At 43.5% G+C, this 69,875-nt stretch overlaps 7 protein-coding genes across 10 annotated transcripts in view; 3 read left to right on the top strand and 4 right to left on the bottom strand.

The window, feature by feature from the left end:
- Positions 1-1,464, bottom strand: part of clic5a (chloride intracellular channel 5a) — a 4,947-nt gene extending 3,483 nt beyond the window's left edge. The window contains exon 1 of one of the 2 annotated variants that reach the window (XM_029448368.1): positions 1,247-1,464. In XM_029448368.1, coding sequence (XP_029304228.1) covers positions 1,247-1,303 — 57 coding nt within the window. In that variant the 5' untranslated portion in view covers positions 1,304-1,464. The remainder of the gene's footprint in view (positions 1-1,246) is intronic. The other variant, XM_029448377.1, reaches the window with a different exon arrangement.
- A 2,947-nt stretch (positions 1,465-4,411) lies between these two features.
- enpp4 (ectonucleotide pyrophosphatase/phosphodiesterase 4) lies at positions 4,412-9,364 on the top strand. Its single transcript, XM_029452219.1, is given in 9 exon segments — positions 4,412-4,677; positions 5,832-6,069; positions 6,178-6,471; positions 6,656-6,760; positions 7,137-7,335; positions 7,439-7,612; positions 7,711-7,826; positions 7,828-7,981; positions 8,099-9,364. Coding segments are annotated over 8 exon segments (1,383 nt in total). The 5' UTR covers positions 4,412-4,677; position 5,832; the 3' UTR covers positions 8,203-9,364.
- Positions 9,365-13,527: 4,163 nt separating this feature from the next.
- Positions 13,528-21,761, bottom strand: xkr6a (XK, Kell blood group complex subunit-related family, member 6a). The gene is made up of 4 exons (XM_029452074.1): positions 20,657-21,761; positions 16,819-17,015; positions 15,737-16,154; positions 13,528-15,576 (listed from the first exon to the last, which is right to left on the bottom strand). The coding sequence occupies exons 1-4, from the start codon at positions 21,241-21,243 to the stop codon at positions 15,072-15,074; spliced, it is 1,707 nt and encodes a 568-aa protein (XP_029307934.1). The 5' UTR covers positions 21,244-21,761; the 3' UTR covers positions 13,528-15,071.
- Positions 21,762-25,591: 3,830 nt separating this feature from the next.
- gckr (glucokinase (hexokinase 4) regulator) lies at positions 25,592-31,972 on the top strand. Of its 3 annotated transcripts, none has more exons than XM_029450620.1 (19): positions 25,592-25,837; positions 27,257-27,406; positions 27,475-27,543; positions 27,615-27,683; positions 27,798-27,871; positions 28,266-28,332; positions 28,423-28,476; positions 28,580-28,674; positions 28,765-28,870; positions 28,950-29,068; positions 29,152-29,250; positions 29,560-29,657; positions 29,771-29,838; positions 30,407-30,503; positions 30,574-30,674; positions 30,789-30,866; positions 31,148-31,288; positions 31,454-31,588; positions 31,657-31,972. In XM_029450620.1, the coding sequence occupies exons 1-19, from the start codon at positions 25,787-25,789 to the stop codon at positions 31,768-31,770; spliced, it is 1,785 nt and encodes a 594-aa protein (XP_029306480.1). In that variant the 5' UTR covers positions 25,592-25,786; the 3' UTR covers positions 31,771-31,972. The 3 variants fall into 3 exon arrangements, with proteins under 3 accessions (XP_029306480.1, XP_029306481.1, XP_029306479.1); XM_029450621.1 differs by having other exon boundaries at positions 31,145-31,288; positions 31,457-31,588; XM_029450619.1 differs by having other exon boundaries at positions 31,145-31,288.
- A 3,411-nt stretch (positions 31,973-35,383) lies between these two features.
- rp1l1a (rp1 like 1a) lies at positions 35,384-47,086 on the bottom strand. Its single transcript, XM_029450736.1, is given in 8 exon segments — positions 35,384-35,971; positions 36,053-36,967; positions 37,075-40,224; positions 40,226-41,475; positions 41,605-41,848; positions 41,932-42,324; positions 42,501-42,753; positions 46,992-47,086. Coding segments are annotated over 7 exon segments (6,618 nt in total). The 5' UTR covers positions 42,714-42,753; positions 46,992-47,086; the 3' UTR covers positions 35,384-35,518.
- Positions 47,087-47,458: 372 nt separating this feature from the next.
- On the top strand, positions 47,459-50,346 carry c2h8orf74 (chromosome 2 C8orf74 homolog). Its single transcript, XM_029446856.1, has 5 exons — positions 47,459-48,015; positions 48,784-48,967; positions 49,441-49,665; positions 49,740-49,895; positions 49,984-50,346. Exons 1-4 carry the CDS (start codon positions 47,968-47,970, stop codon positions 49,754-49,756), a joined length of 474 nt encoding a protein of 157 aa, XP_029302716.1. The 5' UTR covers positions 47,459-47,967; the 3' UTR covers positions 49,757-49,895; positions 49,984-50,346.
- Positions 50,347-50,436: 90 nt separating this feature from the next.
- Positions 50,437-54,801, bottom strand: LOC115018011 (L-threonine 3-dehydrogenase, mitochondrial-like). Its single transcript, XM_029446807.1, has 10 exons — positions 54,682-54,801; positions 53,258-53,451; positions 53,083-53,125; positions 52,796-52,866; positions 52,540-52,689; positions 52,228-52,400; positions 52,022-52,112; positions 51,793-51,885; positions 51,487-51,663; positions 50,437-51,408 (listed from the first exon to the last, which is right to left on the bottom strand). Exons 2-10 carry the CDS (start codon positions 53,442-53,444, stop codon positions 51,269-51,271), a joined length of 1,125 nt encoding a protein of 374 aa, XP_029302667.1. The 5' UTR covers positions 53,445-53,451; positions 54,682-54,801; the 3' UTR covers positions 50,437-51,268.
- Positions 54,802-69,875: the final 15,074 nt, after the last annotated feature.

Here is a 69,875-nt window from a genome sequence, read left to right as displayed (position 1 = left end):
CGCTTCACTGCCTGTTTGGTTCCTACTGGACAATACTGTAGCAGTTATCAGCTATGGAAATCATCCTGTCAATCCAAAGGAACACTTTCACTGAACTTCAAACGTGTTTTGAGAAACTGACACTTAATTTCTGAGACAACGAGTCTTCTCTCATTTGGCAGAACATACATTCAGCCCAGTTACTAGAAATCCTGTACACTTTACATTAAGAGCCAACCACTGTGTGAACTTGTAATAAACACATTTGCACGACTGCTTTTTCATCATACGTGTTTATTAATTCACCTGTAAATCATAGATTTAATGTATTACTGTTTTTACTTACTCAAAAAGAATTCCTATTTTTCTACGAGCCGATGTTTCACTCCAATAAATAAAGAGTTGCAAACAAGAAGCATTTCTATCTTTCCGTGCAGCCGTTTCTGTCCATTCATTTCAGAACATCAGGAAAGTTAATTAGCAAATGAGTCAATGTCACATTACCGTTGTAGACATTTTAAATCGGTTGCACTTTAACTGCTCCACCATGCAATGATACTGTTTAGCATGCATTCTAAAAGAGTCAGCAAAAATGTGTCAAGACATGCAAATTAATGTATATTAAATAGTAAAATAGAGGCAAAAGCCAGATAGCTTAGCTTAGCATAAAGACAAAGCATGGGGCTCAACCTGCTCATTGTTTCATCATTGTGACCGTTTATTATAGTTATTTATCTTGTATTCTTGTATTTTGTGAAGCACTTTGTAACCTTGTTTAGATAGGTACTGTCCAAGTAAAGTTATTATATATAAATATATATATATATATATATATTATAAAACCTGTGTATAAATAATCCTTCACTTACATACCAACACATATTGTATCATACCTTCAAACTATTCAAAGCTGCAGCTCTCAATACTGAACTGAAAGGACTCCAGTAATAATTCATGGGGAGAGAGAGAAAGAGATTGTCTATGCACGTGGGTGTCAAGTTAACACATGGAAAATCAGCACACAACAACAACAACATGGCATGCACACGCTTGAAGGAGCCACCCCCAACACACACACACACACACACACACACTCTTTACAGATTCTATAGTGTGCAAATGCAGTTTACTTAAACTAAAACTACCTAAACTAAAATAAAAGCACCGTTCCAGGCAGAATGCAGAATTAAAAAGTAAAGTTTGTACAGAATTTAGAAGTGAGAAGAAAACAGATCCAGTGTCAACACCAAAACACAAAACTCCCCACCTTGACAAATAGCTCAATATCGGGGTCCTTGTCCTCCTCGGCTGCAGTATCCGTCATGGTCAAGAAAAACACGATTTGCTTGTGTGTTTTGTTTCCACAAATGTGTGTGTGTGTGTGTGTGTGTGTGTGTGTGTGTGTGTGTGTGTGTGTGTGTGTGTGTGAGAGAGCCGTGTCAGTTTACAGCAGATTCTACTCCAGGTCCATGCGGTGAAGTCCGCTTGGTCCCATGGCAGCACTGTCAGCTGAGGACGAGTGCCAGCGAGAATGTGTGTGTGTGTGTGTGTGTGTGTGTGTGTGTGTGTGTGTGTGAGAGGTTCAATATTTCCCCTGAGGCCTCAGCAAGGCGTGACAGTGTCGGGCAAAAATAGCCCCCTTGGGTGAGGTGGGGAGGGGTTGGGTGGGGGTGTCACTGAAAGACCAAGTGGGTGACTTTGAATCATAGCGAGTCATCGTCTCCTTCTCAGACTCATCAGCACCCAGGGGGGGCCATGCTGGGAGTTCTCCGCCTGCGTCTGAAGGGCTGTCAACTCTGGAACACGTTACTGACTGAAACTATTCCAGGTATAAATCCTTCACAATGGAGGTTACCTATTTTTAACAAATAAACTGTAAATTACAATGGTGTATTGTTTGATGTGTGTTTTATTTTATAATTATGAAAGCTGTACATTTGAAACATTGTATCACTCTCTTATAAATGGTTTAGGAGCCATAATTAATGATTTATTATGGGGAATAAATAACTTAGATATGCTTTTACATAAATAATAATGCATTGATAAGAATGACTTTTGGATCGCCTGGTTGTGGAAAAGATTGTTACAGCGTGTGTAAATGTTAATAAGTTGTTGGGTTTCAGTTTAAAGAAGGTTTGATTTGTCTTTATATTAAATAAGTAAGCTACTAAGTAATTAATGCTAGGCTCCAATGCTAACGCAATGCGAACACTTTAAGAAAGCATGTGAGTCAGTCAGCATTAAAATAGTTTGGAGGCTTTGTGCTGCCAACAGTCGACCTCAGTCCCTCTTACTGCGATGACCTCGGCTTATATTGATATCATTTATACGGTTTCAAGTTTACGATTTATGATTCGTTGTGTAATCCATTGAAACTGGACTTTAGTGTGGAATGTGCAGATTGTGTAATCAATTCAGTAAGTGTGTGTGTGTGTGTGTGTGTGTGTGTGTGTGTGTGTGTTTTTATGTGTGAAGGTACAATGTTCACTTTAGATAGATATGTAATAATGCACACACACACACACACACACACACGACAAGGCCATGCGACAGGAACCATCCCTTACTGTCCCAGCACATTCTTGTCAGTTCAACTTATATTTGGAACACACACACACTCACACACACACACACAATGACTAAACATGACAACCTATAATTAGAAGCGTGTGTGTGAGCAGCACAGGGAGTAGAAGGCCCAAACAATAGCACCACTCTCCAACTCTGGACATACCACGCACACACCCACACATATTTTAGGAGATACTCATTGACCTTGCACACTTGTTCATAAGCAACTGATATGAATGTGATTATGAGGTTTATGACATCGCTGAAACAAAGGTAGTTAGTTTGAGCATGCAAACTGCATGTCTGTCTGCGTGCGCACACACATTAAAGTGTCACAGAGATTAAACTGAACCTTAATTCGGATTCACCTAATGTCTTCCCTTACCTTAACATAAAGCTGGATTTTAGGTCTGTCCTTATCCGGCTCTGGCTTCTTCTCAGCTTCCTTCTCAGAGGCGGATGAAGATGATGAGGATGAGGATGATGAAGATGAGGATCTGCGTGAAGAGTTCCCCTTGTCTGCCTCTGCCTCTGGGGATCTCCTCTCCAAATTCAGCTCTATGATGCTCTCCTCCACTTCTATCTTCTCCTCTTCCTCTTCTTCCTCTTTCTCCTCCTCTTTCTCCTCCTCTTTCTCCTCTTCTTTCTCCTCTTCTTTCTCCTCTTCTTTCTCCTCCTCCCTCTTGCATTCCTCCGTCTTTCCTTCCTCTTCCTTTTCATCATGAGAAGAAGACGAGGAAGATGAGGAGGATGAGGAGGATGAGGAAGAGGAGGAACTGCCTCGCCTCTCCTCTGTAGGAGGGCGAGGTGGGGGGAGAGCAGGGGGAGCCGGTACTAGTCCTCTGGCCCCTTCAGTGTTTTCGTACTCTGCTCTCATTTCACCAGGGCTCTTCGTAGGGCGTCTCGTAGGTCAAGTCATATATACCTGATGATGTGTTCTCGTAGGTGACATTGGTGGTCTCGTACACGGGATCCATTATGGGTGAAGAGGTCAAACCGAGGTCCTCGTGAGATGGTGGAGCGTGTCAAGCTGTACAGCAGAGTGAGTGTGATGCCAACAGTACCTACCTTATCAAAAAGCATCTTAGGGACTTTGATCTGGGAAGGCAAAGCGGTGGTGATCCTTAAAGGAGAATACAACTTCAATAGACCTGTCATATATTCTATAGTTAGTGAGAGCTAGTAGCTTCAAAACGTTAATTATTTACTGGCTATGAGAACACTGTGTGTCTTTAAAGTACTATCTTCAACATTTTTTATCAAGATTATGCAACAACTGATTTACACTTAGTTTAATTTAGCATGCAGTGCACTTCAATGCTTTGCATAGACCTTAAACTTACTTTTGTTGCCTTTAAGATACACCACAAGGTAATACACATGTGAGCGGGGACAGCTCTAAAAACTTAGTTCAACACCCGCCATTTCAGTTTTATGGACAACAAAAGATTGATAATGTGTGTAAAATCAAACCCTAAAAAAGCAAATCAATAAGCACAGAGACTTATTGTTTTTAATACAATACAATGCTGCAATATAATGCTACGGGTGTGTATTGTGTATAGCTGGCTATACACTTTTATTGGGCTATTATAATTATAATTCAACTCTTATAACATTCAAAGATTTCAAAATGTCTGTGTGCATCAAACAACAAAATTACCAATACTTGTCCCGCCCCCCAAATCTGAACGCTGATTGGCTGCTTGAACTGCCAATTTAGTTAAGGCGCCCGTCAACGGTTACGTCAAGGTGGCCATAACAAGAGCAGAGGTACGCAGTTGCTACGTCAAAACAAAAGCATGTGTTTTTAAAACTCGTAATTTAAATCACTTGTATACCCCATGGATTTTTATTTCCCATAAATTCAAGTTAAGTTGATATTTATATAGAAAACAAATGACAAAAATGTCATTATTTTGTATTACAGTGTGTGGCGTTGCAAGGAAGGATTTATTTTGAAATGCGTTTCCGGATATTATTTAGCTAACAGTTAGCTCGACAACGTCTCAGCGTTTGTTTATTTTGAGGAAGTCAAGTGATGTTGCTCCGAAAAATAGACTGAAAAGAAAAGTTATTCAACGATATTGTCTGGAGGACAAGTGCATGTCAGCCCTGTAACAGGTAAGGCTATTAAACACAGTGCTAGCATTATGTGAATGGCTGTAACATTAACATGCTAACATATGCTATGCATAGACTGTAGCTATATATAGTCTATGATGCTATGTAGGCGGCTAGCCAGCTTCTATGCTAATAGTGAAAATAAAATAAAAATTAATGCTTATTACATTCACCCATTCTTCGTTTGACTTCTACATTGTCTTGAGTATTTATTAATATAATTATTAGTGTCATTTCTTCGATGTTTTTCGTCAAGAATGGGGACTTCCTGGTTGTGGTTTTTCATATCACTCATATCATTGGCTGCTGAAGAATGTTTTCCAGTTTTATTACCTTGAAGTAAGGTGCGTCTCGCCCTTATTATATTATATAAACATAATTTTATGTTTTTTAATTTATTTATATAATACAATTCTTAATTGGCACTTTAACTTGACTGGTCTCCCCTTCTTGAGCTGATTTGTGACAACCTAGAAATTAATATGACTTAATATGAATAAGTTTCTGTTTTTAATCCTCCTTGTTTTTTAGTCACAAAAATAAACAGTCAACCGAAACTCGCAAAACTGCAAACAACACTGTTGTAAGATTAGATCCCTTTACACACACTCCACCATGAGGATCCGCTATAACTAGTTCCTCCACTACCCACATGTTGCATGAGTTGATTCACTTTCGATTCCTGCACATGCTAACAATCATGAAATTAGCTCATAAATCTAAAGTAGTAGATTGTTTGTCTACTGGTGCAGCATGAAGTGATCACTATAAGTATAGTATTGTCTTTAAAGAGTTTCACGTTCTCTCTATGTGCTTCTGTGCGTGAGAATGATTATTGGCATCATGATTGTTCTCAGTTCCTTTTCCTTTTTTTTATTTGTAGCTTTCCCTTGAAAGCTTAAGTGTGAGCTATGAGCACCACAAGCTGAGTGCCATTTACTTCCATTATATTTTGAGAGAAAGCTCTCCAACACTCAGCCACTCACACCAAAACAATCTAGATTGATAACTACTGTTAAGAGGAAAAATATGTATTTTTGGTGTGAACTGTCCCTGTAAGACATCCCACTTTGTGTCGGAAGCCTTCAAACAATGGGTCTTGTTTAATCACAGCATGTCTACTCACATGGAATTGTTCTTTCACATTTGTTCAGGATGCTACTAAAAATACTGCTGGGCATCCTGTGTGGCGTCAGAGCCTCGGCCACAGAAAATAACACGGCTCAGCACGGTCCTCCGCCATTGCTGTTGGTGTCGTTCGACGGTTTCCGAGCGGATTACCTGCAGAGGTTCCCCATGCCAAACTTGAAGCTCCTGTACAGCCAGGGAGTCCTGGTGGAGCAGCTCACCAACGTCTTCATCACCAAGACATTCACCAACCACTACACCCTGGTAACGCTGCTGCTTGCTAAGTGACTTTAGGACGCCATCAGTGCCTGACCAATGAAATACAGGAATTAAAATAAAACTAATAGTATCGTTTTTGTTTTTCCTCTCCAGGTGACCGGGCTGTACGCTGAGTCCCACGGTATCCTGGCCAATAACATGTACGACCCTGTGACCCAAAAGCACTTCCACGTCAGTAACCACAGCGACCCGATGTGGTGGAGCGAGGCTCAGCCCCTCTGGCTCACGGCGTTGGACTCCGGCTACAAGACGGCGACCATGATGTGGCCCGGCTCCGACGTGACCATCGGCAATCGCACAGCTTCATACTTCGCTCCCTACGACTATCGTGTGACGTTCCAACAACGACTAGGGAACGTGACGAACTGGATTTTGGGAAACGATAAGGTAGAAAAGTTACTTTAAAGCTCACTGTTTGGTGTAATATATATATAACCTTGCTTTTCTTGTTTTTGCTCCATCGCTGTACTAACTTCTTGTTAATGATACATTAGTGCACAAGGTAATAACATTTGTGAAAGGCTTAGTAGCCATTGTCTGACATTCTGTACCATACACCCAATTCCACCAGGAGCCCGGAGTGAAGTTTGCAGCTCTCTACTGGGAAGAGCCGGACAGGACAGGTCACATATTCGGCCCTGACAACGTCACTGCCATGAGCAAAGCGCTGAAGGAGGTACAGTAAATTGATTATCCTTCAAATCTCAGAGAAGTTCACTTGATCCTGACACAAAAGCTTCCTGAAAAGCATGTGTTTCCATTAGTCTCTCATGCTTCTAATGTAGACGATGGGCACTTATCACATAAATAAAGCTGAGCTCATATCCACCCAGTTTGTTTGTCGATGTAGTTGTTGTCGTTTCTGTAACTGTTGGTCATAAAATGTTTTAGGTGTCCTGTCCCATAATTTTTAACAGATATCTGAGAGACGATCATGTTTTCTATGGCTGTGATATAGTGACCCAACGGCTCAGCAGGCTTGAGGGTTAATCTCTTCAGATTTGCTTGATGGAAACAGTTATTGATGGCCGTGTGTCTTTGTTTGCGATCAGGTTGATGACAACATCGGCCTGTTGATTTCGGAGCTGAAGCGGACCGGCCTCTGGGGTCACGTCAACATCCTGATAACCAGTGACCACGGCATGGCTCAGTGCTCGGCCGACCGCCTCATACAGCTGGACTCCTGCCTCCACCCCGACAACTACACACTGGTGGACCTCTCACCTGTCACATCCCTCATTCCAAAAAAAGGTAACCAAGTGCATGTCAGCTAACAATCTGCATCTCCTTTCTCTAGTGGTACTTTCACAGCATTGCTCGCACAAACGCTTATTTCTGTGCATGTGCTTTGCAGATCCAGAGGCCGTCTTCAAACTGCTGAATAACTGCAACGCTCACATGACTGCATATATGAAATCGTCCATCCCTGATAGGCTGCACTACCGGAACAATGACCGCATCCAGCCAATCATAGTGGTCGCCGACGAGGGCTGGACCATAGTGCAGCGAGGGGACAAGCTGCCAAGATGTATGTCTCTTAATTGTTCTCTCTATACTGTGATCGCCACACCCAGTCACCTGTAATCGCCTCCACCCACCAGCTCTCACTCGCTTTCCTTCCCGCAGTTGGCGATCACGGCTATGACAACTCCCTACCCAGCATGCACCCCTTCATGGCAGCGTCGGGGCCCAGCTTCCGCCAGGGTTATCGGATCAGCAGTTTAAAAAGCGTTGATATTTATCCCGCTCATGTGCCACCTGCTGTCGGTGCCCCCGCAGCCCAACAACGGCACCTTGAACCGGGCTCGCTGCCTGCTGGCTGCTGAGAGCTGCTGGGATGTCCCTCTGGTCATCGGCCTGGTGGTGGGCGTCCTACTGGTGCTCAGTACGATCACTGGTAAGTCTGAAATATTGTGTATTAACTCTCTGAGACTCCCATTAAGACGTTGTAGTGTTCACGTTTTCACATCCCCACAATCCTCGGGCGCTACTTACAGGACTTGTTTCTCCTCAGTTCTGTTCAGGTTTCTGAGCCTCCGCCGCCCGTCTGGCTCCCGGCCCTTCCAGAGGCTGCAGGTTGACGACGACGATGACGACGACGAACCCATGTTGGAGTAAACCACTCCGAGCAGGTCACCCGACCCAAACCTCTGTGACCTGATGGAGCTCCACAGGTACCTTTACATGTTGCACTTTACTCACTGAGGCTGCTGCCATAGCTCGCTCTCTGGCATGTGTGTGTTGTCCATGTGCCCGTACACACAGACCGTGTTTTAAAATAGTTTGGGCCTGCGGACACCTGCTGGTGTAGAAACAGCTGTAGGAAACGATCATTGACTCTCCTTAATGTTAGTGTTTTTTAAAATCCTGTTACGATAGACTTGATCATGTAACAGGAAGTGTTTTGTTTTGGAATGTAACTTGTTTTGGTGCGAGGATGGACAGTGAGATTAAGTAATTGTATTTTGGAAGTTGTAAACAAGAGACTTTTGTTTAAGAGTTTTTATTTATGTTTTTCTGAGGGAATTAGATTTACAGAAGACTTTATTTAATGAATGTATTATATATTTGTTTGTATTTGTAATGTTCCTTTTGGTCAGCAGAGGGAGCCAGTATCTCACTTAAGATGTAAATTGTATCTCATTGTTTGTTTATTACAAAACTGTCAGACTTTTTCAGGAAAGTATTTAGTGTTCTTTTTTATAGAAACAACCTGTTTTTAAGATTTACATCTACTGTTTGGCCTATAATATTTCAGAAAATTGTGAAATATGTCCATCCCACTCTAAGTTGTCTTAAAACGTCTTGTTTTGTAAGTCCAAAACCAAAATATATTAAGTTTAATTTCCATATTTGACACTGAAAACAGCTGTTTCTGACATTTTTGCATGAAAAATGACATATGACTTATGAATGACTAACGAATCGATAATTAAAATAATTTTTCTGTTGATGAACTCATCGATTATTGGACTTATAGTTGCAGTTCTATTATCTAGTGATATGTATAAAGTGTTCATGCATCTATTCATGTGTGTGCATGTAAGTATGCTGCAACAAGTGGAACAGGAATAATTAAAACATATTTTTGTGTGTTTGCGATATTTAAATGCTTCATGTAAGCTGCATCTTTGCACTCTGTTCGTGTTTGATGCATAAAGTTACTGTTTTTAGTTAAGAAGTGTAATAAATGGCACTATGCAAATCTTGCCCGGCCTGTAGAAAGATTCCTGTGGCTTAATGAGATTTTCAAAATAAAAGAAGTTGATTGAAATCCTGACTTTTTGTTTTTGATTCATTTGCAAGAAACTCTCACGTCAAGTGTTTGTGAATGGAAAGGAAAAGCGACACACATTTGGAAAAATTAATTTATATTCCTTTATATATATTTTTTTTCTCCATTGCAGTCACAACATTACAATGTAATAAAATGGTAAATATATAAAATCAAACTCAATACTGACGCATAAACATTTCTGTATCGTGTTCAAAACCAAATTAACTGTACATTTATATCTGTTATACATCATTTAAAATCTGTCATAATTTCTATGTAGTCTGTATTATTGTAAATCTTTGTCTCTTCACAGATAAATAGACTTTATTTTCAGGAGGTATTGTAACAAAAATAACACATTTCCTAACGCTGGCCATGTAGAGCCATTGAAAAATATTCATTCAACTTTTCCCCAGAATGCTTTTAACACTATATCGTAGACACAGAAAACACACACGAGATGCACAATGTGTCGTCTTGTTTCTCTCACGTTGCTTTTGTGGTACGGGTCAGAAACATTCGGTGTGAGTTTGGGAATCCCCCCCCCCCCCCCCCCCCCCCCCAGCGAAGACCAGAAGATTCCTGAACGGTGTTTTTATGAGCTGACGCAGGAGCGGTTTGAACACGGGCGATGACAATCATTTCTATGGTGAAGACGGGAGATGTTCGCCAGACACACCCTGAACGACTGGTTCTGTTCCTCCTTCCTGAAGTTTGAAAGGGTAAGTTCTGAGATATTAAATCTTTGAGACTTCTCCCTCCATGGGAATCTATTTTCATCCGTGTGTTCTTTGAGTATTACGGAAAATGCATTCATTTGCCGAGAGTTAGATGAGAAGATTGGAAGACGGTTAGCTTAGCTTAGCACAATGAATGGAAGTAGGGGGAAACTGCTAGCTTTGCTCTGTCCAACTATATAAACTGACAGAGCCAAGCTAGCAGTTTCCCCCTACTTCCAGTCATTGTGCTAAGCTAAGCTAACTGACTGAAATATTCTTCTTATCTCACATTCATTTTTAATATGAAGTGGGTTAAAATAGACGTTTTTGCATTAAATAAATAAAATAATTTCTTCACTAATCCTTGCTTTTGGTTCATCTGTTCGTCCTAATGTCCTCTTTTCCAGAGAAACAGAACCAAAGGTGTGTGGCTGTCTGGCAAATCACCTCCCAAAACTTCATCCTGCCTACAGATCTAATATCAGTGTGCTTATACTCGAGACAACACAATGGCACAGACTCCTACGAAAACACAGTTTCCAGTCAAGCCGTATTTTTCTTCTCTCGTCTTACATTCTGGATATTTATAAAGAACATTTACTATCGGTACATTTGAAAGAGCCATCTAACCAACTCATCGAACATAGATCCAACTGAGGAGGATTACCATATAAAGGTATTTACAATCAAAATGCCAACCACGAGAAAATAAAAGATACTTTTGCACATCGAAAATTTCTAGAGCTACTTATTTTTATTTTTTTTTCCAAGCTGAAGAACACAGTAGAAAAGCATGACCCCGACAAAATAAAAGCTCATGATCTTATAGATACATCCACGTTAAGGTTTAGTTTGACCCTGCCCTGTGCTTATAGTATCCACACCTGAGTCAAACCACTGAAATCCCCCTGACTCGTTTTCTGTGATTGTGAGTATTTGTGCCAAAACAACCGAATCTCTTCGGTTCTAAAAAAGAAAGGATTTCAACTGTTCAGGTAGAAACTGCTCTGAGATCAGAGACACTTCTACTGAACCATGTTGAGTCATGATCATTTCACAGCTCTGGACCAAGCAAGTAAAACTTTGGCAAAAAGAAATAAAAGCATTACTGACGCATACGGCACACACACACACACACACACACACACAGACACAGACATACACACACACACACACACAGACACACACACACACACACACACACAGCCTAACCACAGGCCTCATATGCTTTGCAGACCCTGATAGTGGAACATTTACGTGTTTATCCAAAGAATAATAAAATAACTTTCTGGTTTTACTTTTTACAATCGGATGCACATTCCTCTGTCGGGAGGTTGCATCCATCCTGGTTATCCCCTCACGGTACATACATTACACTGCCCCCCCCCCCCCCCCCCCCCTCAACAGACAAACTTGAATGTGAATTAAGTCCATAGAAATGATATGCAAGGTTATCAAATGATCGTAAACAAATGTTTCACATCAACACTTTCTTCCCTAAACGTTACAGGACAACAGTGATGTGGTGTTTTTTGAAAAGGTTATCCGAGCCCAGAACCTTTCTGTCTGTAACCTTGCATAGCTGTGGATGTGTAGCCGTACAATAACACTGACTGGATTGTTCCTACAGAGCGGGCCTGGCTAAGGCTCGGGGGTTTTGAGTTAAGGAAGAAAAAGTTTCATTTGTAGCGTGCAGGCTCGACTGTAGCGTGCGGATCCAGGATGTATTTGACCAAATAAAACAAAATGGCGACAGTAAGTAGGTAAGATACCTGCAGTTTGACTATGAGGCTACAGCTGAGTCTGAATGCCACACATGAATACTCGAGTACAGAGAAGGAACTGTAGTTTTTGGTTGTGTCAGACCTGATTTGTGTTAAACCTGATCTCTGATCGGCTGGAGCTCTGGGTGCAAAGGGGCCATGGTTTGGGTCAAAAGGTCAGTGCTAGGGAGAAGCTAGTGGGACAGCTGCTCAACATAAATCTCCCTTTAACAGTCCCAGAAGCACATACGAAGCTGTGACTCAAGTCTCTGCCCACAAATCTAAAACATTCATGCAAGAAAGTCAGGAAATGTCTGATTCTATTCACTAAATGTCACTTTTTTTTTTGCGCGCTAACACCGTAACACACCAAACCCTTAATATACAGAGTGTACCAACATTTAGCACCACCCTCCTAAACCTCATCTTAAACCATGACTCGTATATATCTTTAAAAAAAAACACTTGTTTTAAGCGGATAAGGCTTTGTTGCTTTTATGTGTCGCTGTCAGAGGAGGTGTTGCTGCTCTTCTGTCCACTGATTGAATTACACAATCAATCTGAATGTGAAAGACTCTAAACATATTTGGCTAAATTCTTCATACCACTGTAACCACGACGATACAAAAACCATCCAGCTTTACTCAATAGCACCATATGAATATTGTTCCCAAATTATAAAGGGGTGAGGGATTATTGGACATTAGTGGAGTGTGTTGAAGCGGTGAGGTAGGGACACATCCCTTGTTACTACTTTTCACTGTGTGTACTGAGCACAACTCCCTGCTATAGAGGAAAACCCTGCATGTGTGTGTGTGTGTGTGTTGTGAGCGTGTACTAAGCACATCTCCTTGCGGTGGAGACTTGCATAGCTTCTGCAGGACAGGAAGAGCAGTTGTCCGTTTGGCAGAGCCTTGGCCGACAACTGAAGGCATTACTCAAGTTGCACCATAGAATTCAAAGGGACAATCTGCCCTTATTGCACCATAAGTACGTGTGTTTTATATTTGCACCATATGAAGTGGGATTAGCAGCCAATTGACTCTGTAGCTTGAGTGTGTTGCACCATATGATCACCGATGCTGCTAATGTTGCGCGATCGCACCACGGAAAAGTAATGTAAGGGATACGTCAACATTTGTCGTCTCCTTTTTCACATTTTGGCTGAAACAAATGATTATTTTATTAATTATTTAGTCTATAACAGTGGTTCTAAGGGTTAACATAACAGGACTGTTTACAGGTCTACTGATAATGTGCCTCTTGTGACGTCACTTGAGTCTGTCGGGGCTGAAGACTCTCGTTTTGAGGCAATTAGCTTCTACTCGCATAACACACTCAAATCTCCTGCCAAACTGTTGGTAGTCTCGTTGCATTGTGGGTAATGTAGGCACCGGGTTTTGATAAGGAAGAAGAATACTTGGAATATATCTCTGACTCTGCTGCATCGACTTTAATCTTTTTATTTATACTATCCAGTGTGAGTCAATGCTAAATCTGTGGAGGAATGTTTGATTTGATTACTGACTCATTTTATTATGTTCATTTCATTTAATCGTTGTCAGTAAGTACTAAGTTTTTATTTCAGCACTCATCTTAATTCTTCTCCACTTTGACTCACCTGGATAAGAAAACTAAAATGTTGTCGTACCCCTTTTTAACACTTCTTTACGCGCTCTCAGATATCTTCTCTTCCGCCTGCTTCACCCTCTTGGACAGCAGCTATAATAAGAAGCATGTGTGTGTTCATCTTTTGTAAGCGCACCATCTGAACTCTCTGGGTTTCGCCGCTGACATTAAGACTGGAGAGAAGTTGTGCCGTGTGAGATAAAAACCCCTGTCACCACCTTCCACTCTACTCGCCGCCACGTGGTGTTAGCGTACAAACAGACGAGCCGATGACTGATATCTCGGCTCATTTGTTGTCGCCTGCCAATGTAACAGCTTGGATTACAGGGATAAACAAACCAAATACTAACTAATGAGCCGTGCATCACAGCTCAGCCGTGGGTGGCTTTGGAGGTGTAGATCTTGGACTTGTTACAGGAGGAGGCAAGTCATTGAAAGATGTGATGACTAAAGCCCCAAACTGTTTTATATCAGCTTCACTGGCTGTTCGCGCGGGACAAACCCGATTAAGACAACACACGCGGAAAAATATAGACATCAAAAAGAATTAGTCTTGCTCTGGATTGTGATTGGAAAGAGATTTGCACTTTGACTAGCGTACATGTAGCATTACAATCATCCATCTGTCCTCAATAGATCTTTAGCTCTAGCTCCGTGCTAACACTTTAGGGTGTTGAGTGCCTCTTGGCAATTAGCATATGGCCTGTAGATTTGTATGTTTAACACTGTATATCAGGTAATATCTCTATTATCGAAGCCAATGTACTTTCCTGTTGAGGCAGGAGACTAATTATAACACTAATTCTTCCAATACACCGTCATTACAAAGTGCACGCTTCAGTGTTATCATTCTTAAAGGAATAGTTTGACATTTGGGGAAGTACGACTATTCGACTCCCTGCTCCCTAACCCTAATGAGTTTCCCAAAGTGTCAAACTATTCTTTAGTTTAGTTTAGATGCCGATACCCTCTCTGTCTCCATCTTTCCCATCATGCTCTCCCTGGTAACCTTGTCAACCAGCCCCACAAACCGATGTGTCCAACTGCTTTGTCCCCAGACGACAGCAACATACAAAACATCGCTTCTGCACATATAAAATATATACACTACCTTTTGACTAGACGAACAACATGTGCACAAAGTCCTTTATTAAAAGTGACGTTTGTTCTTTCTTTGACTCTTTTTATTCTACTGAAACCCGCGAAAGTGTGAGCGACGCAACGTGAACGGCATGCGGTGGTCAAAGACTCCAGTGCGCTCATCTTTTACATTTTTTCATCACAGCGGAGAGCGAGCGCGTCGTTTGAAATCAATGAGAACAGATGAACAGTGATCAGAGGACTTGGAAATAGAGACGGAGAGAGAGGTTTGATGAAGCAGCTTGTTGAGTCATGGCCATGGGACTCGCAGGTTGCCCGCAAGGAATGTGTTTGTGTGTGTGTGTGTGTGAGTGTGTGTGTGTGAGTGTGTGTGTGTGTGTGCATAAAAGTGTGCTTTTGTGTCAGTGTGCTTACATCAAGTGTGACGTTGTGCGAGTGAGAATGTGTCTCTAAATCTGAACATACACGTCTTTTTATGTTTGTGTGTTGGCGAGTGTGTCAGAGTGAGGACTCGTACTGCAACAGTTCATACAGCAGAGGTCCGTCACGGTAGCGGATGCCCACAGCGGCCGGCGTTATGTACTGCAGGATGTTTATAGTCCTCCGCAGGCGCCTGTCTACGTAGTGGGCGTCCCATGCTGGGTAACGCTTCCTGGGCATGTCGATCTTTATAAGCGGGCCTTCGGGCTTGGAGGTGATGGGCGCCGACCTCACCTGGAAGACGGGAAGACACGACTCGGCCACCTCCTCGTCCGTCTGTGACTTGCTCATGTGGGCCGGGGTGGGCGGGGCGGTGGGCGGGGCTGACGGGGGCAGGGGGAGCCCCCAGAGCAGCTGGGCGCAGCAGGAAGAGGCGGGGCTTGGCTGGAGGTGGGCGGTGGCCGGGTGCAGGAAGCCGTAGTACAGCAGCATGACCAGGACGCCGCCGGCGAAGGTCAGGTAGACACCGCACAGCGCCGGGACGGCGTAGGAGTCGGTCAACACTGGGTCCCTGTAGGCGTACCTGCAGGATTGTGTCGACACGGGGTGCGAGGGGAATTATTTTCTTCCCTCGACTCTTCGTTTGAATTCTTTTTAGCTGCTTTGCTTTGCACGGGGTGGATAAACTTTAAGGTTATTCAGTGATGGATTTATGTTTTGTAAATGCAGATGTAGTTACTCACCACAGCCCAGTGAGGATGGTGTTCTCGGCCAACACCACGATGTAGTACGTCACCATTCTGTACCGAGTCCGGCCCTCCTTCACGTTAAACCAGCAGAAGATGTAGACGATGCCGACCACCATGTTGAAGAGCACCTCCTCCCACTTGGACATACAGAAGTCGGTGCCTCCGTGCACCACCCAGAAGGCCATTGCGCACCAGTGGACCACCACAAAGATGCCGAAGTAGATGTGGAAGAGGGAGGCGAAGAGGGCAAGCGAGAGCACGCGGGACGAGATGGTGAAGAGGCGCCAGAAGAGGTGCAGCAGCGCGCCGCGGTAGCTCATGCTGCGCTGGTCGTCACGAGAATCTCGCAGGAGTTTGTGGTAGGAGGCCAGAACCCAGGCGAGAGACAGGAGGGAGCCCAGGGAGGAGATGCCTACAGAGAGTGTCAGAGGTACAGAAGGCGAAAAGAAGAACAGCGGAGGAGGATGTGGATGTTTAATCAATCAGAGCAAAATAGAATCAAGATTCGTACGTTATGACAGGGTGAGTCAATGAGGGTGTTTCGTGTGAGCACACCCTTAAATAGGAAGCAGTGTGTGACACGACATTTGGTAATGATGTAGTATGACTCATAAGTATGATGCACACAGCTGCTGTGTGCATCCACCCCCTGTACTAGTCACATATTTGCATTAAAGTAGAAAGTGTCCCTAAACTCCAGAGTGATGGGGCTGAATAACACCAGTGGGTGTCCGCCGGTGTTACATTTCCTGGATGAGTAAGGACGAGGAGGACGGTGGAGTTTGGCTAGCACATCCACCAGACACCTGCGATTGTACTTTCCTTCTAGGACTACTAGAACAAAGAACACTGTGTGCACCATCTGCAGCCACAAATTACCAAGCATGATGTGTGCAAATTGCTAATTACTGTTTGTGCAGCTGTTGATTTGTATGCGCTTTGTAGGCGACACAAAAACCTGGTGTTATGTTTGTAAAGGTGGCAGGTAGTGTTCATGTATATGTGGTTTCCTTTGCTTTTTCAGACGCCCGGTGCAGTGAAGCCGGCCCGTCCAGCGTAACGTGTGCTCCACCTACACTGCAGCGTCTCGGCTCGGTTCTCCTGGATCATGATGCAGAGCTGCAGGACCAGCTGCGGCGCAGACTCCAGGAAAGTCTCCAGCAGCCGCAGCATGTTGACGTCTGCGTACTCGAACATCATGGCCCAGTACCAGCGCCGCTGGTGCTCCTTCTGCCGCCGCGACATGATGCCCAGGTACAGCGTCCTGATGTACCTGCAGGGGGTCACAGGAAAGATTTTTATTCTGTTGCGTGTAACCTTTGTTGTAAGAAGTTTACTGATACTACTACTAGCCCTAGGGATGCAACTAACAATTGTTTTCATTATCAATTATACTGTCGATTCACTTCAATATGATATATATATATATATATGCATTAAAAATTACTTTTTAAATGTATCTTTTCAGTCATTTTCTCAAACAAAAAAGCCAATAATGATCTTCTCTTCATCATGTATGATAGCACCTACTGAACTTGTACTATAAATATTTCCAGGTTTCTTTATGTTGAGCCGTGACAACATTCTGATACACACATACTGAGATGCTTTCTAGATGTTGCAGACTACAGCACATGTGGGTGGGATGTAGCCAGTGATTTAAAGGATCATGCCTGAGGGCACTTGGAGTGTGTGCGTGACTGTGTGTGTGGATGCACGTTCGTGTACATGTATGTAATGAAAGCCTCCTGCCTCCCTGTGAGTGCACTACTACTATACTACGTGCAGGAAGTTGTCGCGTGTGCACCTACATTATGCACCACTCTGCATGTACGTGCCATCAGGTTTGAAACATACAAGCTTAATTCACAAAACATAAATAATGCACCGTCCATAGGAGGATGCCTTCATGTGCACCACTCCTATCTTAGACAGACTTAGTCTTGCTTCATGTAACGCACAGTGAGGACAGAGTTTCTGCTAGACACGGGCGCCGATTAAACTTGTGACCATTATTAAAACATACAATCTTAAATAAGGTAATCATCAATCATAAACTCCCCCTGCATAAATAAAGGATAAATAATAAAACGTATAGCAACGTGTTCTACGATAAAATCCTATATCGTCCCATCCCGAGTTTGGGCAGAGCCCTCGGACCTAATCTTCTCTCGCTGCTACAGTTCAGTCGTTGCCTATCTGCTCACACTGGACTCTCATGGCCACATTCACCTTGCTGTCCTGATAGCAAGGTCAAATGTAGGACCAGGGTTACTGAAATCCAGTAGCTCAGTGGGTCTGAGACCTGGAGATTTGTCCTGTCAGAGGAAAAACCCTGCCGACGATCTGTGACGGGGGAAAGACTCTAACTGGCCGAGCAGAGCAGCCGTCCACCCTTCTACCAAAGGATGAGTGGCAGGCTAGCATCAGGTTGTCTTTCTACTTTCTATTGAGCACATTTGCAACTCAAAATGTGGGGGCGGCTGCTAGAAAGGCTCACATCAGGTCTGGCTTAGTGCGGAGGCCGGGCATGAGCAGGCACGTAGGCTACCAATCACAGGGGCGCTCCTGACTTATTAACAATCTCGTGGCACAGTGAGAGGAAAACTCTCCATCCTTCACATACATGGCACGTGACAGTCCACTAAGGGTGGTCTGATGCCAGAACAGAGTTTACTGGTTGTGGTCATATCATATCACCCCCCTCTTAGTCCACGTATTGGTTGTTTTGGTGTTTGTAGACCAAGACTTCTTCTTCTATGCTTTCGTCATGCTGAACGACTTGTTTACGAGCCCATCTCTGGTAAACACGAGATTTAAAGTGGAGCTTTAGCATGTCTTTATTGTTTTTTGTTGGTTAACACATGACTGAGCTTGCTTAGCTGTGCCGTATGTTATTTAATTATTATTATTATTATCATATTCTTCATGTTAATGCTTGTAAACAAATCATTTAAAGCCAAATTAATGGATTATGTAGCTTTAAAATGAGACACAAACACCAAAATGATGTTTGTCCTTGACTCAAGAACAATGAAGGATGAATAACCAGCATCATCTTTTTTCTCCTGTTAAATCTGTAAACAGGAAGTCCTTGTATTTACGCTCCGGTTAAGGATTGAGGTTTTACCGTGCAGCGTGGCAGGCGACCCTGACAGACACTTAATGTCTTAACATAGAGGGATGTGGTTTCATACCATATGTACCGAATACAGTGGATCTTCCACTCTCTCTCCTCTCAATCTCATCCCTTTTCCCCTCCCCCCATTTACCCATTGTGTATGTGCAACCTCCTCCTCCATCCCCACCCCTCCTCCTCTCGACAGCCTCTCCATCTCTTAAAGATCTGTCTCAATCAGGCGGTACCATTTCCTCCGCTACAAACATCCCCACTCCCTCCCCTTCTTCTTCTTCTTCCTCCTTCTCCTGCCCCTCTGCTTCCTCCAGGTGGGAGAGTCCATTCTCCGGGCTGAGGGGGTAATTACTGGGTGGGGTGCACGGAGGTAGAGGAAGGGTGTGTGTGTCCGTGTGTGTGTGAGGGCGGATTTTAACCCTACAACCGCAGAGAGACCGAAGTAAGAGGAGCAGAGTAGCACAGCAAGATGTAAACACACACACACACTAACATCACTCTACTCTCCCTGCTGCCCGCCCAGAGGCAAGTGGACACCATTAAGGAGTCTTCTTGGAGAGAGAGGGGTGGGGAGGGGGAGTGAACACTGTTCTTGCAGAGAGGGCTATAGGGCTGCAACTAACGATTCTTTTCATTGTCGATTATTTTATCAATTAGTTTGTTTGTCTATAAAATGTCAGAAAATTGTGAAAAATGTCGATCGTGTTTCCCAAAACCCAAGATGACGTCTTCAAATGTCTTGTTTTACGTGAAATAAGAAGCAAGGAGAGTAAATAACCGACAGTTGCAATATAAATATGTGTGTGTGCGTGTGTGTGTGTGTGTGTGTGTGTGTGTGTGTGTGTGTGTGTGTGTGTGTGTGTGTGTGTGTGTGTGTGTGTATCAGAGCAAAATGGTCCATGTGTGTTTTTTTATTTTCTCCTGGCAGTGCTTTTAGTACTACAATTAGCACCTACTTGTGTGTGTGTGTGTGTGTGTGTGTGTGTGTGTGTGTGTGTGTGTGTGTGTGTGTGTGTGTGATGTGTTGCCAGAAGCGCAGATGCTTTTCCTCTTTGTACTCTCCATGCATGCTGACACTCATGGGAAGGGCCGTGACACCGCTTTTCCACAGGTCACACAAAAGCACATGCACATACACATTCACACATACTAAAATGTGCACACACACACACACACACACACACACACACACACACACACACACACACACACACACACACACACACACACAACCCTGATTTCCCTGTTCTTCAACTAAAGTGAAGGACCCTGACTGAGACACTGTCCATGGTGCTGAATGCATTCAGTACCATGGACAGTGTCTCAGTCAGACCCTAACAACACGCTGTGGATGTGACTTATTATCTTTAGTTTTAATATGTAAAGGCTTACTGTAGTAACACTATACAGTACAGAGTGTCAGTGACTTTCACTTTTCATAAGGTGACCCAAAAAAGAAAAGAAACACTCTGGGAAAGTGGGATCACTTCCTTCCTGACTGTCTCTCTTAATATATGTCTGTAATTCCCAGATAGTATCAGAAGTGATGGGGAAGTCACATGGTTCCTCTTGTTCTTCCTCTCCTGCCTGTCAGTGTGAAGCATGCGTCGCTTTCTTCTAGCTACATAGAGGAGACAAGCCACTCTACCCATTAGCAACATTGTGTGTGTGTGCGTGTGTGTGTGTGTGTGTGTGTGTGAGAGAGAGAGAGAGAGAGAGAGTGTATATGGAGATAAAGGGGGTGAGTGCGGTGACAGGTTAGGATCAGGTGTGTGTTGTACCTCCACACTTGTCCCAGCTGGAGGATGTGTATGGTTGCCTGCCACAGCCAGATGGTGGCCAGCTGCAGGCGATCCTTTCCGGGATAAAGGCACCCCAGAGCCACCGCGCCCCGCTTGGTCAGCCCCTCCACCTCCCCGAGCCCCCCGCCGGTGTAGTCCTGCACGAACCAGCGGAAACTCAGTATCTGCACCAGCACAGACGGCACCAGCACGAAGAAGAGAGTGAGGCCGAACCAGAGGTAGTCCTGCCTCTGGTAGTAGTCCATTGCGAGGCACAGGTCCGTGCCAACGTCCCAGAAGAAGACGAGGAGGGCAAGGATGATCCAGAGGCAGTCCAGCCACAGCTGCTCCCGGGGCGGGCAGTGAGTCTCCCTAATGCCGACCCCTCCGGGAGTCTGGCCCCCGCCGAGCAGAGAGCCGAGGCATGCTGAGCGGCAGCCCCAGTAGCAAGCGGAGGAGCGGCAGCACATACAGATGTGTATCGCTGCAGCGTCGAGCGGCTCCTCGGCTTCAACATCGTACAGCTGGGCGAAGCCGCCGCCGCTGCACCCGATCCCGGCTTTGCCGCCGTCCGACTGCGCGGCCATGTTCCCCTTCCCGCTCCTGCCCTCCTGTGAAATGCACGACAACCGCACCGTGGTGCTTTCTCGCGGGGCGCGGATACCACGTCACTTCCCAGATACCTGCTGTCCCCTTCCCTCTCGCGCCGTGGCGACTGCTGTGTCTCTTTCCCGCTCGGCGCGCGAGGAGCCATCAGAGCCAGCGGCCGCGCGACGGCGTCTCCACTTCTTCCTCGTGCAGTCGAGACACCGCCACCGGGCCAGAGGAATCCGTTCCCGTTCTAGTCCAGCAGCCCTGCATCATCCCGTCCTGCGCACGCGGTCATCTAGGGCGACGGGAGGCTATGACGTAATGCATCTCCCGCTGTTCTTAAGACGCGTGAGTGAGTGTGTGTGTGTGTGGGCACGCACCGGACACCAGACTCAAATCACGGCTCGTGCTTCCTGTTCAGTCAACCAGAGTACCCCCGACTCCTGCCTCTCATCCCGCCCGCACTCAAGCTGCAGGTACCGGGTATCCGCAGCAGCCTATCCGCTCCGCTCCTTTCCGCAGCTCCACTCCTCTGCAGCTCCAGAGTCCCCACTCTTTCACTTTCTCTCTCACACTCCGCCCTCTACCGGATAACAACCTAAACTCCCCAAACCACATCTGCACAGGGGCGTGCGCACGTGCACGCGCACCACAATATAAGGGTCTTGCAATACGGTGTACGGGGTGATAGTTTTCCAATGAAATAATCTAGTTTCCTCCGTCTACAAGAGGAAGGAGGAATGAGATTTCCACCGTGTGACATTCAGCTCTCCATCAATCATCATCCTTTCCTTAATCCATATCCTAACTCAATATTCCCCCCCACACATCGCTCTCTCTGCACCCCTTTCCTTCTCCCTCACACTCTCCATATCTCCATCATTCCCTCCAGTGGGCTGACTGCCATGTGGCTCTGCCAGCTTAATCAGCTGTAACATATGTGTGTGTGTGATCCCTGCTAGGCAAGCAGGGAGATAGAGAGGCGAGGATTTAGTAATGTGAGAAACTAGGGTGGACACTGTGTGTGTGTGTGTGTGTGTGTGTGTGTGTGTGTGTGTGTGTGTGTGTGTGTGTGTGTGAGTGAGAGGAGAGGGGAGGAAGTGAGGGTGCTGGAAAGCTGAGAGGCCGCGGATAGAGAAGAGGGATGGATTTAGGAATTAGAGGAAGGATGAAAGGAGTGTGTGAGAAAGACAGAAAAGAGGATTCACTCTCCAAAGGATGAAAAGATTGACAGGAAGAATGCAAGAAAGAGGATGACTGAAAGATTTAGGGAAGGAAAGGCCATGACGGAGACAAAAAAGACACATTTGAGGGATGGAGCCTCACAAACGAAATGATGAGATGATTTTCTGTGGGAGTCAGGGGAGGAAAGGGATGAAATGAAGGAAAATATATGGATTTAGGAGTTTTAAGGAGAACGGGGGACTAAGTACGTTTTATTTTAAAATGATGGTCAGAAGGAGGAAACATTAAGGAAAGGATTCAAGCGTCAGAAGAGGCATGGATGGAAATATACAGAGATATTCTGTGCACTTCTTCACTTCGGATTCCTGATAAAAAATAATCAGAAATGTCATTAAATTAAAGTGGAATGCACAGGCTACTTCACAACACACACACGCACACACACACACACACACATGCCTAATTTATTTTCTCGAACCGCACACAGAAATATGCAATCATGCACTGCATATCTTCATCGCACACGCACTTGCTCCTCGCTCTCAGAAGCACGTTTCTGTGCAAGCACTTGCACTTTTTTCTCTCTCTCTGTCCACTGGAGATTAGCCTCTCTGTTGTCATGACGACCGTGTCTGTGCGGCTGAAGGGCAGGGAGAGCAAGTTGTTTTATATATGCGTGTGTGTGTGACAGTGTGTGTATGTGTGTGTGTATGTGTGTGTGTGTGTGTGTGTGTGAGACAATGAGTGACATCCACACTGGAGTCATTCAGCTACAGCTTTGAGTGTGGGCTTTCTTTCACCCTGGCACTTTGACTTAAGGCTAATTGCACCAAATATTTAAATAATGAAGAAAAATATGATTGAGCACCTGCAGAGGCATGTGACAGCAGCACACTGGGGAGATGTGTCATGCTATTTCAGCTTTTTAATCCTTTATGTCAAAGTGGCACATTTAACACATTAACAATATTAAAATCCAAACAAATTAGAGATATTCTTCTGATTTATGACAGTAAATATGCCACAAAAAGCTCTTGCAGAACAGTACTGGAAGGAAAACCTATAAATGATATAAACACACACTAAAAACAAAACGTTTTCGTGAATCATAGGTTCCAGCTGCAGGCTGCACTGTACCATATTCATCCTAATGAATGAGCACGAAACACCTGCTGTACGTAAACCTCAAGAGATCGTAGAAAGGATCTTGTTATATATTATTGCCATATGTTTAAAATGCACATCGAGTTCCAGGCTCTTCCAACAATGCAACATAGCCACGGCTGCGACGACAAAGCGAGATAAGAACAACACAAATATGCAGAAATGTGCAGCTTTGTGGAAAAAGTCCTGAGTTTCAGTTTTTTAACAAACCCAGAATCAATCGGAGACAAATTGGGGAAATGTTGGGGAAATACAACCAACACACACACGCTTAACTGGAGCTTTATTTCTTTATTTGGCTCTGAATAGAGATCCCTCAGTTGAAGATAATGTGAGCACAGTAGGGAGGACTTCCACCCTCTAAATAGAGTCTGACAGTCGTGGAAAAGGCATTCAGAGGAAGTCGTAATCCCACTATGTAAAAAAAATGTTCTGATTAAACCGCACACCACACTGTGTTTGACATGATGGTGGGACTACTTATCTTTATCATCAGCTTATTGGTTCATGAAGAAGAGATACACAAATGTAGATCTTTAATAACAGGGCAATGAAATACATTGTTGTGCTATCACAGAATCATTATAGAGGCATGTCACGTCATTCCATCATCTTTTAATTCAGCTTACAGCAGCAGCTTTATACTTTTTTAACTGGAAATGTATGTGTTGCCATTTAAATGCTTTAGCAGTGTAAGAAATCTACTTCCAGGCTGTTATTTGAGTTTGAAAGCAGAAGGTCTTTGTGGGGTTTGGAGTTAATCAGTCAAGAAGTGCCAGTCAATGTATCCACAGTTGGTTTTTGCAGAATATTCCTGCATTAATTAAACATGTTCTGTTCCAGGGTTTAATGGATGATTATGAGAAGAACCACTTAAAGTGACTTTTTGCTCCTTTGGGAAGGAGCTCCTGCGGCTTGTTCTAAATCCAAGGCCCTTCCATGGTTTGGTGCCAAGGTCAATGTGCAGTGCAGCGCTGCAGCAGGCTTGACTGAGTCGAGACACGAGGAACACAAGAGTCCACTCAGGTCAAGTAGAATTTATTGTCTCTGAAGAGCTCCCAACACAGTATGTGTTTCAAAGGCACCTGAACACAGTGACTGAGGAGTGTGTGTTATATAAGGTCCTACACGCACTGATATCGGCTGTTCGTTACCTTTTTAAAAACTATTCCATTATAACATTTCTGTGTTGCTGCAGCCAACAGGCGCTTCATCCTGCTTTGATTTATCACACGGCTCTCTGGAGTTAGTCTGACTCAGAGGTTAACACCAAACTGTACCTCAGATGTCTGATATCATTAATAACCAGTGTGAGCCAGAAGCCGACACATGCATCCCTCTACAGAGAGTCGCAGGCCTTCACAGCGGACTGCACATGACATTTAGATGAGAACATGTACAAATCTAAAACTAAAAAGTAAGAAAACAAGTATAGCTAGTAGAAATATGAAGCAAACCCTCAATAAACAACATAATAATGTATTTCATGTCCGAATAAAGAGTAGGAAGAATACTTTCCCCCTCAGCGTTGACCATCCATCAGGTGTGAGGTGATATATAAAGTGAGGAGAAATAATATTGGTCTTTTGTTGTTGTTGATGGAACGTGCAAAATGTCCTCGCCACTGTGACACTGAGAGCAATTACCCAGCAGTTAAGACAGACTGTAGTGGGAGTTCTGGAGGAGCGAGCCACACTGCAGCAAACACTTTGACTCTGAAGGCGGTGGAACGTATTAGACTCCACAATCTGCTGCGGTGTAAATATTTTCACACTGCTGAGAATCAGTTGGATCTTTCGAGCTCTGCGGGGAAGAAAAGCATGTTTGAGAACTTCACTGTTGGACGTTTTTTTTTTTTAACTGAATACATTTTTGCATGCTGAGCTTTTAGTTTGATCTCCGTGTTGCAACTCTGTTTGAGTGACTGCAGTTTATTCCTCTCTTGTTTCCCATTAAGAACGACTCCTGATATTTATCCACAGATAGTCTGGGCATTTGTGTTGGTGTGCCACGGAGAAATCCATACTTCCTTTCACTCCTCAGTCTCAAAGGTCCTTAAGTGAACTTTGTCACTACAGATAGAGCCGAGCACTTTGTGGTTTTCATTTTAAATCCCTGTGACTGACGAGAAGGAAGCGAGGGAGACGTTTCTTGTGACAAACTGTTTTTGGCAGGACAGACTCATGCACGATGGCCCAGTCTGAGTGGACTTGCAGTCTCTCCAGTGTACATGAATGGGAGGTAAGTTAAAGAATAGTTTGACATGTTGGGTGCATACACATATTCACTTTCAAGATTGATACAACAGCAGGAACGTGAATAAATGTGACGACATAAAAGTAAAACTATTCCTTATATTAAGCTGTTTTATGGTGATCGCATGCTAGTCATTTAATTTACATTTTATAGGCTAATCCTCATGGATTGATTACTGAACAGGCCAACGTTTCATCTACCTCTATGGCCTTCACCTACTACATGCCACTCAAAGAGACTAAAGAGAAATAAAAAGAGACTCAAAATGACTACAAAGACTCAAAATGACTACAAAAAGACTCAAAATGACCACAAAGAGACACAAAATGACCACAAAAAGACACAAAATGACCACAAAGAAACTCAAAATGACCACAAAGAGACTCAAAATGACCACAAAGAGACTCAAAATGACCACAAAGAGACTCAAAATGACCACAAAGAGACACAAAATGACCACAAAGAGACTCAAAATGACTACAAAGAGACACAAAATGACCACAAAGAGACACAAAATGACCACAGAGACACAAAATGACCACAAAGAGACTCAAAATCACCACAAAGAGACACAAAATGACCACAAAGAGACTCAAAATGACCACAAAGAGACACAAAATGACCAAAATGACCACAAGAGACACAAAATGAACACAAACAGACACAAAATGACCACAAAGAGACTCAAAATGACCACAAAGAGACACAAAATGACCACAAAGAGACACAAAATGACTACAAAGAGACACAAAATGACCACAAACAGACACAAAATGACTACAAAGAGACACAAAATGACCACAAAGAGACACAAAATGACCACAAAATGACCACAAAAAGACACAAAATGACCACAAAGAGACTCAAAATGACTACAAAGAGACACAAAATGACCACAAAGAGACACAAAATGACCACAAACAGACACAAAATGACCACAAAGAGACACAAAATGACCACAAAGAGACACAAAATGACCACAAAGAGACACAAAATGAACACAAACAGACACAAAATGACCACAAAGAGACTCAAAATGACCACAAAGAGACACAAAATGACCACAAAGAGACACAAAATGACCACAAAGAGACACAAAATGACTACAAAGAGACACAAAATGACCACAAACAGACACAAAATGACTACAAAGAGACTCAAAATGACCACAAAGAGACACAAAATGACCACAAACAGAACCAAAATGACCACAAAGAGACACAAAAAAACAACAGAAACAGTCCAAATACAAAGTCTGTCTTGCTCCTCTGTAGAAGAGGGTGCGGGGCCTTCTGCATGTCTGTTGCCGGGGGGGGGGGGCCCATAGTCTCATTATCCTTGGCTGGTAGCACACAGTGTCTGACAGCAGCATAAACATTGAATTATTCTTATTAAATGTGTCAGTCCCCAGATTATGAGCCGTCACTTCCTGTTTCGGAGAAGTCCAACCCGCTGACGCGCGACATCGACCGGGCTTCAGCCAGTCGTATCGTGAGGATGCTGCAGGCCTGCGACGCCCAGATGTTTCAGGAAGAATCAGGAGCCACCTACCAGGTATCTGATGAACACTTTAATCTGAAAGAATTCTTCAAAGGAAATGATTATTCCCATGTCCTTTCTAGAGGCTTCTGAGTGAACAAGTGGTGGCAACGTTGATGGAGGTCGCTCAGAAGGTGGAGATCATTCTCAAGGTACCGTCTCTCCGTCGGTCTGTGATTCTGTCGGTCGGTCGGGTTGTTAAACTCTCCCGTTTCTTTAACAGGATCCTCGGGACAGCCTCGTCGTGCTCAGCGGCTGTGGCACTTCTGGTCGACTGGCTTTCCTCATCACGGTAAAAATTGATCCCACGAAGACTAAGGAAGCAAACGATGAGTGTGTGTCAGGAATAATAGAAAGCAGTATCAGGTCAGCCAGGTCAACAGTTTGTTTTTGTGTGTGTTGTTAGTCAGCTTTCAACAGAGCGCTGCAGGAGCTGAGCCAGAGGTCACTTTATTCCTACATCATTGCAGGGGGAGACCGGTATGTTCCACTTTTGTCAACTGCAGCCTGTTTTTAAATGGCACACGGGGAATGTTTGTAAGAATAAGTAGCTTAAGCTAATACTAATACATTGCACTGTATTGTACCACATGTTGACTACATTAAGTCTTAATCTATTGGCACAGAAAGCAATATTTGGTCATTTCTGCCTGTTTTAACTTTAATTAATCATGTTTTAAGTGGGTACTAAGGCAGTGCATGTATTACAGTTTAAATGTATTTAATTAATTAAAATTTATTACATTTTAAGAGCCGCAGATATACCTTTTTGTAATATTCGGGCACATCAATAAAACATTTAGTAGTTATTTTAATAGAACATTATTTTTCTTTGCACTTTGTCCTGCTTTAAATCAAATCTTATTCTCCTCAGAGCTCTGCTTTCCTCCCAAGAGGCTCCTGAGGACGATCCAAAGCTGGGCATGCTCAGTCTGAAGAAGGTCAGGGACATGGTGGAGAGAGTGTGTGTGTGTGTGTGTGTGTTTTTATAGCAAAACATTCATTTGACTTCCGTTTTCGCCGTCCTGCAGGTCTGCGAGGGAAAGAAGCGTGTCTTGTTTATCGGTATTTCCTGTGGATTATCTGTAAGTCGCTTCTTGATCTGAGTTCATTTATAAATCAGAATATTGCAAACTTGCAGAGAACTTTAAGCTAATTTGTGTTAATTGGATTTCTTGCTGCGTAAAGGCTCCGTTTGTGGCGGGTCAGCTGGAGCTCTGCCTGCAGCACCCGGAGGTTTACACTCCTGTACTGGTTGGCTTCAACCCTCCACATCAGGCCAGGTGTGTGAGTGTGTGTACTTCACTCTAATTCCATTCATACTATGTCATTAAAGGTTGGTATATTAAAGTTTTTGTTTAACAACGTGTTAGGAATGAGCCCATTCCAGGCTGCACGTTCACGTTTCGCAGCGTGGTGCAGAGGATGCAGGAGCTCGCCAAAAGTCACAAGGCCTTCCTCATCAACCCAGCAGTCGGGGTGAGAACCAGGGTGATACCAGTAATATTGTGTGAATAATCCAGCTCTATTCGTTGACCCTGCGTGTGAATGTGTTCAGCCGGAGGCCGTCAGCGGCTCTTCCAGGATGAAAGGAGGCAGCGCCACGAAGATCCTCCTGGAGGTTGTCCTGTCTGCTGCTCATGCTGCCGCCTTCACAAACACACCTGTCACTTACAAGTAAGCAGGGAGAGAAACACAGTTTGCAGTTACATACATGAATGAATGATTAGCAGAAACATCTAAAGTGTTCTCTCCAACAGGGGCATCCTGCAGCACATGAGAGCGTACGAGAAGACTCTGGATATCACGTACGCTCAGAAAGAGGGGATAAGTGCTCTGTTGGAGGCAGCTGGACAGAGGTGGAACATCCTGTTTTACACCTTTCACTGTCACCTTGAATTTGATTTAACAAGGCAAACAGACTGTTTCTGATTCAGAGCAGCGTCCTGGCTCTTTAGTTGCCGGCTTTTCATCAAACATTTCACAAAAACATTGCAATAAAAATGACTAAAACCAGTGAATATGGTGGAAATGCGTCTGAATCTCCCCGTGGAACCGACAATAATGACGTCTTTCATGGTGGCAATATGAGCCTTGTTAAACAGACAGAATGTGTAAGATGATACAGATGCAAAAACTATTTGGATCTCTACTCCTACGTGTTTCAGTTTGCAGCGGGGGAGGCGTGTGTGTTACCTGGGCTGGGGCTCCCTCGCCACGCTGGGCCTCATCGACGCCAGCGAGTGTATCCCCACGTTTGGAGCAGGTGAGACGAGTGTGAGGCACTCTCTAACACCCAAAACAACACCGCTTCATCTTAAATAAACACTTTGTGTGTGTGTGTGTGTGTGTGTGTGTGTGTGTGTGTGTGTGAGAGAGACTACGAAGATGTTCGGGGCTTCATCAGCGGAGGATACAGAGCGCTGAACAACAATGAGGGTCCACTGGTATGTGAAGGAAACACAATGAACTAACATTATTGCAAACTAAGAATCTGACACTATTGCATCATCTTCGACGACATCATATACGTAGAGCTGTCAGCAACTAGCACACACTTCTGTTCCAGCTTGTCTATTTGGTTTTAAACAACTAAAAAAAGAAATATCCTTACAAGGCCTTACAAAGTATTATGTCTAAAATCCAATTAAATGAAATCCAGCTCTTATTTTGCAGCGTGTGAGGACACATCTGTCTCTGCAGGGTCCGACTTGTAGATTAACCCGGAGCAGGATTAGTATGAAATACTGTACCTACTTTATGAAACCCAGTAGGACTTGAATCTGCACTTTATTATACTGCTGGGTGGCCTTCATGCAGTCAAGGCTACCACTTGAAAGCTCTATTTATATCCACTTTGTAGAGAAAACAACATTTAGAGTATATAATGTTGTGACAACACTCGAATCCCTTGTGCATGTGCACACTATTTGAATTCAAAGATAACGTTTGCAGTTTTAACTGAGGAATGAACAGCTGCTGTTGTTCTACTGTGTTGTGCTTTCTTTCCTCGAGGGTCCTGACTTTTGCATAGCCCATGAGGATTTTCTGCATCTAGTTCTGCCCTCTCTCGATGACCGGGACGTCGTTCTCCTTCTCTACACGCAGTCCGGTGAGACGAGAGCGTTTTTTATTATTGAGTTTGGATTGTCTTGTCTTCTTGACGTCTTCTCTTTCCACAGATGATGTCAGTGACGTGGAGAAAATGGCCCTCAGAGTGAGAGAAAAGACGTCCAACCTGCACGCTGTTTGTCATCGGGTTGAGGGAGACACTGCAGCTGATGTACGACAAGTGTCTGTCTGTGTGTGTGTGTGTGTGTGTGTGTGTGTGTGTGTGTGTGTGTGTGTGTGTGTGTGTGTGTGTGTGTCTAATAAAGTCTGCATTGTTTCTTTGCAGGATGACATCAATAAGCTGTGTTCATCCTCACTAAAAATCAATTGGCCGCCGCCTGCTTCAGGGAGCTTACTTCACATGGTACACACACATGGACACACATTGATTCAGCGACTCATTGGAGCATAAATAAATAACATTTACTCTCGTCTTCTTCGCCTCCCTTCCTCCTTCAACAGAGCATTCTTCAGAGCTGTAACACTAATTCAGTCTTTATTGATTCCCAGCTTTTCTTTCCCCGTGTTGAATATGTCTTATTTTTAGATGACAGGTTATTTTTTCCATTATGTTTGCATTGTTTCCTTTCAGTCTTGCTTATGTAAAGACAGAAAAGAAAATCAATGCCGCCTCTCCCTCAGCAGTGGGAGCTGTCCACCAAGCTGCTGCTGAACTCGCTGAGCACCGGAGCTCACGTCTTAAAGGGGAAGATTTACCAGAACCACATGATGGACGTGCAGGTCACCAACAGCAAACTGTACTGCAGAGCCACACGCTTACTCCAGGTAATGACACAATAATGGTTTTAACCCCATCTAGTACACTGCGCACACACACACACACACACACACACACACACTACGGAGACCCAGAAACCAGCCAGTCCTATGTTTGTGTTAATGTGACTTTATATTGTAAAGACTGATCTGGTCTCCTTCTTCTTCGTCCAGAAGCTGTCTGGTTGTCCTGAGATCCAATGTGAAGAAGCTCTCCTGAAGGCCGTCTACCGCGTGGACGAGCTGACCGTGGACATCACGTCCTCGGACATCATCACACACACACACACTGCCAGAAACAGGACCAAGGTGAGGAGGCAGCAGGGTGCTTACAGTTATTATTATTATATTTATATTATATTATCATCTCTGTGTAGGTGGTGCCTCTTGCTTTGGTCTGCTTGCTGACTGGTTGCTCACTGATGGAGGCGGAGACTCATTTGCAGCAGCAGCCAATCGTACGGGAGGCTGTGGAGGCGTGCCTGGCATAATTGAGAGGTCATAGGTTCTATTATATTTAGTGTTATTATAACAAGCGCATCATTTATTGGTCCTGGCTTTTTATTATGAGCTCATTTTGTCTTATGACTAAGAGGCAGAGTCGACAGCCTCAACACAAGAATAATAACCTGTCAATTTGTACTGAAATAAGTTGTTTCAAATATGAAGGAAGATGTTAAAACATCAGGAACATGCAGGAATAAAAATGTAATTTTATGCAATTGTTCAGTGATTGGCAAGAATAAAACTCTGTATTATATAATAGTTAAATAAAAGTGTTGCATATTGATTTATGTTAAGTCTATATTTGATACTGGGGTGATGATTTGTTGTTGTTTTGCCTTGTTTGCCAGATGATAATGTAGAAATGAAGCAGAGAGATGAATGATATGCAACAAAGGTCTCAAAGCCAGAATCGAACCCGGGGCGTTGCAGGTATATTGCACTGTCACCACTCCCACGGCGCTCCCTGCGTTGATCTTTCATTGCCATGTTCACCCTGTGTGCTGTAACAGTTTTCTGCAGCTACAGGCTCTACCATATCGGTCAATGTGATGTAAGCCAACCTCAATCCCTCTGTGGCTCAACACACACACACACACACACACACACACACACACACAGGTACAGGATTAGCGTGACGTGTGTATCTTGAGAGCAGCTTTAGAAACCTTTGGAGCGGAGCCAAATGCAGACGGGAAGAGCACAGAGCAAAGGTAAAGTGTGAATTAAACCCGGATCAGAAAGCAGAAGCAAATCGTTAAGTATATTATACAAGTATAAATACTTAGAGTGGATTCACCTTTTTACAAACTGTCCCTTTAACATGTGCTCCAATTAAGAAAAACAACAAATCCCCTTCATTGCATTTAATTTATTTATATCAACATTATTACATTCATATATTTGTTTGCTCTAGGTACATGATGTTCAGGTGATGTCACAGACTGATGGACAGCCATACAGACCAATAGCAGCATAGGCCACACACACACACACGCACACACGCACACACACACACACACACACCCACCTTCTTGGTACCACAAACAGGAGGTCTAACGTAGAGTTTTAAAAATGATACTTTCCAGCGTTTTAAAGAGCAGCTTTGATCCATTCGGGCCTCCTTATCGGGCTCTGACGGAGAGAGAGGATGTCAGCCACTTCACATAACCATGGATACAGTAAGGCATCAGTAACACGCTTCACGCTGTCGCTCGTTATGCAAACCCCACCTGAATCTACAGCATGTAACTCACACCTAAGAAGAGCTTCTTATATTCAAGCAGCAGAGAAAGGTTTACATCAACCCTGAAATTCAGACGTTTGCCTTCCGATGTGCTCAGTGTGCTCCAGGAGCTTCTGTGTGTTCAGTAAATGATCACAGTATTTGGACTACATTAATATAATGAGGTTCAGTTGCTGAAGTTTAAGAGAAAACACATGTCAAAAATCAATAAAAGCTACTAAAATACAGTTTCAGATTTGGATTAAAATATTCTTTCTGTCGATTTCAGTGGAAAGTAAAAAGTCTCCAGGCTTTGTGCTGCGCTACGTCCTGTGGCTTTCGCTTCATAGTTAGCACACAGACATGAGAGGGGTATAGATTCTCGCTCTCGGCAAGAAAGTAAATATTTCTCAAAATGTCCAAATGTCAGATTACATCACAGGGTTTAAGATTTAAACTGAGGGCTTCTTCACAGATGACAGATTGTGAGCAGGGAGTTAAGTGGAGCTCGGAGATGACCTTCCAAACCCCTGTGAATAGAGAAATGGACAAAGAATGGAACTGATACCCCACTGAAACTAACGTCTAACGAGGTACTTGTTATATTATTGGCTATATGATTCGATAAATCATTAAACCTGCGGTCCACTGAACACAAATACACCCATAGGAGCTTTTTAGTTTCAAAAATATACCTTCTTCATACACATACAATACAGAATATAGACATATCCCTTACAATTAACTTAAAAAATATACAAATATAATTAAATAGGAAAAGGTGGCGGTTTTGTAATTCTACACCGGATCTGGAGAGATAAAGTGCTTCAAGTGTTTTGAGTTTTTTTGTTTTTGGTTGTAGTTTTTGAGCCTCCATTACTCCACCGCTGTGATAGAGCAGGGGTTTATGGGAGATGGTGAGCATGAGTTAAAAGTTATCCAGATCGACGTCACACTCTTTGTGTTTGCGGCATTTGACCCTACCGGGCGAGCGGCTCCTCCTCTGGCCCGTACCGCCACCGGCAGCCATTTTGGGCACTTCTATGGAGATCACAGGGATATGGGGGGAATCTGTGACGACGTCCTCCAAAGAGCCGGGCTGGGACTCCACAGAGCTCTTGGTGAACTGATGGAGGAGAGCACCATCCTTCCTTTTCTTCACCTCCTTTTCCTCAGGCTTGAACTCTTCGACAGCATCTCCTCCGTCCTCTTTCTCCTCCTCGTGTCCTGCCCCTCCGCCTACCTCTTGTCCCGATTCGTCCGCGCTGGTGTCGCTTGGACGCTTCACATCCATGTCTGAGTCTTCGCCGTCCGCCTCCTCTCCCTCGGTCACAGCCACCCGCTGGCACTGAGGGTCAAACGAGATAACAGTAAATTATCTGTGAGCAGTTGTAATTAAAGAGTCAGTAATTACAGCTACATGTTACTTGCAAAGTGAAAGTAATTGTTAAAATGATCAGTGAGACTACAGGAAAGAAGTGAGTGCAACGTTTTCACAGCAGTTTGCAGACAATAACGGTCAGTGGACGCCCCCCCCCCCGTGTTGCAAACACAACAGATTTGTTCAGCCTGTCTAATTGGATAGTGAGATTATCTTTTCCCACAGGCTTAGAATTAGTGGTGAGGCCGCAGTAGGTCAGATTCCTCTTTAAGGTGCAGCACACTTTATGTTCAGGCGCTCGGTGGTGCTTTAAAAAGATGTGCTAAAAAGCTTCTTATGCAGGACCTTATGTGATCCAACAGACTTCTTCAAAAACTTAGACGAACAAAGAATTGTTGTTGCACCTCTTTAAAAATGTAAAAGAAGGTAAATATCATAAAATTAATCAATTAAATGTGTACCTTTCTAGATACCGTTTAGTAAAAGTGTATATATTTCGGGGTTGGACAGTTTTTAAATTGAAATAAATCCCTTTTTTGGTCCTACCTGTGACGAGGCTCTCTCCTCCTCTGAAGCCTCCGCCCCCTGCTCTCCACTCTCTTCTTCATGTGAATCCCCCTCTCCGTCATCTTCCTCCTCTGCAGAGGCGCTGACGTTTCCCTCCTCTTCATTTTTTGCAGCATTGTCCTGCTCCGTTTCTCCAGAAGCTTCTTCTTCTCTGCTTTCCCTACCTGTCGTTTCTTCTTCTTCCTTAAATTCAGACACCTCCTCATCCTCGCCACTTTCAGTGCTCTCACCTGCTGTTGCCTCTTTTACCGTCTCCTTGTCACTCTCCTCCTTTTCCTCGCTTCCTGTCTCTCCCTCATTGCTCCCTGACTCCTCTTCCTCCTCTGCGTTCTCCCCCTCTTCCTCCTCTCCTGTCTCACCCTCACCTGTGTCGTCGTTGGTTTCCTCAGCATCTTCTCCTTCTGCTGTTTCTTCCTCTCCCTCTTCTGCTTTGTCGCTCTCTTCCTCATTCCCAGCACACTGGCATTGGCATTCTGCCTCCTCCTCTTCCTCTCCATTTTCTGACGTCTCCCCAGCTTCCTCACCACCTGTCTCTCCCTCTTCCTGCTCTTCATCACCTGCACTACTTTCCTCCTTTTGAGTTTCTTCCCTGCTCCTTTTCTCCCACCTCATCTTCTTCCTCAACTTCCTCTGGGATAGTCTCCTCTAAAACGATGTTAGCTACGATGTCCTCCTGAGTTTCATCCTCCTCCTCCTCTTCCTCCTGCACTACCTCTAAACTCCTCCCCTCGTCTGCTGCGACCTCGCTGTCACCTTCCTCCTCCGCAGTTTGTGGCACAACTGCACACAAAGGCAACGGGCTCTTCTTCAGCTGCAGTATCTTAAGGAGGTCGAACTCCATGATCACCGGCGCTTCAGTTCCCAGGTTCTCCTTGAGAGGCCGCTCGGCCATTTTCTTGCGGACACACGCATCACAGGGGCAGTACTCTTCCTCGCTTCGCTGGTCGCTGAACTCCCCCAACTCTCCATCGCTCTGGGACTCTGGGTCAGTTTTTACTGACTGGATCTTCATGACCTGAAAAATACATCAAACATTATCTTTCCTGCTTTTATAACAGCAGTATCTTGCACGATGTAAAGGGTTTAGTTGAATTACCTTCAATATTCGACGCCTCCTCTCCGTCATGGTGGACTCCCTGGAGAGGTTTCCTCTTTGTGGTGGCCGGGGCGACCTCTCCCCTCTGCCGGCACGGCTTTGAATCTTCTTCACCTCGCGCTGGATGCTACCCTGGATCCGTCGGCTGACCTCGTCCCTCAGCTCGCCGATCATGGTGTCCAGGATGAGGCTGTCGTCCAGGTCCCAACGGACTTTGAACTCCGCCATGGCGGTAATGTAGTGGTTCATGAACTGTTTCTCCACCTTCTTCAGCAGGTGCAGCACCCACACTGGATCAGGGTCTTGGGATAGTCTTTTTGACAAGGGTGCTCGCACGACAGTCGGGGGCGTGCCTGAGCTGGAGTCCTCCAGCGTGTCACGTTCATTATCGGTGGGAGACTTGGAGCTGTCGTTGGCAGAGCTCTTGTCCGTCGACGAAGGATTCTCAGACGTTTTTGGGCTGTCCAGACACGGAGGGACTGTAATATGTTCTTCACTCTGCACCGGCTCCTCTGCTACGCCTGTCTCCTCTGGTGCTGCCTCTGCATTTCCTTCCTCTTTTACAACCTTCTCCGCTCCCTCCTCCTCATGTAGAGCGGTCTCTTTTGTTTTATTTTGCTTCGTTTCATCTTCTCCTTGATTGACGTTCTCCTTCCCTGATCCACCAGAGCCACTGCTCATACCCAGCCCGGACGAGGACCTTGGTGGAGTCACCTGCTCTTTACCAACGTCCTTGGCCTGCTCAGTGAGCCAGAGGGACTGAAGGATGACCATGATGTCCTCGTACCGCCGGTTTGCGTCCTTCTGTTGGTCATGACCCGGGCTCACTGCAGGTTCGATGAGCTGGAGCTGGGCCAAACAGTCCAGGAGCCCCCTGGCGGATGTGCTCAGTCTACGACCATAAACTGGAGACACCTACAGAGAATACAGATTACATGTATAAATTAAACCCACATTCATTCATACAATCATTTACATTCCCTCGTAAAACGATCATGTAGACAAAAAAACCTTTGTCTTACCTCAGGCAGGCTCTGACATCGACCCAGAGAGGAGCTCAGGAGAACTTTCATCACTGCAGCTGAAGAGTTCAAGCTCCGGGGCAGAGTGTCGCCGCTCAACACTCGAGAAGAAGCCTCCACTGCATCACCCGGAGCTGGATCTGCACTCTCTGCTGCTTCCTCCTCTTTCTCCTCGGCCTCAACTTTCTCCTCCTCATCTCCTCCTTTCTCTTCTTCAGGACTCTCCTCGTCTTCTCCAGTTTTCTTTTCCACCACCTCGTCCTGCTCCCCCTCTTCGTCATTCGGCTCAATGAGGAGCATGCTGTTAGGCATGCTTCGCAGCCAGTCGCTGACGACCTCGTTGGGGGAAGCGTTGGGCAGACAGGCAGGAGACATCTCAAGACACCTTTCGCTGGCTTTGCTCTCCTTCGTGTGTCGGCTGTGTGGACGTGCAGCAGCCATAGTTTCCTTCAGCAGGTCTGCAGCGGACAGAGAGTGAGACAGAGTGCTCTTACTATGCGTCTCCACTATGCTGCATGGCTTGGAGCTGTGAGAAAGACAGGGGCTCGGGGCTTTCACGTTTGTCTTTTGAGAATTGGACGATTTGACGCTGCCACTGGATTTGGCCTTGTGAGCTTTGACTGAACCGTCTCCTCTGCTCTCCTTTGAGGCTTTTACTTTTGACCCAGAGAGAGCAGAAACTGCAGACTCAGGCCTGAGGCAAAAGGCGCTCTTGGAGTGGACACTCGCCTCCTTGTTGTCTGCGATACCCTCTTCCCCTTTCGCCTTACTAGCTGGTCTACTCGTGGCCTGATTTTCAGTGTCATTATCTCCTGAATCTCTGGCTTTTTTAGCTCTGGCAGGGGATATGCTCCGAACTTTAGCACTCGCTGATGACATCGCAGATGATGTCCTGTTGTCGGAGGCGTCCATTTCAAGGTCATTTACTGCTCCCTTCACTGCTTCTTTGACTCCACAGTTACAAGAAGACTTGTGAGACCTGCTGCTGCTTTTAGCCGATAATGCACTGGCTCCTCTCTCTGTTGTCTGCTCTCCACCTTCTTCATCTTTAACCTCACTCCCTCCTGGTGTATTAATAGTAGGGATATCCACTGCAAGGCGATGGTGAGGGCATTTACGGGTGGACTTTTGAGACACAATGGACCCTGTTCCCTGGGGAGTTGCCGTCTTCTCTCTGCCCTTTTTCTCTGTGTTTATTACAAAAGAAACACTGGACTTGTCGCTGTCTGAGTCAGCTGCTTCTTGGTCTTCTGGCAGCCCAAGAGAGACTGACCCGAATGAGTTTCGACTCAGGGTTTGCTCGGTGCCTCCTGATTCTCTCCTCTGCCTTTTGGTAGACGAGATGCTGGCAGCCCGCTCAGAAGCCTCCTCGCTTTTCATCTCCTCATCCTCTTCATTTTTCTCCTCCTCCTGTTCTTTCTTTGCTTTTTCAAGTGCTGAAGCATCTCCACAGCCACATTTGGATTTGCCTGATTTCGCGGATTTTGTGGAGTGAACTGACAAGGCACTGGGCCCTCTTGTCTCTCCAACACCGAGGCCAGGCAACACATGGGGACTTCTGGGGGATGCAGCTTTGCGTGAGTGGGTCCGTGGTGAGAGCATTTGGCCTTGAGATTTACTTCTTGGCACGTCTTTTTCCACAACATTTTCATCCGCTGGTTCTATCACTGCTGTTCTGTTATGATTGGACTTAGTCGAAACGTTAGATGTTCCTGATTTCGCAGAGGCAGCGCTCGGTGCTCTCTCTGTTGTGTCATTTCCTTCCTCATCAAGACCTTCAGGGGTTTTAATGGTGACAACATTTGGACTTGGTGACACAGGTTTGAGATTCTTGCTAGGTTTGTTAGAAGTACGGGACCTCGCTGAAGATTTGGACTTCACTGACATGGAACTAGCCACTCGCTCTTGATTTTCATTTTGCTCCTCTTTCCCATTTGTCTCAATAGGTATATCAGCTTCATTTGGATTTAGAGATGCTGCGGCTCGGTTCGATTTCTGAGACTTGGAGGACTTTGCAGAGGTGTGTGATTCCCTCGACATGGCGCTGGAGGTTCTGTCTGCCATGGCTGGAGAAGCCGATTTAGCAGATATTACACTTTCAGGCCTCTGCTGATCATCTTTTACATTCTCTTTTTCTTTTTCCTCGGAGCTTGGAGATTCCACTCTTTCTTTGCCATTAGCCTTGCACGACTTTGAAGACTTAACAGACACGTTAGATTTGACTGACACTTGACTTGCTGCCCTTTCTTCTTCATCTTCTCCAGTTCCTGACCTCGGAGAAAGTGACCTTTCCGGAGCTTTGCTGGATTTACGGGATTTATTGGACTTGTCAGAAAGATTGGATTTAGCTGACATTGCACTTGCTGCTCTCTCTTCTGCCTCAATTCCTTCTTCCTCTCCGGTTGCTTCGGGTTCAGCGTCCTTAGCACCTGCAGATACTGGTCTTGCGCAGTGACTGCAAGTGGACCTGTGAGATGTGCCGGACTTTGCTGACACATTTGATTTAGCAGACAGGACACTATCAGGTCGTTGTGCCTTGCTAGACTTAACAGAAAGGACACTAGGAGTTCTTTTGTTTGTGTCCTCCTCCTCCTCCACCGCTGTGTCAGTTCTCATCTTGACTGAAGCACTGGTTTTAGCCGAAGCACCAGATTTGTCTGACAAGGAGCTCCGTGCTCTGGTGTTCTCTTCCTTAGCGGTGCAGTTGGAGTTGTGAGACTTGGCCGACATGTTGGACTGAGCCGACATGGCACTGGGGCTTCTCTCCTTCTCTTTTCCTGCTGCAACACAAGTGCTGCCATTACAGCCAGACTTGTGCGACCTATAGGACCTGTGGCTTGTGGCTGAGGTGGTCCTTTCTTCCTCTTTCCCTGCAGCCTTATGATTGGACGTGGCACTAGATTCCCTGCCGTCCCGGATGTTTGATATTGCAGAGTAGCGGCTGTTGTTGGTGAGGTTGGTCCTGTTGGATTTTGTGGACCCAGCTGAACCTTCTGAGCCGTCACCATCACTGCCAGTATTAGTGTTTTCTCGGCTGGAGGGAGGCGTGGGAGAGGCTCGGTGCGAGTGATGGGACCTCTTTGACGCTCTACTATAAGAATCGGAGTTGACCCCGGGTTTGCAGCCTCCACAATTAGAACATACACTGGATTGCCTTTGACTGCAGAGAAATTCCAGACAAGCTACTAGAAATCCTCTCGTCATTCTCATCATCTGCAGCCATCTCTTCCTCTGAGTTTGGGATCTTGGCTTTGCGAGACCCACTGCTCATTTTTGACATGGAGCTGGGAGCTCGATCTTCTGCTTCAGCTGTTGCTGCTCCACAGTGACAGGAGGAGGCTGCAGAAGCTGCTCTGCTCCCTCTCTCTTCCCTGTCCTCCTTGTGCTCTGTAGAGTGGACGGACCCGGCCGAGATGACAAACCTCGCTGGCTTGTCATCCAGAGTCTGGGAGGTCGAAGTTGGAGATGGTTCGATGCTATTACAGCATTGTGAGACGCTGGGTGGCAGGTCATCATCCTGGTCCTCCTTTAGGGATTGAAGGACATGTGAGGAGCTGCTGATTGCAGACAGCGGACGCTCTTCCTCCATCAAAACCTCCTCCACTGACTTCCTGCTAAGTGGTTGCACATTGGTATCAATGGCAACTACCTCACTGTGGCTGCAGCCTCGGCTCACCCTGCACACCTCGACGTGGGTATCTCCATCTTGCTCCACCTCCACTCTGCGCTCAACCTGCTCCGTCACAAACATCTCCTCCTGGAGCATTTGCCCCGTCTCTGAACATCCTCCGACTTGTGCTCGACAGCGCACCACCCTCCTGGAATTACACGACGAGGAAGAGCTGGAAGAGTGTGTATGTCTCGTTATAGTGTGGGTGTGGCTGGATGTATGCGGGGGAGGGACAGGGGGATGTTTGTGGCAGTGTGCTGGGTTTTCCCACAAGTCGTACTGCTGTTCCTGTCTCTGGTAGCAGCAGGGGCACTGGTTCCCCTCCATACGAGGTTGGCTTGAATAATTGGCACCCTCTCGCTCATAGGATGTGGAGTCAGGGTCAGAGCAGCTCTCTGATTGGCCCTGCTGCAGGTAATGGGGCTGGGCCTGGTTCAGGGGGCAACATTCATTGGTCAGAGATGGGGACTTTTTCATTTGCGTGGACCACTGGAGGGTCTCGTCATTGTGTAGACGAAAGCGCACCCTCATCTCCACTGAGAGGCTGCCATCTTTATTAACCAGGACGCGCTTTTCAATGTCGTCGTTCATAATAGCCGATCGGCCCTGGGAGTAGGCGCCGACACCATTGCCGTATGACTTCTCTGAAGACAAGGAGAAACGGTTGGAGCGGTTTGAAGAATCTGAACGAGGATGGATGATGCTTTTTTTGGTTTCCAGACCAAAGTTAACTGAATGGAGAGAAAGAAAAGGGAATGTTAATGCAGCTCAGTATTCCATGTTCTCTCACTTTATTAGCTACTTTAAATCTGTTGTTGAAATTGAGGTTTGTGTTTCTTGTATTTCCCCAAACCACTCACCATTTTTCTTGCTTTCATGCACTTCACTGTACTCGCTGGATCTGGACTGAGCTCCATGAGGCGGGGATCTTGCTCCTTGAGTAGCAGGAGATCGGGCCCCGTTTCCAGGAGTCCTGCTGCCCAGACCAGGAAATTTTTCTTCTGAGCTCTTCCGGATAAAGTTTACCAGCATTGGGCTGAAGGCTTCCCGGCCGACACACACCAACACACCAGGACAAGTCATGAGGCTTTGCACGCTGTCAATCTGGAAACAAGCACAGACAGTGTCATGGATACAAAACACGCTCTAAAATCATGACTATGCATAAAAAGAAAGCCACTTCTTACTCTGCGTCCCTCAGCGGTGTAGAGCTTGCGGACATGAAACTGCATCACCTCGGACACATCATCAAGAAAGGCCCCGAGGCTCCTGGTGGACCTCCTGCTCAGCACCACGGTCCTCCTCATCCCCGGCTCGCTGTTCTTCAACAGCAGGATCCGTCGCTGCCTGTAAGAGAAATGGCCGGGCGGTGTTGCGGACGAGGATTCGGGCCGCTGGGGCCTCCGGCTGTGATGGTACCAGACGCTCGGGCGTTTGCCGGCCAGCTCCATGTTGACTGGCTTAGCCTGGCGTCGGTCAGAGCAGAGGTAGCAGCCGCCGTCCTGGAGCTGCTCCAGGTGTTTGATGGCGTGGATGCCGCGGGGAGTGGTCACAGTCCGCACGCCAAATGGCAGGGGCACCTGTATGTGGAAACGCGTATCTGTTTATTGCCGCTGTGTCTCTAGATCAAATTTCCTTCAGCAGGTGAACATTTACAGAAGTAAAGCTAATACTGTTGACAAGTACAAAAGTGCATCTACACAGTGAGCTTCGAAATAAATCTCTGCATCACAACGCTGATACCTGCCCCACTAACTTTTTGGGAAAGGTCGTCCAGCAGGGCGTCGAAGCATTTGAAGCTGCGCTTGTGGATGGCCATCTTGACGCCCCCGAACTGGCTGTCGCCGCTTTTGTAGAAGGTGATCCGCTTTGCTGGGGTAGCTGTGGTCACATGGGCGGGGCGTGAGTTGGAGGGGGGCCGCGGGGGGAGGGGTGAGGCATGTTTAGACAGGGGCTGGGGGTCCCACATCTCTGCATGGACCGAATGCATGCTGCAGTTTCACACACACCTGAAGCATACACACACAAAAGTGCAACACAGAATGTAAAGTTGTTAAATAGCAAAACATCTATTATCCATTACAATAAGAAAACAGGAGCGTATACATGTCCCATATTCTGTATACACACCCTTCTGTTTTGTTTCAAGTTCAAATGTCTCATAAATATTAAAATAACGAGGTTTAAGTAAAAGTTTTATAAGATTTTATATAGATCTGGGATATGATATATGATATATGATATAGATAGGAATGACCCAGAACAAAACACTTCAGATGCAAATGCTCTAAAAAGATGTGTCACATTGCCTTTTGGTTTTCTGTTCACACTTGGAGGATTCAGGACAGTACAGACACCAACTACCTGCTGTTACATACAGTGTGTCATTTGGCTACAGACTTAAGACTACCAAGAATGGGTAGCAAAGGGACCCTTTGCTACCACGGGGGCTCATTGTTGATCTCATGCTTTCAAAATATGGCTCTGATAGTTTAAAACATTTACAAGAATGGTGTGATGAATGTGGTTTCCCGGCAGGAGGGTCGTTAAGTACGGCACAGGGAAACTAGGCATGAATTCCAATGTTATTTTATACTATTTTAATTCTGCTATTTTATACTAATTTAATTCTGCTATTTTATATTATTTTAATTCTGCTATTTTATATTATTTTAATTCTGCTATTTTATACTAATTTAATTCTGCTATTTTATATTATTTTAATTCTGCTATTTTATATTATTTTAATTCTGCTATTTTATACTATTTTAATTCTGCTATTTTAATTCTGCTATTTATACTATTTTAATTCTGCTATTTTAATTCTGCTATTTCATACTATTTTAATTCTGCTATTTTATATTATTTTAATTCTTCTATTTTATATTATTTTAATTCTGCTATTTTATATTATTTTAATTCTGCTATTTTATATTACACATTGCACATCTATGTACGTGTTAAATACAGAGCTTCTCACAGCCAGCTATAATTAGTGGAGTGGCCGAGCACACATGTCCTGCTTATGAACACAAGGACAAGCATACCGGCTTGCATAATGTACAGTACGTTTATAGTTTCACTTTGTTTTATAAGCTCACAATTTGAGTGAAAACATTTCTATTTGGTTTAGATTCACATATGCTGATATGAGCAGAATCCGTAAAGGAAACTACAGCCACAAACAGCATTTTATATTTAACAGAATGCTAATAAAGTTTGAGATGAACTTCAACAACGTATGAAAGAAGGTGAGTGTTATCAGCAGGCTTAGTAGACTTTTAAATCCCATGACACTAGACTGCTCTTAGCTGTACACGGTCAACGTGACGCTCTGCTTCTTAATCCTCTTCAGCTCTGCGTCTTTTAAACCTAAATTATCTCCACATCCATTCATGATTTATCAATGAGCCATGGCTGCAAATCATTAGTTTCCAAGGTGACGCCAATCAAAGCATTAAGCAAACACCACGGCAACCGTGATGAGGGAGAATATAGCTGTAGGTCCGTACTTTGCACACATTTAAAAACGTGGCTTTCAAATTATTCTCAGGCCTACCTGAGAACATACACACGCATTAAACTGCAACGTTATCAGCCCAGTTTACATTCTCCTTAAGACACGATAAATGACAGAAAACACCACAGTGCAGCACATTAATAACACATTTTAACAAGACGTCATAACAGGAGCTCTTTGAGCATTATAGCAACAAGTTGTGAACTTTTTAAGATAAAGAAACATGAAAAATAACAAGTAATATCCACGATACATTATTTTACCATGAAGCTAATGTCTCTATTTGTTAACTGCATGTCCATCATTGTCACTTTAAAGTCTAAATAGCCATTTTACCACTATTCCCCAATGTAAGACTTTTTAAATCCTTACATAACAACTCCTCTACCACCACTATCTGTACACTACTCACATATTCAGGAAACATTGTCCAACGGGATGAGAGAAAGCTGGAGGGGAATCTTTCCGTGCCAGGTAACACCAGGAGTCAGCACTATGTGTCTGTGTGTGTGTGTGTGTGTGTGTGTGTGGCGGCTACCTCTGCAGCTTGACTCATTCACTAAGACGTACAGCAGAGCCCCCGGCTTCACGGCTCTCAGGGTAAAATGGCAGTCGGTAATCAGGTGCACGGAGGGGGGAGGGGGCGGATGGAGAGAGAGGAGAAATGAGAAGACAAGGAGGGGAGGGAGGCTAAGGATAGAACGAAAAGCCTGCTTAAGAATGTGTGTGTGTGTGTGTGTGTGTGTGTGTGTGTGTGTGTGTGTGTGTGTGTGTGTGTGTGTGTGTGTGTGTGTGTGGTAGAAAGAGGGGGTTGCAATGGTGAGGCCAAGGCCAGGGATGTTCTTATGTACCTGACCTGGAGACGAAGAGGCACATGCTAATTTGCAATTTTGATCTTTTATTCAAACTTATCACCAAGTGGATTGGAGTGCATCATTTATTAATCATTTGGTACTTGGACTTGCTAGTAATTAAAAGATCCCTACAGTTTAAATTATATTAGTGAGGGCCAAGGAAGAAGAAAGTAGATGATTGTCAAATTAAAATGCATTTTGACCATTTTTAGGGATTTAATTTTCACATATAGATCTCAAATGTGTGCTGCCGTGTCCTGGTGGCCTCTTGTGGTGTGTTTGTACAGTCTGTATGTGTCTCTCTCTCACACACACACACACACACACACACACACACACACACACACACACACACACACGACTGTAGACAGAGAGGATTGTAATTACACACAATCTGTTTGACAGCAGGATGCCTCCTGTTAAGAAATCACAGAAAACACCAACTGCTCCTATTGAACTGTGTCGAGGCAAACTACTTATTATTATGTGGAGTGGTGGAAAATCAATGACCACAACCAGCAAAACAACAATATTATGACTAACAACCATTTACAATTCATTTTTGCTTCATGTCTTCACTGTTTTTGTCTTCCTCTATGAAGTTTACCTCTTTGACAGCATCTTAATGAAGATGCAATACAAAATAAAACGCTATATCTGTGTGTAAAGTTGGTATTATGGCTGTTTAGATGTTGTAACTAGCTAGCTCTGTAGCTGCTAAGTGCTCCACTGTGTTCACCAGCTCGTTGCTTATTGTGTCTGCAGATGGTTTATCAGTGGTATTCTTTTTGCTGCTTCTGGAAATGATGCTGACACGTGAGAGTGAACCAAAACAGTTCAGTTGAGGGCCGTAAAACCAAAACAATTAGCTAAAAGATGCTAAAACTCTCTGTGAAACTAAGGAGGCCTGCAAAGTGACCTCCTTTTATATTCAAGTCATTTGATCTTTTGTTAATTCATTCGTTAAAGCAGCTTTAAGTAGAGTACTTAAACTATAACTGCAATAATGTACTTTCATTATTTGGTAATAAAAACTAAAATAGGTCAGTCATTTATAAATCAAGGAAAAGAAAAATATACAAACAGGCTTCAGATTTATATAACTTCGTATTTCATCAACCTGTATCTGCTTCACAGCTTTAATGAGAGACAGAGAACGAGTAGGTGGGCCTTTAGAGACTTCTGGTTAGACAGGAAGTCAGGGATGAGTAGCACCTGTGCTGACAGCAGCGAGGGAAAACTCATGAGTATTCCTTGTGGATAAATCAGATAAGTCATCACTTCTGCATTGTTGTAGTTGATATTACAGCTTTACAGAGACAGACCTCACTTTCCTTTTTCTTAAAATGCAAACAAAAGTAAGTGAAGTATTGTCAAAAGACGTGCCTGTCATGTGACACTGGCGTCCAAACTCCAAAAGGTATTGTTGCAGTTGAGCGCTCTGCGTGAGTATTTTTAAGATAAGATTAAGTTAAGTTAAGATTTTTAACATTTTAATAAATCTACATGCATGTTATTCAGGTGTGAAATTAAGCTAGTTCATGTTAACTTACACTAAAAGTATGCAGTTTTTTTTGTATTTCATTAATATTTACATTTTAAACCATATTACAAATTAAAAATGTATTTGTGGTGAGTTAAATTACCATATTTTTACACCATTCAGGTACATGTGGTTTGTGACATCTGAAATGGTGGGGGGGGACTTTTTTCAGGTTAGAGCAACAGCCCCTCAAAATGTCTGTGCACGTCCCTGAAGTAGGTACCAAACATGCAACCACTTCGCATCGTATAGGCCAGACCTGGAGTTTAAAGGTGCATTTTGTTTGTTAAGCAACAGGAGTTTGAGGGGAAAGAAATAAATAAATCTTACCTTTATGGACACATGCCGACAGCAGTGATGGAAGATCAATGTCTGATTATAGATCCAGAAAAAAATACATTTAAATAAAAGCTATTAAAGTCAGGTGGAGTCACGAGCAGCAGTGGAGAGCAACGCTGCGTGTTCCCGCAGATGCAATGAGGTGCATGTTCAGACATGCATCAAGTTTGCAGCTTACTGACCGGAAGTACACTGATTTAGACTTTCAAAATAATGCGTCGCTCCCGAGTGTTTTACACCGTTGTGAAGTCATATAGAGCAGCTCCCACTCAAAATAAAATTCTAAATACTGAGACAATGTAATCGGATGTTAGTTTGGTCTTATTTGTTATATAGATATCTTTTAGGGAATATAAATAATCAAAATAATACTCTTCAGCTAATAAAACTTTTATTTTTAAAAATGCACAACCGGAAATGGTGTATTACTGATATGTCTAGCTTGACATCGCAATCTGTTATTTTGACAGAAAAGACACTATTCCCCTTTTAATTTCTTGAAGTGCCATAGGAGGAGAAGAGAAGCAGCAGCAGAAGAAGAAAGGAGGAGTGGGATTCATGTTAAAGAGGATTAGCCCTGCCTGAGCCATCTGTAGTCCCGGACTGATAAGCCTAGTTACATGACAGATCAGTTCTCTAACAACAAACTCCCTGGCACAAACAATCAGTGTGCCAGTCGCTATTAAACCTCGGACACAACAGGTGTCCGCAGAACTCATTAAGCTAATAACTGTGTTTATTTCTTAATGTTTAGCTGGTAATGAGTTAATGAAATATACTATCACTTTACATTTATTCATTTAGCAGAAACCAAAAAAAAAAAAAGCTTCTTGCAACAAAGAATCTTAACTGCACATTCCATCAGCTGACGTACGTCGTACGTGCATGTGACGTAGTTACGTTAACACGGCCCAATCACGCGTCCGTCTCCAATGGCAACCAAGTGCACTTGTGTCGCCTATCAAGGATGGATTCTTTAACGGAGAGTGAAATAGCGCAGATAGTGAGACACCAGGTAAGCAAGCATTGCAATAACACCTGCATTTTTATTTTGTATCAATGAAAAGTGATAGTTGTGTAATAATGCTGCCTGAAAATGTTGTTAGGAATTCGACAATACGAACATAATCGACCCAAACTATCATAGTTACTATGCTAGTATGCTAGTATGCTAACGGTTACCGCTAGCTAATTCATTAAAATATTAAACTTAGCTCAACACACTTTCAGCACACAGAGGCCATTAACTAGCTGAACTTACATTTTACATTAAGTTTTGTTACATAACTTAGATTTATACTTAGTTAAATCCAGTAACGTTAAGTACATTTATAAAATACTGTACACTGTTAAAGAGTATTTACATGTGATGCTACTTTAAACTTCTCCGCTATTATATTATAAGCCACTATATTTATCTGACAGTTACTTTGCAGATTAATATACAAAACAATATAATGGCCTGATGTAATCTGATGTGCTGTATAAAACTACACAGCTGTATAAAGTAGGAAAATGTAAAGTTGGAACACTATCTACCAAATGTAGCATGAAAAAACAAACAAAAAGCAAATGTACCAAATACTTACCTATAGTAAGAAGTAACTGTAATGATGCTTGTATCAGAAAAACACAATGCGTGAAGTGAGAGAATTATAATCCAAAAACAGAGATGATTGATAAATGTTAAAGCCCCACCTTGAGCAGCCCCAGGATTAAAATGCTTAAATATCAATGCATCAATAATTGTGTGTTCTTGTGTCCATATCAATATGTGTGACAGAGAGATGCTGGTGTGCAGAGGCTGAGCGGTCACTTCTCATGGCCTGAGTTCTGCGATGAACGTCGGTGCTGCCATCAGGAGTTTGTGTATGATGTAGCTATGTTTGCTGCGGCCCGTGGCTTCCCCTGGCTTAACGTGATCCAGACAGCTGTGATCGCCAAAGGCATCTTCCCACAGCTGGACGGTCAGAGCAACAAGTGTTTTGCAAAAAGCTTGAATTGCAGTGCTTTTTTTTCTGCACTAGAAATACAGAAAACCCAGATGAATGTCTGTTAATCATCTGTGCAGATGATCCAAGTTTGAGTCATTTCCCGTGATTCACTCCCTATGTGTCTTATTAAAACAGTATTCAAAGCCACAGAACAACATTTTTTATCTTGCTGGAGTTTTGGTTTAATAAATATGAAAGCAATGTGATGAACAAATAAAGATCCTGTAAATAATGACTAGGTTATTCTTTATGAGAGTCATTATTTTTACAGTTTGTCATTATGTTGCCATACTAAGTCTGAGTAAATATGTCATTATGACCTACAGGGTCAGGGTTTTTCATCACAAAGCTGTTTTCATCTTGTTTTTTTCTTTTACTGGCGGAAATTGGCTTCCATAAATAACCTCCTCTCAGGCTTCTGGAATTTATTGTCTTCTCTCCATCAGTTCTCGATGTTCCCAAACTCCTGTCCTTGCTGAGAGATGCGCTGTCTGAGTGTTTGCCTAACCTTACCTCTGTCCACCGACACGAGTTCACCCGGTTCCTCATACACACCTGCTTCTCCTGGGTGAGGCTTTTCCAGGCGGCAGTGGGTGGAGCTGCTAACACGTCCATCGCTCAGCTACACTTGGAGGTGCAGTTGCCGCCCTACACCCTGTCCTCTAGCACAGGTAAGCCCTTGAAATCAGTGACTCACAATTTACAATTACATGTATCTGATCAGTGCACTGTACATGTGCTGCAGGGCATAGAGCTGCATGAGTGGGAGCATCGGCGCCATCAAGCCGAGCTCACCTCGATGTTGCGAAAGAAGGAGGAGAAGCTGCAGGGTCTCCGAGAAGGCTCGAGGGTCACTGTGGGGGAGGTCCAAGTTCCAGAGGATATGCGAGTGGACAAAGAGGTAAGACTCACAAAGGGATATAAAACATGAAAGCCTTTTGGAATATCTTTCATGCCCTGACGAGCATTTTGTCCGGCATTCTCTGAAGGGTGTTTTGGCATTGGTTCGTGCAGCACTGAGGGCCACAGAAGATCAGATGCGGGCAAGCCTGAACCAAGAGGCCTCCCTTCTCTGTGACATCGTGCAGCTCAAACTGCAGCAGGCAGCGTTGGCCACCGGAAGGCTCCACAATCCTGTTATTTCACACACAGGTCACATCGGCTTACATTCAGACACAGCAGCAAAGGCAAAGCTGAACAAAGCAAAAGGACTGAGGGAGTCTGGGAATGCAGAGTGAGGACTGGACCTCTGTGAATAAAGCTAAATGGAGGACGACACTGAAAGTTATTTAATCTAAAAAGTTTAAACTCTCTTACTTGTGGATGTGGATGTTTTTAATCATATTTGCCAATTCTGATTCACTTCATTGTCCAGCATTGAATAACATCTAATTATCAGTTTGTGGGCTACAGTGCTACAAAGGAAAAGTCATAAGAACGGGTTTCATTTAAGTTTTTATTTTTAAAAAACACAAAAAAATCAGTTTGACAGAAAAGCTGCAAAAATAACATAAATATTAAAAAACAATGTGCGCTCTAATGCCCACTCCCTTCATGCTACGTGGCCAACAGATCTAAGTCATTAAAGTACAGCTGCAAAACTGAAGAGCTTTGTTTGAGACCGCAGCTTCTAAACAGAAAGAAACAATACAAATAATTTAAATAGAAATTCAATAATAAAAGGTGAAGTAGCTTTTCGAAGTCTTTAACTCAAACACATATTTTAAGGCCTACAGCCCCGTGAGGCAACTACGGTTCAAGCACCTGCAACCTAACCTACAGTAACACGATGGGACCAGCTCTATAGTGACAGTACCCGAGGTAAAGCCTTTGAGTGAGTATGATTACGGTACATATTCTTACTCAAAGCCCACTGGTTTGTAGAATGGCAAAAGTGCCCCCCTAAGGCAAGCATTTAGCTGCTACAGATGCATACACAGTAGGCTGGCAAAGTCATCTGCATACAGTACATGACATAAATACATACATACAGTACATTCAGAGAGAGAGCTCTCTTAACAGTTCAGTAACTTGGAGATAGTATCCAGCATGCTCTTGTATCAGAATAAGCACATTAGTTTCACACTAAAGATGGATGGATGAGGAGGGAGGAGAATTTTTGACTGGTCTTAATCCTAATCCCCCTTTTTTGTTATTCATTTAGGATCTTAAAATATTAGTTTGAAGTGTAATCGTGAAGGCTAAACATTCTCTTAAATCTTCAGTGTCACATACTTTAAAATAAAGCTTTGAATGGGGTTGCTATGAAAAGGCTCAGTAGGCTTGTGCGAGCTGGTTGCCCAGAGTGATGCGAGTCAGCATGGAGTGCACCAACTCTGAGAGGTCACACTCGTGCTTCCAGCCCCAGTCCCGCCGCGCCGCGCTGTCCTCTAATGCCATTGGCCAGCCGTCCGCTGAAGAGACAACAGAAAGCTCTGTGAGGATAAAGTGCAGATATTATTGTCCCTACTTTCATCTGCCAGAAGTCTCACCTATAGCCTGCCGGACAGGATCCACATTGTAGGTGACCTTGAGGTCAGGCAGGACCTTCTGTATTTCCTGGATGAGTTCTTGTGGTGTAAAGCTCATAGAGTTGATATTGTAGGTGCGGCTGACCAGCGTGTCTGCCGGAGCCTCCATGAACTCGAGAGTAGCCCTGAGACAGTCATCTGGACAGCAGGAGGAGAAGACGAAGGGAGGGCGAGTAGGAGAGGAAGAGGAGAAAGAGATTAAGGACAAAGAAGAGGATTGCAGTACAAATATCACTTGGAAAGTCAAAATGTTGACACTATTCTTACCAATGTACATCATCGGGAGCTGCGTGTCACTGCGCAGGTTGCACTCAAAACAACCAGTTTTCACAGCGGCATGGAAGATCTGGACAGCATAGTCTGGGAAATAGAAAAACAGATGGAAGATTAAGACCAAGGACACCAGGCCGCTTTATATCCCCTCTGTTTAATCCATACGAACGGTTTGGTCCGCCATCTTTATTGCATTCTTAAGTTGCTCCTCTGACCTGCTCACCTGTAGTTCCTCCTCCAGGCTGGGAGTCAGCGGAGATGATGCCCGGATACCTGAGACAGCGGAAGTCCAGCCCATACCTGTGGTTGTAGTACTGACACAGAGAGGGAGGCAAAGCTTCAAAACACACACACTCAGGGATTTGTGGTAAAACACTAAAGCAAAAAGTAGGTGTGCATTTGGAAACTGTACATCTGTGTTTATCTCACCTCACCCATCAGCTCTGCGTGGACCTTGGAGACGCCGTAGATGGTGCGCGGTCTCTGCACACACAGCTCAGGGGTGGGGTCCCTGGGCGAGGATGGACCGAAGGCACCGATCGTGCTGGGGACAAACACACGCAGACCATGTTCGGTTGCTATATCTAATATGTTATGGAGACCTACGAAGAGAAAGAGGCTGCACATAAGTGTCTATTAAGATGGCTCTAAATGCTGTTGCAACAGACCTGTAGAATATGTAATACTGTCTTATCTTCAGTAGTTTCACAGTAAATATAAGAGAAATGTTTGTACACATACCCGTGATGTTGACCTCTTTGGCCAGTGCGACGTTGTTCTCTCCCACAGCAGACAGCACAGCCGAGTAGTGAACCAGCCAGCTGATGTTGTTGTTCACCACAATCTCCCTGAGGTTCTTATAGTCCAGGATGTCTGAGAAGATGAATGGACCTGTGGAGGACACAAGAGTTGACATGTTTGAACTGTGTCTGAACTCATCTCCGGACACTTTTACCCCAAGAGTCTTCAACAAAGTAGGTTATATAAAAGTACACACCATTATGGTAGACATGGTTGGGGGGTTTCCTAATGTCGGACAAGATCACATTGTTTTTTCCAAATCGTCTCCTGAGGGTAAAACATCAAAATGGTCAATGGTGGGAACTGGAATCATAGGTGACAAAATCACAAGATTACATCCCAGGTTATACATTCTTTGGCCAACAGGCGCTGGCGTCTGGTGGCTCTTGGATTTCGTTCTGTTGCCATAACTCTTCACCTGGAACAATTAGCTAATGAACATCTACAAAACAACAACTGAAATAGGTTTTGTAAACTCCTTACCTCAGCAGTTTGGCGAGCCCCACCCCGAGCTGTCCAAGCCCTCCTATAACGATAAAAAGAAAAGTAAAAAATTGTAATTGTGACTGTTTGACTTGATATTATAAGAGGAGATTTAAGAGACAGAATAACTGTCTGAAAAACAAACACAAAATTAAGAAATAGTGAACAAACCAACCCGTGATGAGGACTTTGGGGCGGTCACTATCAGTGGAGGATGGAGGATGAGTTCCCCCCAAATCTGATAACCTTTGTGAGGATGAGCTGATGCCACGTACTGCTGAGATCAATCTCTCAACACTGCACTGGGGACTGCTCCCAGCATGCTTCACTGCACCCCTCAGCAACTGCATCACCAGCATCATACACCTCCTATAAACAAAGTATGCGTTAACAGCAACAAAGACAGGCGCGTGTTTCTGAAGTACTTTAAAATACTGGGAGTGCATCTAGTGTCACGGCGCACAACAGTTAAGTTACATTACTTTAACTACATGTACTTTAGGTCGCCCTGCAGGTCCACTGGTAGAAGGTAGCCTCCAGAATACTAGAGATATTTTTGTGCAAGTGTGAATCTGTGTTTGCTGGAAACCACCAGGTGGTACTAGATACCAGGACATCAAAAGGCTTTCAGCTGTGTCCAGAAAAGTGTGTACTTTTCTAATTGAATGTATACGTTGTCATAATATGAATTTAAACGTTATAATTCATTATGCATATTATGCCTGATCATTTTGTTTTGGTCCTCATTCTACTACGAATGGTTGTCTAGTTTAGCTAGTTCATTTTGGGTTTTAATTAGCCTTACCAATTAGTCTAGAGGCAGAAATGTAAGTGGACATGTGTATGTATTAAGTTATAACAGTCAAACTAAAGAGATACAGTGAATCAAGTCTTGCCTAACCCCAACACCCAACTCAGTCTAGCTTCAGACTGCCTGCTGCTGACTTGGTCTAAATATAGACAGACTACATATATATATTCCAGACCACCCTTAATCTTATGTCAGGTTTAAGTGGCCAAATCCGAAACAACATATACAATTATAAAATAATTCGGCCTGTAATGGATATTGCACGTGTGTATTAGTAAAATGTAAAAGTTAAGAGGAATACCTTATTATGGATTTACAACTGAGTAACTCCATGCATAACATGTTTGAATGAATAAATAGGAAACCGTAGATGCCGAATTGTAAACAGTACCCACACGATTGTTTAAAATGTGTTATGACGTTAAATGGGTGTTTTGTTCGACGTCACCTTGTGTTCAAACACCAACGTGGCTAAAAAAAAACACTAGCCCGCGTTACATAACCGGGTACTAAGCTAATGTAACCTACTATATATCAGTAGTTGTAAATGTGACGATCTGTGGGACAGACAGACATCTCTCCTCCTGCTGCGTAACGTTAGATAACGTTAGCATAGCTATCATCTAACCGTCTGAATGACATGAACTTAAGCTAGCTGAAGCTTTTGTGCTTCATCTGCGCTAGCTAAAATGTAGCCAAGTCGGCTGTATATATATAACGTATATCTATATATATATATATATATAGATATAGATATAACGTATAGTAAAATTAAATGTATCGCTTACTTTAAGGTGAATCGGTGAAATAAAAAGACGGATTGAAACTGCTTCACTCAGCCGTTGTTTGTGATGAAACATGAAAGTAGTCGCGTGGCTATGAAAGAGGTTAGTTGCTCTGTGATTGGCTTACAGCTCGAGAGGCTTGACTCCTGAGCCTGCCCAAATAAAATAACAACTTCCTGTGATGACTTTCAAAATAAAATGAATATTTACAAAAGTGATAAGCAATTACCTGAGAAAAAAGGTGTTTAAACTAACTTCATGTGCTACAGTAGCTAATATTGCTGCCTCTAATTCGTAAAACAGAGCAAGAGCACTAAGTGGAATAATATAATATACTGCAAATTGACTTGAAAAACATGTTTACATACTTAAAATGCTTAGTTTTTGTTGGAACTACCTCCTTAGTTGTTAAGTGTTTGAGTTGCATTGAATATTCGTTCACTTCATATAGAGGAACAAAAACGCTTACCACAAACTACAGTCTAAAAATGGCCATATAGTAATAAATACCTCTCTGTGCTTTCATATATGTAATTAGTATTTATTACAGGGCTATAATGTTGGATTTCATTATAGTGGACAATTTATATCCAACACAAATCACGCTCACTATCCAAAAACAGCCATAACTTTCACTTTTAATCATTTTCTTTGTCGCATATTTTCTTCTTTTGTTGTTTTATTAAATGCACGAAACAGCGCCCCCCGGGCTGTAACGGCTGGTGAATGGCGCCCAGCATGTGGTGGAAAGCCGACATTGCAGTCCTCAGAATTCTAGAGAAGTCAGGTAAAGTTGATTAAAAGGTATTAGCTAAGTATAAAACACGATAGGCTCGTGCCACTGTGAAATTATGAATGGACGACTCTGTAAAAAGAAACTCTTAAGTAAATTGTGAACTCTGGCTTTTTAACAAACACATTTATAAACTATATTTAAATGAAAGGAGCAGAGTTAGCTTGTTTATCATTGTTGCTAACACCAACGTAACTTTAAGCTAGCAGCTAGCAGCTAACAGAGAGAGGAAGTTTTGTCAACAAACAAACAACATAACAAGGAAATTTCGTATCAAAAAAAGAAAGTTGAATGAACTTCGACGTCAAAAAACGTGAGTCTTATAAATAACACTTTCTTTTTGTATGTTTCTGTATCTGCCTCTTTGCTAGCTGGTTTATTTCTGTGTATATTTAACTCCTTGCTGTGTTCTTGTTGACATTATGAAGGCTTTAGTATGTACTGTGCTGAAGCTGTTGTGTTGTTGCAGCTGTCAGTTTAAATATTTTGGATTATTTATTACTTGTTTTGCATCACTTTGTGTGATATGTGAATGAGCCTGCAGTGTGCAGAAGGTCTTCAAGCTGCTTGTGACATGCAAAAATTGTTAATTTTGTTGGTAAAATGTCCTTCTTTGTACCTTTCTGACTTTGCTTTTGAACCTTTCTACTGCTAAAATGATTGCTTAGTTTTAGATGTAATTTAATTGGCCCCTGAAAAACAACAGTTGGCTCCAGATCTGCTATTGCACATGATAAGAGTCATCTAAACAATACAAGCTAAAGTCCCCTTAAGAATATATTAAGTAACCGCCCAGTTGTGAACATTTGCTAGAACATTGACAGGTGTGATTAACTTAGTTGAGATGTGTTCATGCAAACCCCATAAAATTAATGGAACAAATGTCCCTCCTGTAATTAAGATGAAATTCGTTGTCAGTCATAACCTTGCCCCTGCTAATTATGTACAAGTGATTTATTCTCTGATGCACGCAGGAGGATTAATCTGTGTCTTGCATCGCTGACTGAATGGTGGACAAGTGTGTACACACACACACACACATGCACACACATACATGCTCTGAGACTAATGCAAACATCTATGCATGCATTGAAGCGAAGATCTGACAAGTTCATGTTGAGCTGTAGCCCTGCAGGTCCACTGGTAGACGGTAGCCGGCAGAATACTGTAGAAATTCATGATCTTTTTGCACAGAAAGGTGTTCTGACTCCAATATGCCATCCTTAATTATACACTTTTTAGTTTGCCAGTGGAATATTTAACAAAGTAGGGGATTGGATGGCGTCCTACATGTGAAAAGTTTAGTGTACAGCAACATGTCAGTGGCTTAAATCATCATCACAGTTGCAGGTTTTGAGGGATCAGGATCACTACAGTTGTTAATAACACAGGTATATTTGATTGTTAACTGACATTAAAATGCTTTTGAAATGTAAGTGTTGAGACAGAAGTCACTTGAAAACATGTGACAAGCAGAAAAGCACTCACAGTTAATAAAACAACTGCAGTCTGTCTTGTAGATATGTAAGTGCAGGTGTGCAGCCACCAGGTGGCACTAGAGACCAAGACCTCAAGAGTCCTGTGTTATTCAGCCTGCTGGCCCAGCAAAGCAAAGAAAAGGAATTATTCGCTTTATCCTTTTCATAATTGTCTGCTGTACTCTACTATCCTTTCTTTTTTTAGGTTTTCTATCATTTCTAACAGCTGTTATGATAACCACAACAGGCAGAAATCATACGAGACATATAATGATGTTATTTGCATGTGTATTTTCTGTAATATTTTAAAAAGAAATGTTGATCCTCTGTCCTTACACAAACTACTGGATGAGGAACTTAAAAGCGCGCACTAAAATGTTTTTATTTAGGATTAAATTAGGCAGGATTTATGAGTCTTATAACAGGCCTGTCTCCCTCCACATTGCAAGCTTTTGGATGTGAATCCATTTTTCTTGTGGACTCAGTTCCAGCCATGCATAATGGGCCACAATAGATGATTCATGTCTTATTGTTCATTTGCTTAAATGGCTTCTGTTATTTTGCCAGATTTCTGAAGATGTAGCATACTCTGAATCCAGGCTTGTTTTCCTTTTTGTTGCCTCGTGTACATTCTTAAAATAATAGGAGGCATTTCTCACTGTGCAGACTCGGTTCTCCACATGAGAGAGAAAGATATAATTATTGTTTACATACATACAAATGAATGTAATTACTTATACCTCCTGGTTGAATATAATACATGTACACTTATAGTAACACAATGAAGTGATGCCCTATAGTACTATTACAAACACTGTCAAAACAATATAGTTTAATATTAGCTTCCCTACAATGTATTATGGTGGAAAACAGCATTTTTCAGCGTTTTTCTTCCTAACTTTTGGCTACTGAGGGTACTTATCACAGATTTACATGAATAGTCATGCAGTGCATTAAGGCTGAAAAGTCACACTAAATTTGCTAAAATATTTGGCCTGAAGCAAAGTGCCCACGCAGCAGCAGCAGCAGCAGTGGAAACTAGTTGATTTATGCAGTTTCATTTAATACAAATTGATTTATTCCAACTGTTGTTGTTGCACCGCGTAAATGTTTCTCCCGTGTAACTGGCCGTGTTGGAAGAAGTATTAAGAACTTATTCCTTCAGTAAAAATCCCCCAGTAAAGAGCAGATTTCATTGGAATAATTTTGAACAATGCAGCATTTTAATGTTAAGTTATGTTTATATTGTAATCTACAGCATGGTTTAAATATAACAACTGTGCCGACAGTTTTAAATTAGCAAAATAAAAGCCTCTCAGGTGTTACTCATCTCTATTAATTACGAGCTGCCTTTTACCTCCTCTTTATTCAGCCATAGTTTCTAATAATCAAATAACAAAAAGGACTCTCAGAATGTAAAGTATACAGAATGTTCCTCTATGTATCGCTGCTCGTATTGTACGTGAGCCCAGCCTCCGTGCCGTCCCAGCATTCAGTCAATGTTCTCCTAATTTGCCATCATGACTCCGGCCACTAATGGGATTGTAGTCAGGCCTATTTATTGCCATTAGGGAATTGAGGCTACATACAGTGTGTGAGGGGTTAATTAGAAACAACTGAAGGGGTCAGAGGTGTGTGTGTGTGTGTGTGTGTGTTGAGCACATGTGTTCATGAGAGGGCTGGACCTCTGGTAATAGGGGGTGGATTTAAACAAGGATCCTCGGGAGAAGATTTATCTGCGGTCTGTGACACGGGGACAAATAGTGCTGATAGGTGAAGGCCTCTCGGTGTAGAGTCCAGTCTGGATGACAAATAGCTTGTACGTGTGTGTGTGTGTGTGTGTGTGTGTGTGTGTGTGTGTGTGTGGAAAATAGGATACCAGACCATATTCACTTATCACTGAGTCAGGTACTTCCTTGAATCCGCTCTTGACATCCTGCAGGGACCCCATTCGCCTCTCTTGTTTTGTCCCTGCCTCTCTCTTTCCTCCTATCTATCTCTCATCTCTTTAATACTCACTTCCACCTCCCCCCCCCCCCCCCCCCATCCCCTCCACCCTCACCTCCTCTCCTCCAGCGCTCTCAGCAGTATCTCCCAAGCCTCTCAGCTTCCCATATTACACTGCCAGATAAGAGAGGAGAAGGCCTCGACTGACAGGAACCCCAAATTAATTTACAAGCAATGATGCCGTTCCTGTGCTGATAGAACAGTCTTTATACAATACGAAGGGACTGGGAGTGACGCCTCGGAGGCTCCGCTGGGGAGAGAGTGCGGCCGTGCTATCTTTGTAATTATAGGGAGAGACCTTGATCCCGTCTCTTTCTGTCTCCCTTGCTGTATTATTTTTTTGCTCAATAAATGCTGTAGAAATAACCCTCAGAGACAAACCCAAGCTCACCGCTATGGATATAGGAAATGAAGAAATCACTGTGATTTCTTTCTCAAGTTTTCTTTCTCTTTGCATCATATCACGCATGATTGGATCACACATTACATACCTTCTGAAGACAATCGTGCCACAGTTCCTCCTCAGTCTCCTGTTACACGTATTGCATGATTCGCCACAGCTCTCTGTCCTAATAGGCTTACTGTACCATAGAATCTAAAGAAATTTAAGTGGATTAAGGAAATCAGTTTATATAGCATTTACTAGCCACTGCCAACAGTTGATGTTGATGCTTCTCCTATAGGAGCTAATACAGCCTGAGTTTTTGGCGTACAGGCTTCAAGGTCCCCTGACGATGGCTCCAAAATGAGAGGATAATAAAAGAAGTCTGGATCCAAGCCGGTGCTTATGGTCTGCCCTCACACAGTCGAGGGCCTCGAGTCCACTCACCTCGCTCACTGAACACTTTTCCTAAAGATACACAAAGCTTGTCTCAGGCACTGTGACAAACAGCTGACTTGCTAATTATTTTCTTTAACCGCCTTTAGCATATTGTAGTAAATCACTGTTGTGTCCGATGTTGGGCTAACAGAAGCTCTCTAAGCTAAGCTACTAGCACTTTGAATCAATCCAAGCCAAGTCAAAGGGTATAAATAAAATATAAATATAACGGGTAGAGATATATATATATGTTTTGTGACCACTTCTAACAGGCAGCAGGATGAGATGCACTGCAGGGGGTCCAGTGCTGAGAACTTCTCCCGCATGAGGCTGAAGCTGGTCCCTAACTACAACCTTGACCCCCACCGAGAGGCCAGCGCTCTGAGAGACAACCTGGGTAAGACAACGCCGCCTCTCTGTCTATTTGGCAGGCAGTGAGTGGATGTGGAAGGATACGTGTGTACAGTATGCAAAGGACTGACCTTCCAGCTACTTCATTGGGAGCACGATGCGCTTGGTATTTGTTCCTTATTAGTAAGTTGTGTGTAAACATGTTGCTTTTCTTTTTTAATTACCTCCGTCAAGATCTGAATCGCGTGGCAGTATCACTGTCGTTCACTTTGCTAAATATGGCGTGTGTGCTGCATTCATGTGATGTCGGGAAAAAGAATAAATTAGTTCCCGACTGGGAAAATTCACATGAACGCCCCCTCCAGTTGGAACAACAACTCTGAAGCAATCAAGATGTTGTGTAAGCGCTCAGAGCAAAGAAATGCATCTTCTTTGTAGTGTCCATGTTGTTTCCACATTACGACTTAAAGCTCCTGAACACACCGAAGTCAGAAGAACGACTTCCTGACTTGGGAAATGGGACCGTCTCAGGAGCAAGTGAACGCACCATTTGCCTTGGTTTGCCCTCTCTCAATGAGTTAGTTGTGTCCGAAACATTTCCAACCTTTGAACGTTAGTCTGAATTTCAAATACAAAGTGACGGTCCTAAACAGCTGTAATGCAAAAAGAAACTTCACCAACAAAACACACACATCACACAGATGAGGTTAAAGGTTTTAAATAGCTTAAGACCAGAATAAAGAAGTGGGTCTGTGGCATCTGCACTGATAGAAATATTACATTCACATGTGAGTGGGTGTCCTTCCAATCGCTCAGGAATGGATTCGTTCACATAGTTTGGAGGCTAAATGCTTTGTGAGCTGTGAAATGGGTAATTTGTTGAAGCCAGCGTTTTGGGGGGGCAGCTGCACGCAGTTACACAGTCCTGCCCCGATGGCAGTCCAGCAATCCGACACAGACAAAACTGATTTAGGTCCCGTTAACACGTTAATGTTGGATTCCCAGCGTTATCAGCTCTCTGGGTCACAGTGCAATGACGGTTCCTTCAGAAGAGGTCATGCTGCCATGTTGGAGGGGAGACGAGTGTGAAACCTCATCTTTTTGACAGATCTTTGAACACTTTATAACCTCTGCTCTTCGTTCTTAGAGGGAGCTGTGGTATCTTGTCCATTTATAAATATTAGTAACTTCTTTTGTTTTGTTATTCCTGGAAATATTAGAGCTGAAACAATCCGTCAATAAGTTGCAATGAGTTCGCAAATCAGACAGGCCTAATCAATTAATCTTTGCAGCTCTGCAATCATCTGTCTCAGAGAAGAAGAAAATGTCCAATCTGCGGATCCATAGCCTCTGATACGCTCCAAACGCGGCCTGAGGGAAAAGGTGGCACCGGCAACGAAGCGAACATTACTGGGTAACACTAACATAGCTGCCACGGAGACGTGCAGCAGCCAGATTGTGCTTTATGCGCGGCGCCGCTCCTCTCAGAGACGGAGAAGTTTAAATCCAAAGCTGAAAACTCCATTAGGCCGAGTCAGTCATGCATCCGTGTGCTCCAGTGCCAGACAGCTCTGTAAATCAGCTTCCCTTTTTCTAGCTCCACTGAAGAAAACAATATGGGTAGTGTGTGGGTACTGAGCATCGGGCCCTTGGGTTACACACACATATACCCGAGGGGCCTGGCTGCTACAGAGTGAGACCAAATGCTCTGATCCAGGTTGAACTAACCACTGACATGTGCACCTGTCAGACATGGGCTGCTGAAAGTGTGTGTGTGCATGCAGTATAGTGTGTGTGAGTCTTTTATACCACCAGATTCATGCGTTTCTCTTTCTTAGAGGCTTCTTTTCTATTGTGTTATATTCGGATATAAGCCGTTTCTTCTACAATCCAAATAATATTTGAGCTGTTCGCACATACGACTGCAGCTGCGCTTCACATCCACACAAAAAGCGGAAACTCCAAAAGTTTGAATGCAAGTTTTTACGCTTAGCTGAGGTGGAAAAATTGGTGTTTTGATAAAAGCGACAAAATGCAGATTAAGCGAATAAATGACGACGCACGTGAAGCATGTGACTTCAACGTCCAGTGAAGCTTCTGCTGCTGAAGAGACTTAAAACGTCATATTTCCAAAGTTTGAGCTTCGACTGGCATCTTTTCAATAATTCTTCAACGTTTTCCCGACTGGACAAATGGCGCCTGAACAACTCCTAATAGTCGTGGATGGAAACGAGCATTCGTGCTCATTTTCTTTCTTATAATTCATTTAAAACGTGCGTTACATTTGGATGGAAACCTGGAGTCTGTGACCAAATATTTCACAGTTTGTCACAGAATAACTCCCTTCTGAAAATGGATTTGAACTCTCCCTCTCTCTCTCTCTCTCTCTCTGACACACACACACACATGCAAATACACAGACTGTAAAGTAAACGGATTTGGAGTGTGTCCGCCCGTCCTAATCTGTTGGCCAGTAAAGGCTGACTGAGGCCCAGCAGGTGCTAGACACTTGTCTGTGGAATGTGCAGGGCCAGACCTCAGACCTCCCACCAGGACTGTGCTTCCTCTGTGTGTGTGTGTGTGTGTGTGTGCGTGTTACATGTGGAGGGTGCGTGGGTGGCGCTCACCACCTGCTCTCGACCTAATTTCAGTTTTTTTTCCTCGGGACCAAAACATTGCATTGCACTCTGCAGGGCTTTAAAGTAAATTATGATGGATTGAATTGCAAAATTGGACAGAATTTCCTAAATTTCTCAAATGTTTTGTGTTTTAAAGAGGAAAAGAATATAAATATGATATTAAATTAAAACACATTCACGTAATATATTAAAATACATTCAAAGTTTCTCCTAGTCCAGACCCTTTGCTGATATTTTCGTTGGTAAACTCACATAAAATACAATAAAAAATCACATACTAAGATGATGAAAAGTACCCAGAATGCCTCAGTTCAGCCAACAACTGCTTCATCAGATTAACCTACCGACCCCCTATTGATCCTTCTTATCTAAGTACCCATCAGGTCAGTTTATTTACCTTTTTCTTTTGCTTCTTTTAGGGCTGCAAGTAACGATTACATTCATTATCCATCAACCTGCTGATTATTTTCTGCATTAATTGTGTATTATTTCCATCTCAGAGTCTTTAAATGTCTTGTTTTGTGAGTCCAAAACCCAAAGATATTCACTTACATATGATATAAAACAGAGAAAAGCATATATGAGAAGCTGAAAACTGAATTTTCACCCATTTGTGAATGAAAATGAACATTCACGATTAATCGATTATCAGAATATACGGCGACGACTAATCGCTGCCGCTCGAGCTTCTTCAGAATAACCGTTTAAAGGCGCAGAACAGAAAACGGTGTATTGTTTCTGTCTGCATCATAAAGACTCAGACCACAATGAGTTAATTGCAGACCTCCGTCTCGTAGCGCAGCATTAAAAACTGCTATTAATTCGAGCTTATCAGCGTAACAACACGCAGCCTTAAATAAGCATGAGTCAGCAGAAAAGCGTTCTGTCTCCACTGTCTTTAATGTGGATTAATGTTACCTGCCTGCATCTGTGCTGCTTCTGTGGACGGCAATTAAGAGCAATAATCCCCTTTTCATGGTCTGCTCTCTTAGTAGGTCATTACCCTGCACCCCCCCACCCCCACCCACAGTCCCAGCACTTTCCCCAAATACAAGATAATGAGGAAAGTTTGGAGGGTGTCGATGTTATTTTTGTGGGCGTTGTTGTTTTTCTAAGCACTGAAAAGAGTCGGTGCTTTAAACAATATGAGAATATTCTTAATTAACGTAATTCAGCTTCAGGACGAGCCACATTTGAAGGTAAAAGGCTGAACCCCTGATTTATTTCTCTTCCTCTTCCCTTTTATTTTCCACCTTTTTTGCTTTCCTATCTCATTTTTCCCGGTGTCAGAATGACTGATGGTGGCCAGGAGAACTGGGTGTCCGGCATTATACCTCCGACAAATGGCTGCGGCCTCCTCGGCCAGGCCTTGGACCGGACAGAAATCAATATTTCACCATTTAAAATCTATCAAAAGAGGATTTCTGAGAGCGCTACAGCTGCCTGCGTTCCCTTCCACCCACCAGCAACCACCTTCCCCTAACCCCTCCTCCACCCTGCCATGCTACAAACACTGAATCAGACACTTTGTAGTTACAACTAGTAATCAATAAGCCAGCACCTTCACAGATCTTAACCGCAGTCGCCTCGGAGCGGTGATGGATGGCGAGGAAGGCCGCGATTCATTTTGTCAGGCCATTACGCCCGGCGAATTCTGTCCACTTCATCCTGCAGACAATCATTTTTCACAGTTCATAAGAAGCAGAAATGGGTTGCGATGGAGGAGAGGCAAAGAGAGGAGGCAGATGAGGAAAGAGAGCGGAGAGGCAGACAAAGGGGAGAGTTAACGGGGAAGAAATTAAGAATATATGGAAAGAATTGAGAGTGAAATGCAAAAAAAAAGGGGGGGAGGAGAAAAGAAGAGAGTGATGACAGACGGTATGAGAAAGCAAGAAAAGGAAAGAGAAAGCAGAGATGTAAACCAGACTGAGTGGCTCCTGTTGCCAATTTCTGCTCTACATGTAGTGGAAAAGAGGACAAGCACACACTGTGTGACATAAAATCATTAAAGCCGTCGTTCTGGCTTCGTTTTCATGTTTCAGCCGAAGAGATTGAACCTCTATTGAAGCTTTTTGATGAGTAAAAACCTAAAGAAAGTATGTTGTGTAGTTAAAAACAAGACAACAGCGAGCTCCACTGTGTTTACGTCGTGTGTAACCAAATCGGTCAGGGGGGAAATTGATTTTTTTCTCCTCCCTCCCCTCGCTGAAAGCATTTTATCGCTATAAAGCACACTAGGGCAAAGTAACCATGAACAAGTCCCACTCGTCAAACGCATTATGTTTACAAAACAGCAAAGTGGTAAATTAGTCGAGCTAAAACGCACACAGTGAAATATCGTGCGATGACTTCGCTTCATGTCCAATTATAAAAGCCATGGAGTACTTTGTGTAAAATATCAGCTCGTATTAGAAACAAATCCTTCCTTTCCTTCACCTTCTGTCATTTGCATTAATATATCTCGCCCTCCCCTCCTCCCGCTCCCACTTTTCCCTTCCTTCCTCTCTTGGCGAAGCTCCCCAAGACCCACGGTGTTCTTGTTGGATCGGTCTTGCCTCGGAAAACAAGTGACAGCTGCTGCTGCGTGTGTGTGTGTGTGTGTGTGTGTGTGTGTGTGTGTGTGTGTGTGTGTGTGTGTGTGATCGTGCTGCCCGTTCGTCGTGGTCTCGCCCCATATGTTGGCCCTCACCTGCTGGCGGCTGAGGATTATGAGCTACAAGCTCTTATTAAAACTGGATTTGTTTACCCTCCTGCTTGCACGCGGCGACAACAAAAACAGTATGACCCGTCCGTCGCTGGGCCACCGCCCGGCTGCGAGGAGAGCCACGGGGTGGAGATTTAGTGAAAACTCACAAAGGTTGAACCTCAGTTGGATTAAAATTGGACACAAAATACAATTATTAATTAAAATGTTCCACAAAGTCTCTGGTTCCAGCTTCTCAGACGCACGTTTGTGGTGTAATGTCGAAGAAATTCAGTAGTTGTTGCGTCATCGCAGAGAGAATAGAGACGGTTCGCCTCACCACTAGGGCTAAAACTACCAAATACTTTTATTATTGATTAATCTGCCAATCATTTTGTCAATTAACAGACAAGAAATTGCCAAATACCCAAAAGTATTTGAGTCTCCACTGATATATGACAAAGAAAAGCAGGAAGTTTTCTCATTTTAGGCGCTAAAATCAGAGAATGTTGGAATTGTTTCACTATTTCTGCTTGAAAAACAACTTAATCGATTATCAAAATAGTTGCCAATTATTTTCCTGTTTATCATCGCAGCTCTAGTATCCAAAGATTTCCAGACGGAGGCACGAGGGTGTCGCCTTCTGAGCAATTCCAGCAAATTAAATACCTTGCAAATCAATTTATTTCATCACGTTGATGCAAAAATCATGTAGAAGTTCAATATTTTTCATTATTCCTGCTCATTGATTTACAGCACTGCCCACAATGGACTAATGCACCCGGAGATATTGAGGGGAGGGGGGTATCACGGTAAAGAAATGTCTGAGAAATTCCTGTAATCTCATTATTTAATGTCGAACCACCGGTACACACTGTGTGTAGCGCTGCATGAGTGACTTTTCCGCCCGTGCGTTAGCCGGCAGATTAAAGGATCTTTTCATCGCAGAAATTACAGTTCTTCTTCTTCTTTGTATTCTTTGTAGTCTGCAGGCTTGAGAAATAAATATTCTCTCCTCCCTCCTCTCTGCACTTTCTTCTTCTCTCCAATTTATATTCGCACCCTTTGGACCAGCATATAATCTGCTGCGTTACAACTCAGTGACCATCTTTCTCTGTTTCTTTTCGGGCCCCGACGACGACGACGACGACGACCTTTTTCCAGCTCATTTTCATCTCTTTTGTCTCACAATCTACATCTTCCTCCTTCTCTACTCTTCATCTGTCACTCTGTAGTGTTCTCCACCTGCCCCTCTTGTTCCTCGTCTTCCTTCTCTCTTCTTTATCTGCTCTCCATCCCCAGCTCTTGTTGTAATCTCTCCCATTTTATTTCTCCATTCTCTCTCGTGATCCTGCTTTCCGTCTCCTTTATGTGTTCTCTTTCCTCCCCCTCTCTCCTCTCATTACCTCTTTCTTCCCCCCCCCCCAGCCTCTCTCTGTTTGTCTCTTTCCATCATGATAATAGTGTTCCTTTAATAGTAAGCCATCAGTCACAATAAAAGTTTGACCCGTGCGTCTCCTGCTCTCACTCACCAGTTAAAATCCACGTTAATGGCGCCAATTCCCATAGACACGCATACAATACACCCCCGCCATGCCGCCTCACCCCACCCTCAGCACCAACACTGAATGACTGCAAAGTCAGCATCTCTTTTATGGAAATTAATGGGGAGTGGGACGAGATACGGGGGTCAGGACAGGGAAAGGTAATGAAAGTAATGACGAAAGAATAAAAGTAGAGACGGGAAATGGGCAGAGTGGAAAACATAGACGGAAAGATGAGACTGAGGGGGGGGGGGGAGCAGGTGAAGAAAAGGGAGAGATAAATGGGGAGAAATACGGCGAGAGAGGAAGGTAGAGAGGCAACGTCAGCATCTGTCATGGAAATTAATGGGTAATGTGACAAGTTATGGAGTCGAGACGGAGAGGGAGGGTGTGACTGAGGGAGACGGAGGTGCAGTCGGAGAGTCCACTGCCTCAGAGTAACGGAGGTGACGGAGGGGAAATGGCTGATTTGGTTCTGATTATGTTATCTTTTTTATTTTTGCGCCATCTATCGGACTGCTAAACAATATTTGTGTGTGTGTGTTTATTCTTGTACTGGTATGAGGTGAAGTTAAAGTTAAAGAGAGCATTAACTTAATAATACGGGATATATTTGTAAAGGTTAATGAGAGGAATCCACTTTTTAAGCTGCTTATTGTCAAAGCTAATAATACGTGTGCATTGGTGGTTGTTGGCCGTAAGATATTACCACTTTATTACAAGTCTCCTTTCTGTGTCTCCCGATCAGCTGGTCAGTTGTTGCTGCCAGAAGGGGGCACAAACCTCCTGACTAAGAGTCAAAACACAGAACACAGAGGAGCTGCAGGCCTCCGCCTCTGGCCCACTGGAGTTCATGTTTCAGTGTGTAACATTTTTATTAATATGTTGGCTCTACTTTGTATTTTCCCCCCACATTTTCTACCTTCCTGTCGCCGTAAAAGTATCTTAAAATGTCTGTTTTTTTTAAGCTACGGGCTCAAATTTTATTATAAGAGAATAAAATCCAAGGTTATTTGTACAGCACCTTAAGACAGCTAGGGAATTCTTATTGTTTTAATTTAAATTAATTATAAGACACAAAATAATAGCATTTAAAAATAATAAAATTAAGGAAAATACAACAGTATTAATAAATGAATAGCAGAAAATATATATAATTAAAGGAAGGTTGTAATGTGATAGGGAGACAAACCTTACAATTAATCCTACAAATAGATTAATTAAACACATTTTCTTTAATAAAAAGTAGTGCTTTTTAATTTTAAACATTTATGTTTGTATTCTATTATATTATGTTTGTATCAGGACAGTTTAAGTTTTATTAAATGACAAACCGGGCGCAGGTTAAGTAGCTCAGATGCAGGGACAAAAGCCAATTTCCTTTCTGCTTGTCACCTTTTGTGCCAAAGCCCATTGGAGGATTGAACCTGTCAATCAAGACTCAAACCAGCATGTTGCCCCCGCATGCAAGACAATGACAAAACCCTTTATTTAGGCTCAACCCTTTGAAGGGGCTTTTAATGGCATTTTAGTGAAACAAAAACTGTCCGTGTGTGAGACACAAAGCACAACATGCCACGACACACTGTTTCAAATGTGGCCTTTAATCATCACGTTTTACTTTGTGTGTGGTTAACACGGTATCTTTTTATAATATGTGAAAAAAATAACATTGTTTAAGCATTAAAAGTTGGATTTATCGTGTTTTTAGCATTTCTAAATATTAAAAGTGTTCACTTTAATTTAATGTATGCATTTGATGCTGCATGCAGGGAATAAAACAATATTATATTAATTATTATATACTGTACGTATGGAGAATAAAAGTCGTTTCTTGCAGTGAAGACTGACAGAGGGGGGAGAAAAGAGAAAGAGAGGGAATTTGGTGCTAAAGCACAGATTGAAAAAACTTCCCTCGACCGGCCAAGCATCACAGACATCAAAGTGAAGACATTGTTTGGGAGGAACAATGGCTGCCGTCACAGTCCAGGAGTTCGTGTGTTGTTGCGTGTTTGCGCTCCCAGAATCCCCCTCTGACGGCGAAATCACTGGATTATCAAACCAGCAGATGCAAACCGCAGAGAACAATATCATCCGCAGCCCTCAGAGGGGAATCCTCAGAGGCCCGTCTGTGAGAGACGCTCAGATAACATCAAACGGAGAAAGTAGGTCTGCTCAAACCCAGGAAACTCCACACTTATTCTCTTTAATTCTTTAAATACCTAATTCAATAAGTCATTACCATCACCCACGTGAACATTTGACGAATCCCAACGTACATTTACTTTAAATTACTGGCTATAAGTTTAACTGCTTTTACATTATTTAGCTTTGAAATGAGTGATTAAGAAGTGAAATCTGACTTTAAACTAAGCAACTATTAAATTACTGTGCGTATTATTCACACAGCAAAGAGGAACAAATGCAATGTGAAGATTTTAAGCTGGTTGTGCTCCTGCAGATTACTCGAATACTGATTTAAATAATACATTATTTCTTCTAAAGATGTGGAATGACATGTTGTAAAAAAATTATATATAAAATGATATATCGTATAAAGTGTGTATTCCCTTTGGAGTCCTGCTTTTTGTTTGTGTTGGCCCTGTAGGATCTATATATTATATTATATTATATTAATGCTTCATTCCAGCATAATTCAATCATAAATATAAAAACCTAACCATCTGGCCCTCCTTTAAAAAGCTTAAAACCAATCCGAAGAATTATTAGGAAACACCATGGGGCCCGTGTATACTCTGGCGTGGGCTGTCCCGGTCAGCTGGGAGCATATGGGAATACCATCAAACTGTGATTTGCTGTGTCGACATCCTTATAACCTCTGGGATGCTTCAGCCATGGAGGTCCAGGCCTGTCCTGACACT

Source organism: Cottoperca gobio, chromosome 2 (genome assembly GCF_900634415.1).
Source record: "Cottoperca gobio chromosome 2, fCotGob3.1, whole genome shotgun sequence".
NCBI lineage: Eukaryota > Metazoa > Chordata > Actinopteri > Perciformes > Bovichtidae > Cottoperca > Cottoperca gobio.
The sequence above is the reverse complement of the archived record's forward strand: the minus strand, read 5'-3'. Positions and strand labels throughout refer to the sequence as shown.

Coding starts and splice junctions, on each gene's coding strand:
- gckr (XM_029450619.1), top strand. CDS start 25,787: ATGGCCCAGTCTGAGTGGACTTGCAGTCTCTCCAGTGTACATGAATGG. Junction 29,251..29,559: donor TTGGAGGCAGCTGGACAGAG/GTGGAACATCCT, acceptor TACGTGTTTCAG/TTTGCAGCGGGGGAGGCGTG. Junction 30,504..30,573: donor CCTTCTCTACACGCAGTCCG/GTGAGACGAGAG, acceptor CTCTTTCCACAG/ATGATGTCAGTGACGTGGAG.
- xkr6a (XM_029452074.1), bottom strand. CDS start 21,243: ATGGCCGCGCAGTCGGACGGCGGCAAAGCCGGGATCGGGTGCAGCGGC. Junction 17,016..20,656: donor CAGCTGGGACAAGTGTGGAG/GTACAACACACA, acceptor GACCCCCTGCAG/GTACATCAGGACGCTGTACC. Junction 15,577..15,736: donor ACCATCCTCACTGGGCTGTG/GTGAGTAACTAC, acceptor ACAATCCTGCAG/GTACGCCTACAGGGACCCAG.
- LOC115018011 (XM_029446807.1), bottom strand. CDS start 53,444: ATGATGCTGGTGATGCAGTTGCTGAGGGGTGCAGTGAAGCATGCTGGG. Junction 53,126..53,257: donor CCCCAAAGTCCTCATCACGG/GTTGGTTTGTTC, acceptor TTATCGTTATAG/GAGGGCTTGGACAGCTCGGG. Junction 52,690..52,795: donor CAACCATGTCTACCATAATG/GTGTGTACTTTT, acceptor TGTCCTCCACAG/GTCCATTCATCTTCTCAGAC.
- c2h8orf74 (XM_029446856.1), top strand. CDS start 47,968: ATGGATTCTTTAACGGAGAGTGAAATAGCGCAGATAGTGAGACACCAG. Junction 48,016..48,783: donor CGCAGATAGTGAGACACCAG/GTAAGCAAGCAT, acceptor TATGTGTGACAG/AGAGATGCTGGTGTGCAGAG. Junction 48,968..49,440: donor CATCTTCCCACAGCTGGACG/GTCAGAGCAACA, acceptor TCTCTCCATCAG/TTCTCGATGTTCCCAAACTC.